The following is a 72,089-nucleotide window of genomic DNA, read 5'->3' on the forward strand; positions in this document are numbered from 1 at the left end:
TAGGAGACATATCTATATTCTCATGGGAATCAATAGACTCAGTACTTCCTCTCTTTCAATTTGCCTCTAACCATCAAATCAAACAGAATGAATTGAAAATTTATTTTCTAATAAATAATTGTCTTGAAAATAGCCACCCTCAACAACCACCACCCGCCGAAAACAATATCGATGCCTTTCCTCTTTTTTATTTTGTATTTCATGAAATCACTATTATCAATGTTGTCGCGTTATATTTAAAGCAACATGAACGAAAATTTTAAACTCGGAAACTATAGTAAATTCGTCAACGAAAACTTATTAAAGATATTTAGAAGGACATCTGTGAAATAATCATTATAAAAAGTGCTATTAAGACTAGAGATTGGGTATCATCAAAGACACTGACCTCCTTCACAGCCGCCACCAAACAAGACCAGACAGTCGGACACAAAGTTGAGAGAGTGCGATGCTCTGGGGCGTGGGAGCACCAATTCACCATCCGTATAAGTTAGATTAATGCACGAAACAGACTCAAGACGAGATACTTGCTTGTACAGCCTCATCCATGGTAGCTGCTGCTGCTGCTGAGAATGGAGATAGGAAGACTTGAGAGCATCAACAGACTTGGGGCCCCAGTCCCTCCGGCATATGGATTCCCAAAGAGAGTCCGAGAATACAAGAGCCCTGAATCTCTTGCATGCCATGGCAAATGAAAGAATCGAGTCCATAGGCAGGAGCAACAGAATTGTGATGAGGTGGTCCTGGGCTATGTTGGTTATTGGGGATCCAGCGCTGTTGCTAATTCCAGCTCCTCCGCCGCCGACTCCGCCGGCGTTACTGGTTCCTGCCTCGGAATAACCTGACTTCATTCTTTAGTGTGTATGTGTGTGTGTGTGTGTGTGTGTGTGTGTGTCGGGGATATATGGCTCTGGTTCTTGGGGTAACTGAGCTAAATGAATTTGTATTGGGCAGAAGCAACTCCTAAGTGGGCTATCATTTGACCTTATAGAAAACGGTAAATTGGTGTTGTTGCTTTCGATTGATTGGTGGTTCAAGAAAATGGTAAAATTCTCGTCTGGGAAAGAGACAGGCAGAGTGCCCATTTCTTTTGTCTTATGCGTGAAATCATTACGACTTTTCATGGCTCTGGTTCTGTGTCATGTAGTATTGCTTGTCTTGTCTTTCTCGTTAACTTTCATGGGCCACTGGTACATTTACATTACTCGTTTCGTGCCTGCGCCACATTACTGTTTTGTTGTTGCAAGAGCAATGTCAAGGCTCTAAGAGAAAATCTGACAGGTCTGATGTAAAACCTCAAATAACATCTTCCAATGAGGTGGTGCCACGTCGTCATTCCATTTGGCTAAGAATGAACTGCATATACACACTGAAGCGCAGGCTGCATACAGATAAACTCTCTCCCAAGACCATCATCCAAGACCCTCCCATCTCCGAAACCCTCTCTACCAAGACCTTCGAAACCTCTCGAAGCCGAATCCGCAATGGTCCAAACCCACAATAATTTGCAATGAAAGCTCAAATTTGCAGCGCTACTTTCCAAACACAACGTACAAAAATATCTAGATCTTGAGATAAATGCCCAAATCTCCTTCCTTCAAATGCTCGCAAATATAATCAATGACGTCCAAAATTTTCCAAACACAACGTATATTTTTCTACGCCATTTTTATACATTGTGTCAAAAATGCCTTGAGACACTGCTTGTCTCCTTCCGTCAAATGCCCAGATCTTAATTTACAAGGAAATGAATAAAAAAAAAAAACACATTTCCTTACACACATTTGCATTTGAAAGTCCATGACAAATTTAACCATTTTATGTTTTAGAGAGACCGAACAGGTTTGGGCAGAGAGAGACAGAGGCTAGAGGAGAGAGAGAGCTTGAGGAGAGAGATATATAGAGAGTGAAGGAGGGGGGAGAGACGAAGCAGGTGGGGCTTGGGGGGATGACGACAATGGGTGTGTTGAACAAAACCTTTTGTTGTTGGGTTTATGTGGCGGCGTGGGGTGGTGGTTGGTTTGGGGTTTTTGCGGATAACACACTACACGAACTCCATCCGGCTGCCAGCCGCACCCTCTAGTTATTGTAAGTTTAAAATTTAGAATAATTATTGGGAGCAGCCGACCCACACCACACGTGGCATGGGCGAAATGACTGTGCTGACCCCATAGGACGTTCCCTCCCTCAGTTGAAGCAAACATTTCATTTTGAGAAATGTAGCTCAAGCTCCATACTGACGTTCCCTCCCTCGTTCCGTGATGTTCTTCAACCCAATGTAGTCGGAGCTCAGTTCCCTCCCTCGTTCCGTGATTCTGAAACCCAGACTCTCCCTGTCGTCCTCTTCGAGCTCAGACCTCGACCTCAATCCTCCCCACCACGACATCCCGAGGAGATCAGTCCAAGCCCTGGGTCCGTAACGAGACCAACGCGAAGCCCCTCTGTGACACAATCTGGGTATGAGCATGCTTACTTTTTGCTTTCCTTGTGTCACTCCCTTGGATTCCGGCTGTAGTGTTTCTGTGAAGGAAAAGTTGGTCGGGTTGGGTTGGAATCTGTTCGCACTCTGGGTCGGTGCGTTTGGGTCGGACCTGTTCAGAAGTTTTGGAGTTTGGGTTTTAGAGCAACTTAGTAGAAAGTATTTTGAGGTGTTTTGGTAAGTTGGGTCGTCTCAGTGTAAGCTTAGCTTTTGGCTTGTTTCGAGTAGTTGATGTAATTGTTCGCTTCTAGGTGTTCTGCATTTTGTGGACTTTGAGAAAACCCTCACTAAAATTCCGGCTCAGCCAAGGTTTTGGTTTTGGTTTGTCTCTCACAACTGGCTTTTGTGTAATTGAAGTTGTGACACTCTGAAGTTGTAAGTTATTGGTCTCGAACGTCCCATTTTGTGGGGCTTTGGCTTGTGGCTTTTGAGTATTTTGTGTTACTTCCAGTTCAGGCTAGGTTTATCGGTTCACGTCAAACAGAATAAAGGAAGATTTTAAGCTTAGCTATCCAGGTTGTAAGTTGAAGCTCCTTCATGACACAACCAATTTAACTTATCAAAAAAATAAGTTAAATGGTCCTTCATCACATACTGAAATTAGTAGGCTAGGCTTGGTATTTGAAGTTGTGTACATTCATATGTAATTCATTAAAAATTATTACTTCATCACTAAAATACCCGCCCATATGGCACTTGATATGTGTAATTCTCATATATCATAATGTGTCATTTATGGTAACTAGTTTCTAACTGTTATTTCAGAATTCATGTTAGACCTCTATCATGGTAGTTGTATGTGCTAATTTTTTGAAGGTTATTAGTTTGCACATTCTCGTGGACAAAAACAGGAAAAAATTTAGCTCATTCCCATTGATTACTTCTTTGTTGTATTACTTCTTTGTTGTACTTGATTTGATTTTAAGAATATAACAAATGCATATTTGGCATACTTCTGTAAACTCAATTTAGAAAATTTGGTTTTGGCTTAAGCCAAGAGTTGAACTCAAAATCCAACCATTTTCCTACACTTGCCGCTTGTCGTTTGGCACTATGCTAGCCCTTTTCTCCATAAATTTTCTAAACTTCAAATTCGATTAGCTATTGCCATTCTTGCTAAAATCAGATGCAATTTTTTTTTTTTACCTTGCACATACTATTAACCCATTAATAAAAATATGTGATAATAATGTTTAGTTTTTTATTTTTCAGAATCAATCATGTCAGCATCTCAATCATCATCTGTACTTAATGATAATGTCATGGAATCTCCAACTTGTTGGTGTGGTTTGAAAACACCACTAAAGACATCTCACACGTCGAAAAATCCCGGAAGGAGATTTTTTGCTTGCCCAAACTATAAAATGGTAAAAGCAATTTGATGGTTTGCTTTGTTTTGTTTTGCGTAATGGTTTGCTGGTTGGGTGTATTTTATCATATTAATTGGGAATTAATATTGTGTGTAGGGAGAAGCAAGGTGTGAATTTTTTGTAAGGGTCGATATACTTCATTTGCTAGAGGAAAATTTTCGTGCCCATGAGAATAAGGCGACAAGTATTTCGTGGAATGAAGTATTACAACGTGAGTATGCCGTTCGGAAATGAGAAGATAAAGTGAGAGAAATGGCAAAGAATCTGAAAAAGCACAAGTGAAAACTTTTGATTTTCTACTGGATTCTAACATTTGTAATAGTGTTTATTTGGTTCGGATAAATACTATGTAAAGTAGTTGGGCAAACTCTTTTGGGTTTTGCATGGTTCTTTTGAAGTGCACATGGTTTGTGGATCAAGACCATGTATGTAAATTGTATGGTGTTAACCTATAAGACTGTGAAGAACTTTTGTGCAATTAAATTATTTTTGGTGGACTTTAGCAAAGTGTCATTTAGTGAGATTGCTCAAAACAGGGATGTTGGAGCATTTAAATTTAGTTGTTATGCACTTCAAGAATTGTTTTTGGCATTCACTGATCCTCATCTGATTTGAAGAATAGTTTGGATTTATGTTATTGGAGAAGGTGGAATTATCCTAAGTATATACCCGAATAAGTTTTATCAATTTTTACTCATTTGAGGGATTATATTGTCGCTGCATTTATCAAGTTTTTGGGCAAAACTGTTATCATAAATATCTAGCATCTTGATGGCACTTCAAATACTCATTTATGAGGGGTTGATATCTGGTCCCACATTCTATTTGTGGATATGGTAGAATCCAATTTAATAGATGTAGATAAACAATCAACTTTAAAATGGTAAGTCATTCATCACGTTTGGAATGTACAATATCAGCCATCAAGTAGCTATTGCCATTTTCCTGCAACACAAGTTAAGCTTTTAATACATATCCATTGGTCTGTACAAGATATGAACCAAACTATCAGTCTTAAAATGAAATATATACATTTAGATCTTTGCAAAATTGGACATTATGCAATACAAACAATCAGTCTTTGCAAAATTCATTTAGATCTTGATTTTGGTTGCAGCCTCCTCGAACTGAGATCTATATAGTGGCAGCATATAGTGCATTCCGACTGAATCTAGTGCACTGTACTGCAGGAAAACAGGACTTTAAAATTAAACTCAGGTTTCCTCAGATAGACATCTTCAATTTTTATCTGCCACAATATTAACAACAACATAAAAACAGATAAAAAATACTCGGTACATTGCTAGAAATGGCAGCTAGGTCGTGCTTGCAATAACTGCCTCACCTAAATGGCACAGAAATATCTTATTCCCTTGACTGTATTCTTTGCCTACCTATATACACAGCATTCTGTCATGCTTGCACCTACCTTTCAACTGTATGACCAGTTTATTAACTTCAACCCCTCAGGCAAACAAAGAAAGTTATACTTGCACCCTAAAAACCCTAATAATATTAATCTTTCTATAAATAGTATGGCAGGTTTTTTTTTTTTTTGGAAACAAATAGGTGTTCGAATTGTCGAGATGCAGCACAGGAAAAAGATCATCCCTTGGGGAATCTAACATGACAAAAGTTTAGATTTGGTCATATTTCCTCAGCAGATTGTACATGTTACAGTCAAAAGAAGACTTTCTTTTATATCTCCCCATATATCTATCTCTTTCAGCCATTAATTACCAAAAAAATCTAAAAAGTTCTTTGTTTAATGCCTTCCAAGTTTCCAACTGTCCCAAATAAATCTCCAATGAAAAATCAATGGGAATTAAGTAATATATGCCCTGCAAATCTTTCTTTTTCTGCTTGTTTTTGGTTCTAGTACCCATATTTTTTTTTCCTCTATTTTTGGATAGGGCCCGAGAAGCTAAGAGTCATTAGCTGAGCCCTCCACCAAATTCAACTTGGATTGGGTTGTGATCTTGGGCTCTCACCCTGTTCACTTTCATCCACCAACAGTTTCCTGCAAGTCTAAGTTCCATCTCAGAAAAAAAAAAAATTCAAATTAGAATTTGAACTACTAAAAATCAAGTAACAAAATAAGCCGTTGTCTAGTATAATACCTGTTTTTTTTCGCTTTGTTGCCAATTTCTCCACAAGTGGGATCTTCCTCTTATTTGGAGGTCTCCCTTTCCCTCGAACGACGTTAGAGCTTAAAATCTTTTTACCCTTATCCAATACCACCGTTGGGTTGGTCATCTTTGATTGGATAGTCGACTGACATGTGGAACCTTCACATGATTTATCAAAGTCATCAACATAGTGCAGGAATGCATGGACTTTATCATTGTTTGAGGATATTTTGGCGGCTAATTTCGAACATCTTTGGATCATAAGTTCGTGATTACGCGTGTCTGATCTACCCCGCACGTCATCATAACTACTTCTGATTAATGTGTAATGCCTCTTTAAGTCCTTTCTCCATCGATCTAGGAAATAAACTTTCGGCAGCACATTAATGTTCTTCAACTGACAAACTCTAAGTGCATGCCTACAAATAATCCCCCTCATCTCAAACCAACCACAAGTGCATTTCACCTCGCACTCATCTTTGTTATAGTAAACTGAGTAATGAACTCTTTTGATTTGCTCATCAAATGATATTTCATCCAACACATCAAATGTTAAAATGCACCCCTGTGTGCTAACCAACCAACAATTACAACCCATTAGTCCCATAAACTCTCTTTGGACCTCCTTAAACTTTGCATTTGTATAGACTTTTTGAAACTGCTTCTCAATGTTGAAAGGGGAGAAGCAGGGGATAGTTTGGTTGGTAGAATTGAAATCAGCCGTTGTCTCGACCTCCACTTTCTTTCTAAGAGCATTATCGAATTGGTCGACGAATTCCTTCAATGTCGTCCCAGCATGGACATACCCATCAAAAAATGCATTCATACTTTTAGACCTTTGCGTTGTGCTCATACCAACCCAAAATACACTCTTGAGGAAAACAGGAACCCAAAAGGACCTTTCCTCATATAAGGACTGAAGCCAATTGTTGCCGATAAGATCATACTTTTCAAGTAGTCCACCCCAGCTCTCCTCAAATTCTATGGTGATCTATGAATCATATAATGCCGAATGGATATCAGTCTTCAACCCAAGGTTGAATTTGGCGTGCGATCCTAACTTCTTAGGAAGTTTGCGCATGATATGCCATAAACAATATCTATGGCGAGTTTCAGGGAACACAGTAGCAATCGCATTCTTCATTGCTCTATCTTGGTTGGTTATGATAGACTTTGGCGCCCTACCCTTCATGCAATCCAACCACATCTGGAACAACCAAACAAAACTATGTGTGTCCTCGCTTGATAGCAATCCAGCCCTTAATAGTATGGACTGCCCATGATGGTTAACACCCACGAATGGAGCAAAAGGCATACCATACCTATTTGTTAGATACGTAGCCTTCCCAAAACACATTCCGTAGCCTTCCCTCATCATCCACATATTAGAAATGAAGCCATCATTCTGATCTCTCATTCTCTTGAAATACTCATTCAGTGCATCACTACCTCCTTTGCCCAACCTTAAATATCTAGCTTTGTCAATGTAATTCCTACAATCTTGCTCTTGAAAAGCTAGATTCTCATAACCCCCCGCGTCAACAACAAGAGAATAAAAGTTCTTACTCATTCGTATACCGGCTCTATCATTCAGCTCCAAGATCCTTTGACTGTATTGATCTAGGTGTTTGTGGGATCGCAATAGTCTACTTTTCTTGGGGCTCACAGTAATATGGTTGTGAGAATTCTTAGTAGTGGTGAAAACCCATTTTCCATTTTTGTTCAGCGCTGCATTTACCTTCGCCTTACAACCTGTTTTGGTGGTTGCCCGTGGCTTCGAGATATTACTATTTGGCTTAGGATGGTACTTTCCAACACGGGCACAACCAATGGTCAGATACACCGGCTTCCCATCATCATCTCTTTTAGTCCTCTGTGTCCTTACACCAAAACCCTATTGCTTGGCATACTTCTTATAGTACGCCACAACCTCTTTCTCACTGTCAAACTCCAACTTGGATCTTGGTGGTTCAACTTGTACCTCATCATCCCGGACAACAGTGGTACCCTCCAAATCTTCATTTATGTCAAAGAACATTTCTATCAATGGAAACATAAGGATGAATTAGCAATAATTCAATATTAGAGTCATTATTTAAGGCAAGCATATAAAACGGTAATACCATCAGCATCATGACAACTTCCAACATTTTCTTTAAATTCATCACTATTTGGTGTAACTGACGTGGGGGGCATTTCTTGCCTCAAGTACTCTGGATTACTCGAGGACTGGTACTGAGTATAATAGCAGCACGGCACTAGAACAAATCAGCTATCCTCAAACAAACAAATTAACATGTAAATTTTAGGAATTTGGGTAACAAACAGAAATATACTCGGAATGAATCGTCAACTCTAATAAAATCCTCCAGATTACTCGCCAGAGGGTAGGACATATGGTGAGGATGCTGCAAGTTTTATGCAATTAGTTAGATGCATAAGCACGTCAAATGATGTATGTAAAAATTCTATCATCAGCCTGCTTACTCACATGGTCTAAGTTTGGACATCCTAAGCCATCATTTTGATGCGTGTAAACTGGCTGTGAAGTCGATGTTGAAGGCCTGGGTGCCATTCTATCTTCCTCTTCCCCCATTACACTAAAATTAAGATAACTTACAAAATTTTTTAAAGTCGATATATATATTTTTTATAAATGTAAACACAATAAATCAATAATTAAAATTTTGGTAAATACTCAGATAGTGTGCAAAACTACAAAGATCTCAACAATTTTTTTAAGATCACTACACAATAAATCAATATAGACTAGTTTTAAAAATAACTAGATAGTGTGCAAAACTTCAAAGGTCTCAATAATATCCCAGCTCGCTTGGTACCAGATTTTAATGTGTACAAAGTCCCATGATACTAAATCTTATATCTAATAAATAAATAATTTATATTTTTAAATAATTTATTTTAAATTTGTTGTATTAAATACAGATTTGAGAACTTTTATTTAAATATTTTAAATAAAGCCTCATTTATTTTATTACAATTATAATGATTCACTTAAATTTTACCTTAACTCTCAATTTATATTAATTAAGTTGTCCTAGATGCAACCTAAGCCACTAGCTCGCTTTGAGGGTAGCAAGGTTGCTTTGAGGGTGGCAAGGTTGCCTGAAAACTCCTTGGTCCGATCTTCAATTTTTACTAAATTTTGGAGTTTGATTTTAAATTTTGGAGTTTGATTTTAGATCTTAATTCTAAGTTGGAGCTAACTTGACTTATCTTTGTAAACAAAACCAAACAAAGAATAAAAATAGAAAGAAAAAGGATTAACAAAAACAATTGTTGTGAATATCCCAATTATCATGACATATAATAGAGATTAGTGTTTTTTTCTTTTTTCTTTTTAAAACAAGCCAAACTGAGCATTTTATTACCACCATCAATCATTACAGAGTTAATCTAGTGATACATTATTACAAATTTCTCTTGGATAGTCTTCCATCCATACACATTTAGTAGCAAGACGTACAAATTAACGTGGGAGGAGCAGTAGAGATGTAGAACCACACGAAATGGAAATTGGGTAACATAACATGATCGAAACCATTTCCCCCGGCTTCCCTCCCACACCATAAATACAACTTATATATATTACTTTTTAGCTTTCTGTCTACACTAAACAAAGAGCACCTTTATTTTCTAACGACCATGCATTTCCCTTACAATGCGTGCAAAAGATTAGCAAAATTAGTCCGAATGCGTGCGAAAATAATTAGTCCGAATGCGTGCATAAGATGAAAACACTGATTCTCAATACAGAGGAAAAAAAAAATAAAAAACAAAGGACCAAGCTGCTTGAAAGCAGAGGACCAAACCAGACGTCAAAAGCCATGCAACACAGTTACGTTTAACCATGCCCTAATCCACAATATCTACCTCACAAAACCCAAAACTCATCTCTGTGTACACAAGATAAACGTAACTGTGCTACAGTTCATTAGTCTGAAAATTTTTTACCTTCGTATGAGCAGCGGTGGTGCCAGCGAGGGAGGGGGTCTTCGCAGATTCAAAATACCCACCGGTTGCTCTGTTATTTGGTTTACCAAGGACTGGCAGCTCTTTACAGACTAAGTACTGTGCTCGACGTTCCTGGGCGGAGAGACGGCGTCGCCGGTGGTGCTGGGCGGAGGAACCTGTCACGCGGGCTATGAACGGGGGCTTTCGCGGGAGGGATTTCAAAATGGAAACAATCACGTACTGACCCCATCAAAAAACGCACGTTTTGACTTTTTTCAAAAAAAAAAAAAAATATTGGATGCCACGTATGGTGTGCAGGTGTGCTCCTGCTACAATTGTGGATTTGTAGTGTTACTCTAAAATTTAACTAAGTTAAGGTTTTGAGTAAAGTAAAGACTAATAGAGATATTAATTTATATTAAATTATTTATTTTAAAATTAATATAATATTATATATTTTAATAATAATTTTTTAAATTTTTTTATATTTTGTAAATGCACTCTATATATTAATTAAGAATTTAATTTTTACTTAAAATTATTATTTTCCAACAATTTTTTTCTCATTCTAATTGTCCAACAAACACATTTGAAAATATTTTTAGAGTAAAATATTGTTTTGGAGATGAATAATGGTTGATCAAATTTTGGAGAAAGTTTTGAAATTACTGTATCTCAAAAGTCAAGTTATGTAGTTTTGACTACTCTAATGCAAACCACTTTTGCTTAAGTTAGCCAAAATTTGACTAGATTGTGGCATTTAGCCAATGTGATGGAGATGCAAGAAGGACTAACTACTTGCCACTTAGATGTTGACCAAATTTGTTGGCAATTATCTTGATTTTAGGGGCTGATGCAATTTGGAGGAAGTTAGGCATTTGAATATTCTTTAAATTAGAAAGTTTGAATAATATAATTTAAATATCGATTTGTTTATTTGTTGGATTTGTTTTCCTTTATTTTAGAAGTTGTTGGATTTATTTTGGAATGTTATCTTGGAAAAGGTTGTTAGAGGGAATAATTGGAGAAGGACTAACCGAATCCCAAGGTATTTAAATCTTTTGCAGCTTTGTATTGGATTATTCTATTATTTTTTGAAAAAAAGAAAAGCTTATACTTTCTCACCTTATTTTCAAAAATTGAGTGTTTATCTCGAGTTAGTTTTGATTTTCATACTTCAAACTATTTGGATATTATTGTTGCCTTGAGGTAGCCATTGATTCACCCATTCAACATAACTGTAAACACCTAAGAGTGAGTGAAACTTCCATCACAATGCTAGTTACTTCTGAAATGCATCCTGAATTTTCACAAAACTCTTTAGACAGTGTCTTAACATGATTAGAATCAATGTAGCCAGGGAATGAATACCATGTTAGCAATATTTGCCAGTTATTCAATAAGGTTGAATGTAGGGATCAGTTTGGTACATGATGATGAGATGAATTATATGTAGTCCTCAATTCATCATGAAATAAAGGCATTTCATCTCATAAGGTTAGGGCATATTAACTACCATGATTCTTCATAATCATAGAAGTTGATATCTTGAATCACACCACAAAGTTACTGTTAGTTGAAGTACTTGTCATTCAGCAATAGCAAGTGGGCTCTTAATCATTTTAAATTAAAGAGAACTCAAATATTAACTGTAAACCATGTTGATTTGTAACAGATTTAATGAAGTTTTATGTAGTTATTACTTCCATTTAGTGAATAATTACCTGAAAATATTGTGGGAATATTAATTATAAAGTGAATCCATTGTCTTCTATGGAGATGTAATAATATCCCATTTAAGCAGGCTAACGGATTGATCAATATTGCCACCGCGGGAAACTTCCGCTAGTTGCTTTTGTGTGTGCGTGTTTTTTTTTTTAACACTTTTAAATATATTTTTAAAAAATCACAACATTATTAAAAAAATACTTACTCATAAAAAGGTGATAGTAATGAAAATAACATAAACATGTATAAGGTAAACTATGAATATGTATTTTGACCGAAAACACATTTTTGTCCCATCTGTATTCTTTCTTTTTCAAAAACACTAAACTTGTAACCATATAACAAAGTAACAATATAACCATATAACAAGTGTCATTCTTTATTAATCTCTTGTAATCTTATCAATATAACAATATGAGTGGATACCTCACAATTCTCCTAAGCATCGTGGGCTCCTACAAGTTATCACATCACATTATTGGTCATTTTTTAAATACTATCTTGGTTTTACAAGCTTATAAAAGCTACAAAAGGAATTGTGAAGTTATTACTTGACCTTAGACAATTGTTATTATATTCCCTTGAGAATTAATTGTTAAACATTCTCATGTCATATTCTTGACCTTCCTTTGTATACAATACTGTATGCTATAGACATGGTAACTTCACTATCATAGTACAAGAAAATAACTGGCATTGATTGTAGCCACAACTTTATATCTGATAACATATTCCAGAGTCCCTTTCTTTTATGATACATTGGAATAGGCCAAAGTGGGGTCAAACCCGAGACCTCTATTTTAGAGGCTTGGGTGTTATGCCATTAGCACACAGGCTTTTGGCATCTTCCCAAGTCCCTTTCAAACATTAATAATAGTTGTCAATCTGCACAATGAGCGAGAGTAGCTACAATAAGATAAAGTCGTTTTTCTTTATTGGAAAAGTAATAAGAAAATGATAGAACAATTGAGTAGTGAGAACGCCTGAGAGACGAGTAATGATAAATCAACTACTACAATGCGATGAAAAGTCCCTTTTCCCCTTTTATTGCATTAATTATCATAAATTGTAGAAAATCTTTCGTCTTCAGACTTTTCTTAAAAAATAAAATAAAATCTTAATGTCAAAAAGTTGAGTGGGTTTATTTTTGTAAGAAAAACAATACAAGGGAAAGTGCTTTTAGCATGTGAAGGGTTGGGATATCTCAATAAATAAAATGAAATAATGAAATGCTCAATAGAATACGAAGAAAATGATCATAACTTATATAGGTAATAGATTATTATAGATGCTTCAGGCAACTTCCCACAAATCAGAAATTTGAACATCTACTTGGTCAAAAATTCGCATTAAACCATCCCAAGGCCTGCAAGTATTTACAAAGTCAGGTGACAAAGTCTCTAAAATGTGAGACACATTGAGTCTTGTTTCCCAGAAGAAAGAAACCGGATGCAGTGAAACGCCTATTTCTGCAAATTGCATACTCGGCCCTTGTGTACTAGTTTCCAAAGAGCCGCTTTGGCTTCCTCTAATGTTTCAACAGCATGTCCTTCTTCAAATGATATCCTTTGTATGTTGAACTGTAAGTAAATAAGACAAACGAACATGTCTATAGTTGAAGCACCAGGAAAAAGGTAAATCTACAAAAGGTTGCTCCCTTGAGTTGATTCTAGAAAAGAATCCTTTAGAGAAGTACCTGTGCGCCTTGACGAACTCTTATATCGATTCCCTTGCTGTCTATTGATATGAGAGCAGCATCATCTACCTCAGTTTCGGTGGACAAAAGCTCTTTCAGGGGCTTTGAGAAGATTGCGTTCAGTTCCTAAAAAGAGTAAACTAAAACCAATTATACCTTTTGAATTGCATTTATTGATAAAGCACTCTGAGCAAAATCTACAAGCGGGAGAAAAATCCTGGTTGAAGATCACATATAAGCTGATGATTACTACAAGTGGGAATAAATATAACCAGGGGTAATAAAATCTAGTAAACAAAGTATGATCATGATCTATCTCAGGTCTATTAAAAGTACATACAGCATTTCACCGCTGAAGAAGAATGATTCAAAATTGATGTGCACAGCAATTAAAAGGCTAATAATGACCAGCTAACAATAAAGCAGGAAATAGAATGAAAAAAAAAAAGTCATTCTAAATTTCTACATCAATAAGTCAAAACTAAAGAGCCTTCAAAAAATTCCAAAGCCTCTTCTTTCGTTCTTGTTTACAGTTATTGCTTTTGTGTGGTTTGCAAGAACTCAGTTTACCTTTAAGTTTTGCTCGCCTCCATCAACAGCAATCTTATCAGGTTGAAGGGTCTCATATTCGTTGACATCAACCCAAGCAACAGTGCCAAAGCCTCCAATAAAATAGATGTCACTGAAAGCAAAAAATGAACATATACAAGTTCCTCATGCTAATTGTTTTTGCTAAAAATTCAACTCGATTTTTTCATAGAGAATTATCACAAGTGCCATCTAGGGAAGAACAAAATTAGAGTACAGGTCGCCATTATCCTGGGTGTAGCACACTTCACCCACATTCAAAAGATTGGACGGTCAATGAATTGTAAATCAATAAAAATCTTCCAGGAGAGAGAAAGATGTTTCATGGGGAGGAATAGGGTTGTAAATCAGTCCGGTCTGGTGATGTTCAGTCCATCATTTTCCTTGGACTGGACCAGGTCCGAACATCCATAAGGACTGGTAGCTATCGGTTTGGTCGGTCCGTTCGGTCTGGCTTAATTATTTTATTATTTTTTTCATCTTTTTTTTTTTCAAATAAATTAATAAAAAATTATTTAAATTATTAAATTAAAATTAAGTGAATTATTAATGTAGATTATGTAACTAACTTATTAAAAAATGTTTCACTATAATTATATTTATGATTTTAATAGTCACTACTTGCTAACTTAGACTTTACTCTTTAGTATGCATAACTTGGACTATAATTATATTTCCTGCTTACCACGCTTATGGGATGGAAATCTTTCGCCTCCACCGACCTTGTCCTTTTAGGAAAAAGAGCAATGAATAATGCGTTAAGGCTTTTCTCAAATTTCATGGTTGAGTGAAATTCGAGAAAAACCTTCATGATGTCCTCCCTAACAGTATGCCAGAAGCCTGAAAGAATGCTATTGAGAATCCATCTAGGCCTAGTGCCTTATCTCTATCCATCCCTCTTAGCACGCCAAGTACCTCATCCTCATCAAATGCTTGCTCCAACCAAGTCATACTTGCCGGTTCTATTGAATCAAAAACCAGCACGTCTACCTTAGGCCTCCAAGTGTGTTGTTCTGTGAGTAGTTTAGCATAGAAGTGAACAATGTGATCCTTAATTTCTGCATTGTCCGTGAGAACCATGCCTTCCAAACGGAGAACCTCAATGGCATTATTTCTTCGGTGGGAGTTGGCGACTCGGTGGAAAAACTGTGCTGTTGTTCCCTTCCTTTAACCAAAAAGCTCGGGAATTTTGTTGCCTAGAAATCTCCTCCATGAGGGTAATTTTTCCAGCTCAACCTTGATGACGCTTTTCCTTGCCTTGTCTTCATCCGAGAGAGCCCCCTTCAGACTTCTTTTCATCAAAATTCTGCAACTCTTGAAAAAGAATTTTCTGCTGGTCATTAATGTCCGCAAAGACTTCCTTGTTCCATTTTTTCAGATAATTTTTCAAGGCTTTAAGTTTCCCAGCCAACACAAAACTAGGAGTGCCCAAAAAGTGATAGGAGGACCACCATGAGCTAACTTTATTCATGAACCCGTCTACTTTCATCCACATGTTTTCGGATTAAAAGTATCTTCGCCCCTCATGGATGCCCCCACAATCCAATAAGAGGGGACATGATCAGAGCATAGTCTGGGAAGGCGTTTTTGGCATAAGTTAGGAAAGTGGGCCTCCCAAGAAGGAGAGACAATAAATCTGTCCAGCTTGGACCAGGCCCTCTCATTGGATGGCCAGATATAGTCTCCTCCTGCCAAAGGTAGATCAACCAAATTCAGCTCGAAAATTAGGGATGAAAAATATGCCATGGCTGGCCCAATACTAGAGTCCCCTGACCTTTCACTTGGGGACCTTGTGATGTCAAAATCCCCTCCAATACACCACGAGCAGTCCCACCAACTACACAAGGCTGCGATCTCATCCCATAAAAGTCTTCTATTGCTGTCGACATTAGGCCCATATACTCCCACAAAACCCCACTTGAAACCATCATCCACATTCGCGACAGAACAAGCCACCAAATATTCGCCAACATACTCCTCTATCAAATTAACTACCCTCTTATCCCACATCATCATGATACCTCCTGAGGCTCCCTTGGAAGCTAGAGAGACCCAACCTGTGTAAAAGCAACCCCATTAACTTTTGATTATATTCCTGCCAACAATCTTCAACTTAGTCTCTTGCAAGCAAATTACGTCAACCTTCCATTCCCTAATTAGGTTCTTCACCCGTAGGCGCTTGTTCAGGTCATTCAGCCCCCGAACGTTCCCCATAACAGAATCTTAGCTTCACGGGGCACCCTATCATTATGCCTCCCCCTACTGGCACTTCCTTCCCTTGACTCTTCCAGGCCCTAGCAATTTTACCATGGGCTTCTTCCAAGTTTGCTGGGAAGTGATCAAGGATGATCTCATGAGGGTGTTTCAAGAGTTTCATGCTAATGAAAGGTTTGAAAAAAGTCTCAACGCTACTTTTTTAGCCCTCATTCCCAAAAAGATGGGATTCGTGGATGTTAGAGATTACTGCCCTATTAGCCTTGTGAATGGGGTGTATAAGATCCTTTCTAAAGTTTTGGTGAACAGATTGAGTAAGGTGATGGAGAAGTTAATTTCGAAACCTCAACACGCATTCATCATAAATAGAAAAATTCTTGATTCAGTATTAATTGCAAATGAATGTTTGGACGGACTACTCAAATCTCAATAACCTGGGTTACTTTGCAAACTAGAAATGGAGAAAGTTTATGATCATGCCAACTGGAACTTTGCTTTATCAACTTGCAAGAAGTGGTTTTGGGGACAAATGGTGTGCTTGGGCCGAATTATACTTCTATTGTTCACTTTTCTATCTTGGTGATTGGCTCTCCAGTGGGTTTCTTTGACACCTCCTATGGTTTGAGAAAAGGGGATCCACTCTCTCCACTACTCTTCATTATCGTCATGGAAACTCTCAACAAGATGATCCCAGGCCTTGTGGAAGGTGGTTTTTTCTATGGCTTTTTGGTGGAGAATGGTGATTATGGCTCTATTGATATTCTCATTTGCTTTCTGCCAATGATAATCTCATCTTCTGTGAAGCAAATCTTGGCCTCATTCAATCTTTGAGAGCACTTCTTTGTTTTGAAGCTGTCTCTGGTTTGAGAGTGAACCTTTCAAAGTCTGAATTGGTGCTGGTGGCAGTTGTCCCTAATGCGGTGAATCTAGCTCGCCTCTTGGGATGCAAGATATCTTCTCCACCCATGAAATATGCCAACCATTGGGTGCTGCCTTCTATCAAAGGGGATTTGGAATGCTTTGATTGAAAAGGTGGAGCATAGATTAGCTACTTGGAAGATGTTATACTTGTCTAAAGTGGGTACGCTTACTCTAATCAAAAGTACCATTTCTAACCTATCCACCTATTTCCTATTCTTGTTCCTACTCCCTACAAAGGTTGCCAACCGTATTGAGAAGTTACAATGAAATTTCTTGAGGAGTGGGATGGGGGAAGAGTTCAAATTTTATCTAGTACGTTGGTCAATTGTTTGCACAGCTATATCTGAAGGGGATCCATAACTTGATGAAGTTCAAGCAAGGTCTTTTGGGTACATGGTTGTGGTGGTACCAACAAGAAAGGGGGGCTCTGTGGTAGATTCGAAGTTCAGGAAGCTTGCGGAGGATGGTGCTCGAATGAGTGCGTGCACCATATGGGGTAGGTTTGTGCAAACACATTAAAAAAGGATGGGAGCTTTTTCTTAGACATGCATGTATTAAGGTGAGTGATAGCAAAGCCTCAAAGACAAATTCCCTACCATTTTCAAGCTTATATGGGCAAAAGACACCTCAGTAGCAAATCTCTTGGTCTTTTCTACTGGCTCCCCCGAATGGAATGTAGATTTCAATGGAGTGGCACAAGATTGGGAGTTGGAGGTTATCATCAAGTTTTTTGCTTTATTGTCTTCCGTAAGAGTGACTGAGGCACCATAGGCAAGATTAGCGAGAGCCCCTCCAAATAAGGTAGATTCACAGTCATATCGTTCTACCAATTTCTAACTAGTCACAATATGGCCACTTTTCCTTGGAGGAATATATGGAAGACAAAAACTCCTCTGAAAGCAGCTTTTTTTGTTTGGACAACCTCCATTATTGGATTTTTACCAAAGACAATTTGAGGAAACATCAGGTAATGATGTTGGATTAGTGTTGCATGTGTAAGAAGAAGGGAAATTAGTAGATCACCTGCTTCTACATTGTGAGGAGGCCAAGATCATGTGGGATGATTTCTTTGCGGGAATTGGAATATCATGGGCCTCGTAGGCTTGTGGATTTTCTAGCAAGCTAGAGAGGCCTTCAAATCCCTTAGTGACAACAATCTGGAAGATGGGCCCTATATGTATGTGTTGGTGCATTTGGTGGGAGAGAAATGATAGAAGATTCCAAGATCATGAGAGGAAAATGGATGAGCTTAAAGTTCTCTTTTCTAAAACCTCATTCTTATGGGTGGGTGTCATTGAGTATAATAGGCTAAACGTCCAAGATTTTCTATTTTCAGTTGTAAACTCTAGTAGGTACTTTTCATGTATACATTCACTGTACTTGGGCTACACATTCAGTTGTAAAGTTCTCTTCTTGTTTACCTGTAAAAAAAGTGCAAATTATAGCATGTGCATATCCAAACTAAGATTTAAAGCATTTGGAGAAAAAGAAACAAACAGATTTTTTAGGATATGCAAAAAAAGGCTGGGAATCTAAGGATGGTAAGGAGATACCCACAAAAAATGCCGGGAATCTAAAGATGGTAAGGAGTTACCTCTGAGTATCCCACCAAAAGTTGTAAATTTTTTTTTAATTGTTAAAAAAAGAATTTATTGATCAAGTAAATATGCAAAGCCCAAGTACACAAGAAGTATACATCAATAACACCTAGTTATAAGTTAGGAACTAGAAAGAGATACAAGAAAATCATGAGAACTAGTCCGATTGAGGACAATTGTAGCAGCCCACAAAAACAAAGTATGAAAGAAGAAACATCTAAGATCATCCAAAGAGCATTCTCGATCTTCAAAACTCCGACCATTCCTTTCCAGCCAAATACACCAAAAGTTGCAACTAATTGGACATCTCTCTTCTTAAGACCAAGGACAGCTAAATACAAAGATTATGACTACTTGGGTTCCCTTGAGGTAAACTAGCTCTCCTAGATAAGAAAACTTAGACGGTGATCTCTCAACCATCAAGAAGCTTCTAATATACCATATTTTCTCTGAAAGCTTTTCCCTTTAGAAGGTCAGAAACCCTCTTGAATACCGTACTTTGAGTTGAAAAAAATTTCATCGTCACTCCATCTTGCTTATCTTCTAAGAGAAATGTCCTCTCCACTGTTCGAAAACCATCTTTTTAGGTAAGTTCCATTCCAAGTAAGATTCAGAAAAAGATGGCACTGAGCTAGTTTTCAATATGCAACCTATTCATTTGCAGATCTTCATTTCTAATAGCCTACAGCATAATGGATTTTAACCCCCACAAGGGGCCTGTAGGGTTCCTCATTGTCCATTACAGGTTCCTCATTCCAACTTGGATGTTTGTACTTTAAATTAGACTTCTAATAATAATAATAATAATAAAAGGAAAAAAAAAAAAAAACTCTAGTTTCCAGACTTACAGAACAGACACTGTGCAAGGGAGGTCAGAGAACAAGAATTTGTCTGGTTAACGAAATTACTAAAGACAGACCTTATGTTCTGCATCCTGAAGTAGTAGAAGTTACCCCACTGTTGAGAGGGCCCTTGTTGATGCTTTGCTATGTATTGCTTATGAGCCCATTCCTAGCAACAAAACCAAAGTCAATAGAGTGATAGTAATTTTGCCTGGGGTAGGTTCGACCTACCTGTTTCCCACTTTCATTCTAGATAATAAATAAAAAATAAAAGAAAGACTAAAAGAAAGTTAGAACAATCATAGCTCCTGGAAGAACTATAAGAGGTATCATTGAGCAACATGACGTGCAAATCTACTTTTTACAGATCTAATTTTAAAACCCAAATCATTCATTAGCGGATACATGGGATAGAACCATCTATGCAATGGTTAACATGAAAAAAGAATATCAGCCAGATATAGCAACAAAAAAAATTAAGGGCGTGTTTGGATGCTTAAAGTATCTCAAAATTTTGTCAATAGTAGTGAAATGATTTGAGTGAAGATGTTTTATTGGGCTTTGGGAAAGGAGAAAAAAATTTGAATAAAAATATATTTTAAAATAAGTATTGTAGTGAAGTTTGTGAAAGTGAATAGATAATGTTAAAAATTGTTTGAATGAAATTTTTTAATATTATTTTTGTTTTGAAGTTGTAAAAGTTTATTGATTTTTGTGTTTAAGTAATGATTAGGCAATGATTAAATTAAAATGTTGAAAATGTGAAATTGAAAAATGTTTTCTGTTTGAGTGATGTTTGGGAATGAAGTTATGAGAAATTTTGAGAATTTTGAAAATTCTCGTGTTTGCCAAACATGCCCTAAATCTATAACATTCTTTAAATTTATAGAAAAATAAAAATATATAGTACCCTTTATAACTATCAAATCAAGTGAATAGATGTCCAAGATATAAACTAAAAAATATCTAAAACCATGTTGCAGGCCAGCTTATAATGAGAACCCATTGTTGGTACAAGATTCATGATGGGCCCCATGCTTTGTCTTCCGCGGCATCCTAAAGGGCAAGGAAGAAAAGCAAGAACTTCCAACTACTTTCAGGCCTACCCCAATACTCCCTTTGCAATATATCAATTAGAAGAATCACCTGTTGATGCTCTGGAAGTGGGTAGACATCACCAAATATAGTTACCCTAGCATTTGACAAGCCACTCCATCCAGGTATCTATGAAACCAACTGTCAATAAAGTCCATACATGGAGAACAACAACTAGTGCCAACACAATTAGTGAGAGAAAAGATCATATAGCTACCTGCACAACAAGTGTGCATCTGGGATCTGCTAACAAGTTTCGTGTGTGGATGGCCAATGGCGAAAACGAAAATAATGGATCTGTAGATAAAATGTACAACAAAAAAACAATGAACACAATTACACTTATTAATGACCATCATTACACATACAAACGATAGTCGATGGTCCAAGATGAGGACCACAAGAAATTAAATGGTTCAACATATCAAATTATAGGACATATACTACACAACAAAGGCCATCATTGAATACATCGTTAGGTAGTCACAATATACTTTCCTGTGAACCAGTAGCATGAAGAAAAGTTGAACCATATAATGGCACAATAAATTTAATAGATGGAAAAAAGACTAATCTTTCAACATAATTATAAAAACTCAATGACTTACGGCCCATTGAATCAGGTGCAAAATCTACCAAAGACCCAAATGGATACCCTTCTCGTCTGTGGTGCATCCGAGACATCACCGTGCACAAATGAGCAAATCTGGCCTTAAATTACAAAGCAAGACACACATTCAGAAATTGGAAACAACAAAACATGAGGAAGCCACTAATATGATGTGATAAAAAGTTGGCCCCAAAAAAGGTTAAGTATGAAAAAAATTACCAGAAATAATAATACCTAGGAGCAAACAAACAGCATTTACCTGCTCCATTAGATTACGAACTGCTAAGGCTGGTCGAGGTAAACCATGAGCTGAGGTGGCACTCTGCACTCCACCAGAAATTGGTGTCCTAAAAAGCCCAGCTCGGTTTCCTCCTCCTGCTACGCTTACACCTGGAGTCGTAATAGACATGTCCATTTTTAGGGCCTCAGCCGCATCATTCTCAATACTTTGACTGCAATCTAAATTATCCTACACAACACAGCAAAGGCCATTACAACTGAAGCCATGTAAATAAGATGTTACACATATCAAGCAGGCATGTAGCAGAACTGTAAGCCAATCATGGTAACAGACATCCTTCAAATTCCTTTAATACTTCACCTACATAAAAATAAAATAAATATATAAAAGAAAACAATAAAAATATCCTTTAAACTTGCTGGGAAAATATGGAAGTATGTTAAATTGCATAAAAGGATTGAGAAAATATGAATCAAATTTTATAGGCTTTATAAGTTTGGACCACGGGCCCAATTTTGTTACAGCTCGAAGGAAGATTATTTTATTGGGCCATTAGCCCGTACATATTATTTGAGGATCTAGTATTGCAGAGATAGGACTGGATATGAAACTATGGATCTAGATTCAAAATGGAGTAGGTTCGGCCCATTAGGCCAAACTGCCCAAGTCTTTTCTAGCCAAAGCCCATTTGATTTTTTGTTGTTAAATTCGTGATAATTGGAAACCAGTCCCTAACCCGAGATAACTCTTGCAAAGGAGATTGAAAAAAGAAACAGCCTCATCCTATCAAGTCCAACCCTTTTCCAGCAATTTGAGTAGGTAATTATCGACGCATTTGTTATCAATAGAAGCAAAGATGTAAGTAGCATTATCATACCCTTACATGTATGGTAAACAATGTTATTTTTAAGTATTACATATGTATGACCCTTTATTGAAAGCTCCTTTTTACGTACCCAGTTATGATACGATGACAGTGAGTTTCAATGTCATGTCTTTTGTAAGTAATTTTAATCTTATTCATCGAATGAAATAGGCGAAGCCCATGTACACAGGAAATATACAAAAGAAACACCTAATTACATTCTAGAAATATGAAATGAAAACAAAAACTCATGAACAGTCCATTAAGTACAATAGCTGAAAACCATTGAAGCAAGGAAAACACAAAAAGTTTCCAGATTTCCTCTACAGTACGCTCCTTCTTGTTAAAACACCGCTCATTCCTTTCCATCCAAATACACCACATGGTGCACAAAGGAATCATCTTCCACATAGCTGCCACTTGAGAACAACTATGAGGCCTATTCCAACATGCAAGTAAGTCCACCACTTTACCCAAACCAGCCCCGCTCTACTAAACACACCATCCCATATCGCCTTAGCCACCTCACAATGTAAATGATCCACTGATTCATTTCTTACACATGAAGCACCACTCCATAACTAGCATGCCATGCATTCTCCAATTATCAATTGTCAGAATATTCCCAAGTGATGCTGTCCAAATAAAAAAGACAACCTTGGACGGCACATGAACTCTCCAAATACTCTTCCACAGAAAAGTAAAGTGATGCTGGACAGTCAACACCTTATAGTATGATCGAACAGTAAACTTTTTACTGACCGTGTGCTTCCATAACATTCAATCCCTCTCATTTCCTCCAATAACCAAAGAATACAACAAACAGAAAAAATCAGCAACCTCATCAAGTTCCCCAATCCTGAACGGCTCTAAGAAAAGTAACATCCCATTGCACAACTCCATTAGAATGAATCAACAAATCTGAAACGGAAGCCTGCTGATTTATGATAATTATGGAGTGGTGCTGTAACGCCCCAATGGAAGGCCCAAATCACATGGCCTATACTCCAAAAGGACTAGTCAATGATACAACCAGAACCTTATAAAGAGCAAGAACTTCTCATTCCCAAGCAATGTAGGATCCCATACACTACTTACCCTTATCCTTATCCTTTACTTACCCTTATCCTTCTCCTTATCCTTTAGGGTATCACCACCATGTGGTTTGGGCCTTCCATTACAGCGTTACAAATTGTATTAGAGCCTATCCAAACTAGAAATGTGAAACTTAAGCCTTGTCAACTACGACGGACAGGCTCGACAATCTCCTCCCCTTAAATTCCCGACGTCCTTGTCAGGCCTATTCGTCGTAGGTGACACAACTCAAGTTTCACATTTTTAGTTGGGATAGGCTCTAATAGAAGGCCCAAACCATATGGTTGTGATGCCCCATACGATCAGGATAAAAATAGGTGGTGTACGAGATCCCACATTGCTTGGGAAGGTAAAGTTCTTGCTTTTTATAATGTTTTAATGGGATTTCAATTGTATCATTGACTAGTCCTTTTGGAGTGTAGGCCATACAGTTTGGGTCTTCTAATGAGGCATTACAAGTGCTTAGCAAGGAAAACACAAATCAACAAATCTCATGTTATTTGTTTTACATGCATCATAATATGTTCTCATTTATCATTAAGATAAGCTCTGTCATTATATGCTCTTCATGCTTCATGGTAAGAAAAATAAACAACAAATTATGAAAAAGCTTTAAGAATGGCCATGGTGTATGGGGGGTTTATATTGTTTATGGGATGTGCCATGGTGTATAGGGGTTGATTTCAACATCACCCGTTTCCCCAGTGAGCGTTCGGGGAGTCACCACAATGCTTTAGCTATGGAGGAGTTCTCCAAGCTCATTTTTGAGTTGGACCTTATGGATCTCCCTTTAGTTGGAGGTGAGTTCACTTGGTCCAACAGCAGGGGTTGGTCGAGGTTGGACAGGTTTCTTGTCTCTCCTTCATGGGAGTCTCATTTCCCAGAGTTATGCCAAAAGCGGCTTCCTCATGTATGCTCAGATCATTTCCCTATTTTGTTAGATCGTGGCAGTATTCATGGAGGGCGCCGACACTTCAAGTTTGAAAATATGTGGCTAGCGACTGATGGTTTCATTGAGAAGGTTCGTTCTTAGTGGTCATCTTATCAATTAATGGGTACTCCTAGTTTCATTCTCGCAGGCAAGCTTAAGGCTTTGAAACAAGATTTATAGAAGTTGAACTTGGAAGTCTTTGGTAGCATTGACAACCAGAAGAACACCTTAATAGAAGAATTGCAGGTACTAGAGGGGCGGGAGTTGTTGGGAGATATTTCAGAGGAGTTGATGAGAAAGAGATTGGTTGTGACCGAACTGGAGAAGGTTTTATTAATGGAGGAGACCTCGTGGTGACAAAAATCCAGGGGCCCTTTGGTTAAAAGAAGGCAATAAGTGTATGAAATTTTGCCATAAAGTGGCTAATTCTCATAGGCACAACAATGCTATTGAGGCACTCCATTCAGGTACTCAAGTACTTTCCGCCCCCCTTGAATTGGAGAACCATATTGTTTAGTATTATGAGAACCTTCTTACGGAACCAACCTATTGGAGGCCGAAGCTCAACGGTTTGGTTTTTGAGTCCATTGATCCGGTGCGAGATGGTTGGAAAGACCCTTTGAAGAAGATGAGATTTACAAGGTCATTAGTGGTATGGCTAAAGATAAAGCACCGGGTCCCGATGGTTTCTCGATGGAATTTTTCCAAGTGTGTTGGGAGATTGTGAAAAGTGACGTTATGCAGGTATTTCTTGAGTTTCATTCCTTCAAAAAGTTTGAGAAATGTCTCAATTCGACATTCATTGCTCTCATACCGAAGAAGCAAGGGGCTATGGAAGTGGAGGATTTCTGCCCTATAAGCCTAGTGAGCGGGGTATACAAGATCATCTCCAAGGTTCTTACTAAGCGGTTAAGCTCGGTGATGGAGCAAATTATTTTTTTTTTTTTTTTTGATAGGTAATATGGATTTTATTCATAGTAAATAGGCATTGCCCAAGTACACGGGTAGTATACAAGAGAATAAACCTAAGTACAATCTAAAGCAGAAACAGAACTAAAGAAAAACATTACAGAAGTTGATATCCCTTAAAAGATTATTCGCCCAAAAGTTTAAAGTGTTGAAGAAAAAGTCCCTAAGTTCCATCCTTGTGCGTTCTCGATCTTCAAAACACCTCCCATTTCTCTCAAGCCATAGACACCAGAATAAGCACAGCGGGATCATTCTCCACTCCTCTACACTTCGCCTACTTCCAGCTGCTCCTTGCCAGCAAACCAAAAAATCCACCACTTGAAAGGGCATGACCCAAACGATGCCTAGTTTGACGAATAACTCATTCCACAAAGCCGTAGCCATTTCACAATGAAGAAACAAGTGGTTGACAGATTCACCATCATTTTTACACATGGTGCACCAGTCCAACACATAAAAGCCCCTTTTCCTCAAATTGTCGGTAGTTAAAACTTTCTCAAGCGACACCAACCAGCCAAAAAACGCAACTTTACTGGGCACTTTAGCTTTCCAAATACATTTCCAGGGAAAAGTTATATTGCCAAGGCTAGTTAAGATCTTGTAATAGGATTTCACAGAAAAACTGCTTTTAGAATCATGAGTCCACTGCAGCATATCATCCCTGGTCTGATCAATTTTAGAAGCATAAAGGATAGCATAGAAATCGGCAGCTTCACTCACTTCCCAGTCCTGTAAGGCTCTAGAAAAATCCACATTCCAGTTTAGCATGTTATTAGTGAACAAGTAAGAATCCGCCACAGCAGCCCCTTTACATGTAGCAATCCTGAATAGGCGAGGGAATGCTAATTTAAGAGCTAGATTACCACACCATACATCATGCCAAAAAGAGATGTTGGATCCCGTCCCCACTTTGAGTTTAGTGTTTCTGACAAAGTCCCCCCATCCCATACGAATAGACTTCCATAGACCCACCCCAAAAACCCCTTTTATTTCATTAGTACACCAATTCCCCCAAATCCTTCCATATTTAGCATCAACAATCTGTTTCCACAAAGCAGTATCCTCATTGTTATACCTCCAAAGCCACTTCCCAAGAAGAGCTTTATTAAAAATTTTCAGATTCCGCACACCCAAACCTCCACAAGACACTGGAGTAGTAACCGTCTTCCAATTCACCAAGTGAAGTTTTCTTTCCCCCCCTTTTCCATCCCATAAGAAATTTCTAAAGATCCTCTCAATAAGATTTACCACTCTCATTGGAATAGGAAAAAGAGAGAGGAAATAAGTAGGTAAATTAGACAAGGTGCTTTTAATTAATGTAACTCTGCCCCCTTTGGATAAATAGATCTTTTTCCAGCCAGCTAATCTCCTTTCAATCTTTTCTATCACCCCATCCCAAATGGAGACAGAATTATGGGGAGCCCCCAAAGGTAAACCAAGGTATTTCATAGGTAGAGAAGAAACTTTGCAGCCCATAATATTAGCCAAATCATATATATTGCTGACTGAACCCACTGGAACGATTTCAGATTTATTTAGGTTTACTCTAAGTCCAGAAACAGCTTCAAAACATAGCAATAAAGCTCTCAAGGCCCGAAGATGATCCTGGTTAGCTTCACAGAAAAGTAAAGTGTCATCTGCGAAGAGAAGATGAGAAACAGTAATGCAGCCCCTAGCAGCATCACCCACCTTAAAACCCGCCATATGACCTCCATCAATTGCCGACTCAATCATACGACTCAAAGCGTCAATGACTAAGACAAAGAGAAAAGGAGACAAGGGATCTCCTTGCCTTAAGCCGCGAGAACTACTGAAAAAACCAGCCGGACAGCCATTCACCAAAATAGAAAACTTGGTCGTCGAAATACAATGAGTTATCCAAGAACACCATTTCTCCCCAAAACCAAATTTTTTAAGCAAATAAAGAAGAAAATCCCAATTTACATGGTCAAAAGCTTTTTCCATGTCTAATTTGACTAAGATTCCAGATTGACCTGTCCTTATTCTGTTTTCCAAACACTCATGAGCAATAAGAACCGAATCAAGAATTTGTCTTCCCTTCACGAACGCATTTTGAGGCTTTGTGATAATTTTATCCATAACCATGCTGAGGCGATTGGCTAACACCTTAGAGAGGATCTTATAAACCCCGTTGACCAAGCTGATTGGTCGAAAATCCCTTATTTCAACAGCACCTGCCTTCTTAGGGATAAGGGCTAAAAAAGTAGTATTAAAGCTCTTTTCGAATTTGCTGAAGGAGTAAAATTCTTCAAAGACTTTCATAACATCATCCTTCAAAATATCCCAACAAGCTTGGAAAAAAGCCATGGAGAAACCATCAGGACCCGGAGCTTTATCCTTTGACATGCCCCTAACCACATCTAGCACTTCGTCTTCCTCAAAGGGCCTCTCCAGCCAAGTAGCAGTTTGATTATCTATGGAATCAAAAACCAGCCCCTCTAACTTGGGCCTCCAAGAGTAATCTTCCCGAAAAAGTTTCTCATAAAAATTCGCAATATGCTCTTTTATCTCTTCCTTATCACAAATCACATTATCGTCAACCTGGAGGACTTCTATGGCATTATTTCTGCGATGTGAATTAGCCATTCTATGAAAGAATTTCGTGCATTTGTCTCCTTCCTTGAGCCATAAAATCCTGGATTTTTGCCTCCAAGAGATTTCTTCCATAAGCATTAATTTGTTAATATCCGCCGACACCCTTATCTTCAATTCCTTTTCATCACTAGAAATTGTACCCCTCAACTCCTTTTCCTCCAAATTAGACAACTGTTCCAGCAGGCATAATCTGTTGTTCTTGACATTGCCAAAAGACTCAGCATTCCATTTCTTCAAATCTCTTTTGAGTTCCTTTAATTTTCCTGCCAAGATAAAGCTGGGTGTACCTATAAAGTGATAGGAGGCCCGCCATCTTCTAACTCTATCAACGAAACCTTCCTCCTTCAACCACATATTTTCAAATTTAAAGGGTCTTGGGCCACTAGCAATGCCCCCACAGTCCAACAAAATAGGATAATGATCAGAAACAACGCGCTGTAACCTTTTCTGACTTAACTCCGGAAAAGTGGCTTCCCATGATGCTGAAACAAGAAATCTATCGATACGGGACCAAGCCCTTCCGTTTGACCAAGTGAAATCTCCACCCACCATGGGCAAATCAATCAATTGCATGTCAGAAATAAATTCAGAAAAGTCAAACATGGCTTTAGAAATAATCGAGTCCCCATCTCTCTCACAAGGAAAGCGGGTAATGTTGAAGTCCCCTCCAATGCACCATGGAAGATCCCACCAACTACAAATGCCCGCAATTTCATCCCACAAAGAACTCCTACAAGAATCTAAATTAGGCCCATAGATACCAGCAAAAGCCCATTCAACATCATCAACCACGTTCTTAAAATGGCAAGCCACCAAGAATTCTCCCACATAGTGATTAACCACTTCCACTACCCTTCGATCCCACATAACAATGATACCTCCGGAGGCTCCGTTAGAGACTAACTCAACCCAGCCCACATAGTTACAATTCCATAAATTATGAATCACCGAATGGCTAACCGCTTTCAGTTTAGTTTCTTGAAAACAATAAATATCAGCCTTCCACTGCCTTAACATATTTTTCACCCGAAGACGCTTTCTAAAGTCGTTCAACCCCCGAACATTCCAAGAAATAATTTTAGGTTTCATAAAGAATATTAACAGCCCTCTCCTTACCTTTATCTCTAAAGGTACTCCCACCCTTGGAATTGTAATTAACCGTGCATTCCAACCTCTTGAGCTCCCTTTCCTTCTTAATTGCAGACCTTGCCAGGGCAGGATGCCCAGCTTCAATAGCCGTGAGAAGAGCTCTGAATTGCTCTTCATAACCCTCGCAAGAAATACCAAGAAAACTACTAAGGTCTTCTGCCTTTCTTACAACCCAATCAGAAGGATTACTAGACCAATCAATACCAGGACCAAAAGAGCATAAAGGAGCTATTTCAAGGTCTTCATCGGAGTCTGATAATTCACCAACTTCACCTAAAGTAGAAACATCCCCACCTAATACCAATTGCAGTTCGGAATTAGAAAGTATGGAGCAAGGAATCCGTGTATATACAGACCCTATTTCTCCCTCGGTAACGGCATCAGTAGCTTCAACAGCATCCCCATCTGTTGAAACAAAAGTGGACTTCACAATCCCCACCTCCAGAGTAGATCTCGACTCCCCTGAGAAAATGCCAGCCTCTTCCTCTTCATTCGAATCTGCCTGTACCTCTAGCTGTTCCTCAGAGACAGCCTCCCAACTCGCTAGCGCCAAACAGGGATGGTCACCCGAACCTATCGGCAAGTTCTGTGAAGACAGAAGTGTAGCCGAGGCGTTATTTTCCACTTCGGGACCCTGCTGCTCGAATCGAGATTCAGGAACCCTACTAACTGTAGGGGTTTGGGATGCCGGAAAGTCTCCCGAGGGTTCGCCTGGAACCGCCGGCGACGTCTGTGTCAGAGAAGAGGCCGGAGCAGCCATCGGGTCACCTGGTGCCGGACTGAGGTTTGGAGAGGCCGAAATATCGGCCTGTCTGAGAGTCGGCTTGACAGGAGTAGCCCGTACCAGAGGTACGGGGCTTGTAGATGGGCTCGCAGCCCGTGGATTTGGGGCCCGTTGGCCTGAGCTGGGTGTATGGTCGAGTGGGTTGGGCTCCCGTGGGCTTGAAGGCTGTTGGGGTAAGGGTTGGGGTCCCGTGGGTTTAGCATATAAGTTGGAAGTAAATGGACCCGGGTCCGGGCCCAGCCCACCCTCTGGCCCTTCCAAAACAACCGGATTTCTGCTCCCATTTAGAGATCCGCATCTTCCCACTTTGGGAAATGATTTTTCAGAGACATGCAGAGAGTTTGACGCCGAAAGAGTAGGTGCCGAAGTCTCCTTACCCAGTCCCATCACCATGTTCAGTCCCAAATCAACCTTTTGCACCAGTAAAGAAACTTCCTTCAGCACGCCAGAAAGCTGTGCTTTGACAGCCCAAAGTACACCCTCCACTTCCCCTACTGTTTTGCCCCTGATGGAGCAAATTATTTATAAGTCTCAAAATGCTTTTGTTCGGCGGAGACAAATACTTGATTCAGTTCTTATTGCCAATGAGTGCTTGGATCATAGGCTAAAGGAGGGAGTACCAGGTATCCCTTGTAAGCTTGATATGGAAAAAGCATACGACCATGTGAACTGGGATTTTCTCTTTTATTCGTTGGGTGGTACGGCTTTGGTGATCAGTGGATATCTTGGATCCGTCATTGTGTTACTACCACTCAGTTCTCAGTGCTAGTTAATGGCGCCCCTACTGGCTTTTTCAGCAGTTCTCATGGATTGCGGCAAGGGGATCCTTTGTAATGTAAACCAAGGAGCTAGACATGCTGATCATACACGTGGAAATAGAGCTGAATTTGCACAAGACCCTTTGTCACTTCCTAGTGGCCCAATTACAAGACTTAGAGCCAAACGTTTCAAGAAAGCATTAAATGGGCTGATCCAAGATAATTGGGCTGATTCCAAAAAGACCAAGATGGGCTCAAATAATAATCAAGGCTTAGTCCATGTCAGTCTCTTGAAACGTTTGGCTCTAAGTCTTGTAATTGGGCCACTAGGAAGTGAAAAAGGGTCTTGTGCAAATTCAGCTCTATTTCCACGTGTATGATCAGCATGTCCAGCTCCTTGGTTTACATCACTTTGTCTCATTTCCTCTTCGTTATTGTTATGGAGGCACTTGGTCGGATATTGAAGGCATCTGTCGATGGACGTTTCCTAGCCGGTTTCTCGGTGGGTAATGATACTAATGGTTCTATCATAATCTCACATCTATTATTTGTAGATGATATACTTCTCTTTTGTGATGCGGATGTTAGTCATATTCAAGCTCTACGTGCACTCTTGTTAAGTTTTGAAGCTGTTTCAGGGCTTAAGGTGAACCTTGACAAGTCAGAGATGGTGGCGGTAGGAGCATTGCAGAGAATCAATAGGCTGACAAATCTCTTGGGATGTAAAGTGTCTTCTCTGCCTATGAAATATTTGGGCCTCTCGTTGGGGGCAACTTTCAAAGCAAGAGTTATTTGGGATGGAGTTATAGAAAAAGTGAAGAAAAGGTTGGCTGGCTGGAAACGGTTGTATATTTCGAAAGGGGGCCGCATTACTCTTATCAAGAGCACTTTATCTATCCTCCCGACCTACTTTCCTTCTCTTTTTCCACTACCTACAGGGGTGGCGACTAGAATTGACAAATTATTCCGGGCCTTCTTGTGGGGTGGTATGGGAGAGGAAACAAAATTCCATCTTGTAAAGTGGAATAAAGTTTGCCCTCCAATCTTGACCGGAGGATTGGGAGTGCGCAATTTGAGGACTTTCAACAAAGCACTATTGGGTAAATGGCTGTGGAGATACCAATTGGAGTGGGATTCGTTGTGGAAGGAAGTTATAGACTATAGACATGGTAGCGGCTAGGGGGGTTGGTGCTCTAATGTAGTGAGAGAAGGGGGGGGGGGGGTATGGTGTGGGCTTGTGAAAATTTATTAGGAGGGGCTGGTTGTGTTTTGTAAATCATATCCGTTTTGTAGTTGGAGAGGGAACTAGAATCAGGTTTTGGCATGATGTTTGGTGCAGTGAGAATGCTCTTGTAAGTGCTTTTTCAGCTCTTTACAGTATTGCTACTACTAACAAGGAGGCTTCTGTGGCCGATTTTCATGCACTTTCTCATGGTCATCACCAACGGAATGTCCTTTTTAATAGGGCTAATCGTGATTGGGAATTGCAAACAGTTTCAGATTTTTTCAGGCTGTTATACTCCTTTGGGAGGCTAACGGCATAGGATACAATGGAGGTCCAGTGGCAGCAAGAAGTTCACCGTGAAGGCATACTACAAATTATTGGCATCTCAAGGTATTGAAACTTTCCTGTGGAAGAGTATTTGGAGGTCCTATGTGCCTTCCAAAGTGGCCTTCTTTGTATGGACTATGGTGCTTGGGAACATTTTGACCACTGATAACCTGAGGAGTTGGGGCCTCATAGTGATGGATTGGTGCTATTTATGCAAAAATCATGGAGAGCCAATGGATCACTTATTATTGCACTGTGAGGTGACAATTATGTTGTGGAATGAGATTTTTAGAAGAACTGATGTTGCTTGTGTAATGCCTCTGAGGGTGGTTGATTTACTCACTTGTTGGAAGGATATTCACGGCTGTTCTCAGGTGACGGCAGCATGGAAGATGATACCGTTGTGTATTATGTGGTGGATATAGTCGGAAAGGAATCCGCGGTGTCTTGATGATAGGGAATGTATTCTGGTGGAACTTCAGAATTTTTTCTTACAAACTTTAATGCTCTGGTTTTCAGCCATTGCGTTTAATGGGACTAATGTTCATGACTTCTTTTCTTTAACTTAGCACTATTAGAATGCACTTAGGCATTTCTTCTGTATACTTCCTATGTACATAGCCTTTGCCTATCTTCATTCACTTCAATAAAATTTACTTCTTTCTTAAAAAAAAGCCAAAAGAGATGCATGGTACCAATGCAATTATGGGTGGATGTGCAAGCCACAGACCTAAGTGCGATCACCATAGTATGTTATATAAGTTAACTGGTTTCCCTTGTGGTAGCAGCCAAGAGAACCAGTGCACAACCCTGCACGTGGGGGTTAATGTGTGCTGGCTATTAAAGAAAGGGAAAAATAAGTTTAATAAGTTATGCATAGTACATGACGTTACATGTTTATCTTAGTACAAGTATTAAGTATGCAAGCTTTCAAGAAAACCCTATATTTATTATGTTTAGTATAAGATATACTACTTATCGAGTATTCAACTCATTTTGGTTGTTTGTTTATTTTTTTATATTTTTAAAATATCCACGTAAAGAAGATAGTGTTGACAAGCTGACGACCCGGCATAGATCATGTGTCAAGGGATTTTTATACTAAGTTCAAGTGTTTTTTCTTTTCATGAAAAGATCAATTTTAAATTTTCTTGCTATGAGACAATATTGTTGTTACTTTTTTGGGGATTTATTTTCGATCAATTAGGTATTTTTATTATGTTGAGTCTAGTTACTGGGCACAGTTATGAAAGCACGTAACACTCCTAACCTATGAGAAGGGTATTACAGAAAAAGTGCTTCTTCTCTTAGCCATTGAAAAGAAAAATAGATAAAATTTACAAAATATAATCTTGTAAAGTGTTTCTTCTCTAGTCATTAAAAGGAAAAACAGATTAAAATTACAAAATCTTTACAACTATGTCAATATTGTTGTTACTTTTTTGGGGATTCATGCTACAATAATATAATAGAGCTCTTGCTCAGCTATGGAGAGGCTTGCTGAACAATTCAACGAAACTAACTCATAAGTAACAACCACACAGAAATATAGTGTAGAACAAAATCATCAAGAAATCATAAATTAATACTTAGCAGTGATACATTATGCAGACACCAGGGGATCTCCGTAGCAATATGGGTAAAGCAAGATAGGGATGTGTGCAACCATTAAGAAAACCTAAGTATAATCTAAATATTTTTAAGTACTGTTTTGTGAAAAATATTTCTACTTTGTATTCATTCATCTAATTTTAAAATGTCATTTGAACTTCCAATAGAGGCCAAGATAGACTGCATATTTCATTTTTGTGTTTTTTTATTTTTATTTTTTATTTATTTAATGTCAACAAGTATGGCAAGTCGCAGTACACATTTGACTCTGCTGTTAAATTAAATAAAGTACCTACAAAATGCTAAACACATAGTAACTATAAAGCACAACATATCAGTTGATACCTGGTAGGAAGTGGAAGGAAAAAAACTACCACCAGCAATACATACTAGTGCTTTGCAACATCACAAGCATGCTAAGTACCCGATCAAAATCAAATCATGATTTTTCTTTTACATACACTTTTTTAAACTCGCTTGTATATTTATATTTTCACGCATATCATCTCATTACTTTATTAAAGCCATAAAAAATGAGGGTACAAAAATACATGAAATTTCCCACAGTAGGCTACTTTTCCTTTAACTTTTGAAATTCCACTTCCATTAGACACTAAAAAAGAGGGGCAGAAAAATCTTAGATTTTATGCTCATTCCTAATGATTATTAAAAGTGGGCTGGTGCTCTATTGAGGTTCATGGAGTAGATGGAGTGGGGTTGTGGAAGATATTAGAAGAGGATGGGGGAGATTCTCTTGACACATTAGATTGGTGGTGGGTAATGGCTCCAGGATCAGCTTCTGGCACGATCTATGGGCTAGAGATAAGGCTCTCAATGTACGTTTCCTGCAATCTATATTATTACATGTGAGCAGGGTGCTCGGTGGCTGAGCTTATGGGAATCTCAGGTGGCCCAATTCAGTCAAATGGCAACTTCCATAGGGTGGTTCAGGAATGGGAACATTTGGAGGAATAAGGCACCTCTTAAGGCAACCTTCTTTGTATGAACATTTTTCCTAGGAAAGATTTTGACCATGGATAACCTAAGGAAGCGTCGGATAACTATTATTGATTGGTGTTGCATGTGGAGAAACATAGGACCATTTGCTACTCCATTGTGAGGTTGCTAGAGCTATATTGGTTGATTTTTTTCAGTAGAGTTAGAAAATGGGTTATGCGAAGGAAGGTGCTTGATCTTCTTGACAATTGGAGAGGTTTCTATGGCATCCCAAAAATTATGGCGATTTGGAAAATGGTTTCCGTATCTGAGGCAATTTTGGAGAGAAAAGAACGGCCAGAACTTTGATGATAAGGAATGCTCCTGGGAAGAACTTAGACGTCTTTTTTTCAACAATTTGCTACTATTGGCGTCTTTAGTGACCTCATTTTCTATTATTTCATTGTATCTGTTTCTAGCTCTTAAATTGGTGTTTTCTCTTGTATACGTTCTGTACTTGGGCTTCACCTATTTCTTTGTTAGTATTAAATAAACTTCTTTTTACTTGTCATGGAAAAAAAACACGAGGGGTTTCCGGTTTGTGATTATTTCCCTTTTGCCTCAATTTCCATACTCCACCAAGCCCTTAATCCACGAGCCAGTAAAAATTTTCTTGACATCTCAGAATTTCATATAAATTCAATGGCTACCTAATTATCTTGGAAGTGAAAATTGTCCTCGCCCGTACAATAACACATCCAAACACTCCCATAAACGAATAGCACTCAAACATATAACCGTCCATATTTTCCTCAACTTCCTCATCAACAAAACAGAAAAGTAACTAGTCTGAAAGTCTGAGTTGTCGAACTTCAAAAACAAATAGATCATATATGGAGCGGTGTTGATATAAATACCCGAGACAAAGACGCACTGCCTTCAGAAAGAAAGCCAAACCCACTATTCAACGGCTTACTTTCTTCATCTTCACCACCAGGAACCTCACTTGCGTGAGCAAGAACACGAAGAGCATGAAAGTGAGGTGTTTCGCAGATTTTGAGAGACCCGGGTCGCTTATTAGACGCTCGGATCGAAGAAGACGGACTATTGTGAAGCGCACAAGTCTCTGGGAACTTGGTGACGAATGCAGAACTTGCGACGGCATCCATGAGAGAGACGGTAAAGTTTCGGGCAAAAAGTGGCGTAAACTTCTAAGGGTTCGAGAAGCAGAAATTGGACGTCGGGTACAAAACAGAGTTGGTGGGGTTGAGCGCTGGCCTTCAGAAACACGCACGCGCGCACAACATACGTAACTCTCGACTTTTTTTTTTTTTTTTTTTTTTTTTTAGGGAAAACGTCAAGTTTTCATTCATAACAATAAGTGTCGAATACAAAAGGGGATAACATCTACTGTAGTAATGCTATCACTGATGCTCAAAGCATCTTGACACAAAGCGTGAGCCACTGAATTACAAGTCCTCTTTACATGGTTCGCAGTCCACACGGCAAAGGAGTCCAAGGTTACTCTTGTAGCTTTGATCAGCACACCTGCATAAGAGTCTGCTGCTTCCTTGGAATTTAGATAGTTGACTACTTGCAGGGAGTCACCCTCCATGATCACATCCCGCCAACCCATAGACTTGAGGAAGAGAGCTGCTTGGTGAGCAGCATAAGCCTCAGCTAGAAAGGGGTCAGGGTAGAGAGAATGGTTCATTCTCATTGTGGCTAGAACCTTTCCCTCCCAGTTCCTAACAACTGCCCCCACACCAACCTTACAACTTGCTTTATCTAAGCCTGCGTCCCAGTTAGTTTTCAGCTTCTCCTGTGGTGGAGCCTCCCACGCTAGGAGAACACTAGATGGGGGGGAGCACTGTCTGGCAGGTTGGTGTGCTTGATCAAGGTCTGTTATGAGAAGCTTGACACTTTGGTTGATTGAGCTTGGGTGGGAGAGAGTATTGCTAAAGACCACTTCATTCCTTCTTTTCCAAATCTTCCAAGCCGTGAGCCCAAACTCCACCAACTCTTCCTCATCAAAGGTTTTAAGGCACGCTTCTAGCAGAGACTTGAATAAGTGGCAGGGGAAACTAGCCTTTTGGATCCTCCTATTGCACTGGCTCCACACATCCTGGGCAGAGGGACATTCCCAAAGGGCATGTAATGCTGTCTCGGGGTGGATCCTGCAAATGGGACAGGAATCCTCATCAACAACACTCTTATGTAGAAGTCTGGCCCTGGTGGGGATGGCTTCCAGGCAGGCCCTCCAGAGGAAGTTCTTGGTTGCCATTGGGACACCGAGTTGCCAAATGGATGACCAAACCGTGTCCTCTTCCACAGCCACAGAGGACTGGCCTTGCTTCTGCTTCTCCAGCTCCAACAGCAAAAAATATGCTGACTTGACAGTGAAGACTCCAGTACTAGTGCCTCTCCACAGCAACTTATCTGGAGTGGGGTAGGGGCTTAGGGGAATCCTTTTGACACATTCAGCATCTGTACTATCTAAGACAGCTTCAACCAGTTGGTAGTTCCATTGGTTAGTGGTCTTGTCAATAAGCATGGCCACCTTAGTGTCTGCGGGCAGGAACCTGATTGAGCTTTGTGGCTTATAAGATGTCGGTTGAGGGAACCACTTGTCATTCCATAATTCTATAGATTGTCCATCCCCAACACGCCACACAAGCCCTTCCTTCAGGAGAGATCTAGCAGAGATGAAACTCTGCCAAAGGAATGAGGAATTGCTTCCCTTCTTCACATCCAGGAAGGTACTGCACTTGAAATACTTTTCCTTGAAAACCCTGGCAGCAAGAGAGCTAGGAGATGAGATGATCCTCCACCCTTGCTTAGCAAGGAGGGCTCTATTGAAGAACTCAAAATCCCTCATACCAAAGCCTCCTGACCTTTTAGACTTGATCATCTGTTTCCATGAGACCCAGTGGATTTTATGTTCTTTTTCCTGTTGGCCCCACCAGAACCCTCTAACTTGCTTGTTTAACTCGATGAGAAGCTGCCTTGGAAGCTTGAAAATGCCCATGCTGTAGGTTGGGATAGCCTGAATGACAGCCTTAATTAAGGTTTCCTTGCCTGCCTGAGAAAGTAGCTTGGTCTTCCAGCTGTTCAGCTTTGTTTGAACTCTGTCCAGAATTCCTTTGAAGGACTGGTATCTGCCCCTTCCTACTAGTGCTGGTAGTCCCAGGTACTTCTCATAGGAGCTGGTTCCCCGAATTCCAGCAATACTTGTAACAATCTCCTTGGTCTGTTCTCTAGTGTTTGAGCTGAAGAAAATGGATGTCTTGTCTTTGTTAAGCCTCTGACCAGAGGCTCTCTCATAGGATGCCAAAAGAGAGTGCAATTGACTCCACTCAATTGAGTTAGCCTTGCAAAACAGTAGGGAGTCATCTGCAAAAAACAAATGGTTAATATGCAGGTGGTTTTTCCTGATAGGTAGGCCAGTGATCAGGTGTGTCTTTTCAGCATGGTTTAGCAGGCAGCTTAGAGCTTCCGAGCATAAGATAAACAAGTAGGGAGAGATGGGGTCGCCCTGCCTTAAGCCTCTGGTAGGCCAGAAAAGAGGTTGAGGCTCCCCATTCACAATGAGAGAGTAAGATACTGCTGAGACACACTTCATCACCAACTCGATCCACTTAACTGGGAACCCCATCTTTAGCATGACAGATCTCAGAAAAGCCCACTCTATTCTGTCATAGGCTTTGCTCATGTCAAGTTTTAAAGCCATATACCCCTCACTTCCCTTTAACCTAGCCTTCATGGTGTGTAAGGCCTCGAAAGCTACAATGATATTGTCTGTTATGAGCCTTCCAGGTACAAAAGCTGCCTGAGTAGGGGATATGATGGCAGGGAGGATTTTCTTAAGCCTATTAGCCAAGGTTTTTGCAATGATCTTGTAAAGAACATTGCATAAACTAATTGGTCTGAAGTCTGTTACCAGGCTGGGGTTGTGCTTCTTTGGAATGAGAGCTATCAGAGTCTCATTGAGAGTGTTGTTCCACTTGCCTCCATTTAGGACCTCAAGAGATGCCTTAGTGACATTGCTACCCACTGTGTCCCAGTATTTCTGAAAAAACAAGGCAGGGAAACCATCAGGCCCAGGGGATCCGAGTGGATTCATGCTAAAAACTGCCTCTTTAACTTCAATTTCTGTAAAAACTGCAGAGAGGAAGGTAAACATGTCATCTGTAATGATCTTTTGCAGGGGACTTAGGCAGTTATCAATGCCTGAAGGATGAGATGATGTGAACAGGTCTGTGAAGAACTCGAGCAAGGTTTGGCAAATGGTTTGAGGGTCCTGAGTGGAGAGGCCAGATTTAGTTTGAATCCTGAGTATGGAATTAGTCCTTTTCCTTTGGCTCGAGCACTGGTGGAAGAATTTTGTGTTTCTGTCGCCATTTTTAAGCCATGCTTGTTTTGCTCTTTGCTGCCTCTTGAGGTTCTCAGCATCCATAATGCAGTTGATGCTTTGATTAACCTTCTTGATCTCCTCAGACAACTCTCCCTGGTTCCTCTCCTGTAAAATCTTGAGTAGTTCAGTTTTGTTTTTCAATGCTTTCCTTTGATCCCTTTGCTTGTTTCTGCTCCAAATCTTGAGTTTTCCTTGGCATTGGTTGAGATCTTGCAGAGTTCTGTGGAGTATGCTAGGGCCACTGGAGAGTCTCCATACCTTTTTAATTATCTCCTCACACTCCATCTCCTTAGTCCAGGCTGATTCAAATCTGAACACCCTCCCCTTTTTTCCCATGCTGTTTAAGTCTGCTGTTTGCACTAGGAGTGCCTTGTGGTCTGATTGGGTACAGTCTAGGTGTGACACTGTATGGTTTGCAAACAATTTGATCCAGAAGTTGTTTCCACAGGCCCTATCCAGCCGCTCCTTTGTGAATTGATCACCCTCCCTATTGTTCGACCATGTGAACTTGTCTCCATGGAAGCCAAGGTCATACAATTTGCAAAAAGACAAAGAGTTCCTAAACTGGACCATCTGTCTGTATGGTCTGTTTGCAGCACCCACCTTTTCACTTTGGTGTGTGATTTCGTTAAAATCCCCTAGGCATAGCCAAGGCAAGTTTCCAGTTGGTTTAAGGCCTCTCAAAAGGTGCCAGCTCTCCGGCCTTTTAGCTGAGTTTGGGTGGCCATAAAATCCTGTGAGTTGCCACTGTGTGTTGTCAATGGGGGATGTTATGAGAGCAGAAATGTGCCAAGTGGTATAATTAATCACCTCCACCTTGACTGAGTCTTTCCATAAGAGTGCTAATTCTCCACTTTTCCCCTTACTATTAACAGAGAAACAATTTTCATATCCCAACGCAAGCTTGATTCTGTCCAACCTGACATTGTTGCACTTAGTCTCTGTGAGAAAGACTAAATGGGGCTGCTTTGCTTTCACCAAGAGGTGAAGCTCCTGAACTGTACGAGGGTTCCCAAGCCCTCTACAGTTCTAGCTCAGGCAAGTCATTGTGATTGGTGGGGCTGCTGGGCAGCCTCCACCTTGCATGCTTGGATATTGCCTGACTCAAAAGGGGCTTGAGTTTTTTGTTTTTTACACTTTCCATCGGCTCTAGTACTAAATCTTTGTCTCAGGGATCTCTTAGAATTGTTATAGGAGGAAGGCTGCTGTATTATGTTTGTGACATCTGAGAGTGGGGTTGGCAAAGCCCTTGCCTTCCTTTTCCAAGTTTTTCCTTTTACTGGACTGTTAGAGGAGTTCTCTAAATTTTCAAAGCAGGTCTCAGTGAAAGGGACTCCACCATTTTCCTTACGTATGGAAGTAGGGCCAGGGGCCTCTGTAGCCAGCATTACAACGTCATAACTAGAGGCCAAAGAGTGTGGGAACAAAACCTGAGGGTGAAGCGTAGTAGGGTCCTGTGAGAGCCTTTCCTGCCACGATGCTGGCCTTTCGTGCGTAGGGAAAGTCTTGTGTCCTTTATCATGTGCAGGGTTGTCCGTGACTGAGGTCCCTTGGTCCTCCTTGGGTAAGTTTCCTTCGGTATGGCCAAGGTTGACTTCCAATGCTTCTGTTGATTCTACCAGGTTAGGTGGCTCACTCCCTGGCTTTGACGTGGACACACCACAGAAGCCACTGTAGTCATCTCCTTCCTCTTGGCTCCCACTCCAAGTTGAACCACTTGGTTCCTTCTCCTTGAGTCCACCATACCTTCTGTTGTGCTGAAACTTCGAGTGAAGGTGGGTTGCACGGAGCCACTGGCCATACTGATCAAAGGTGTGGTTATCTGCTCCTCTTTCTTGGCAGCTGCCTTGCTCATGCACGAAACGACCACACTTAAAGCAAAACATCGGGAGGCGTTCATATTTGAATGAGAGCCAGGACTGTTTACTACCAGACTTGAGAAAACGACCCCTAACCAGAGCCTTGGTTACATTGACTTCAGCCTTAATTCTCAAGTAGCCCCCCCAACCGTATCCTTCTGTGTTCGTTTCCACCTCGAGGACTCTCCCAATGACGGAGCCCACCAATATTCCCATTTCTTTACTCATCCCTGCGAATGGGAGGTTATGAACTTGGATCCAGAAGGGTTCCGAATCAAAGCGGACTTCTGATAGGGACAGAAGCCCTTCAAATTCTTTCATGCAAACCAAGTGACGATCGAAAGACCATGGACGGCCCAGTAAAACTTTTTCCTTATCTGAAACGAGCTGGAATTCTATCAGGTATACGTTTGTTTCCAAGTCTTTAAACGTGAGCCACCCCTCTGTGTTCCATATCTTGGACATAGTCGTTCTGAAGGCTTCCCTGTTTGCTGTTCGATCGTTGAAAATCTTTGCTAAGAGACAAAGCTCACCTTTTGCGTTGGATGACAGAACTGCTTCTTCCGAAAGAACTATTTCTTGTTGTTCTTCCTCAGTTAACTTCAGAGATTTCCACCTAGCGGTGATGTCTTCTGCCATTGCGAGGAGAGAAACGAACTAAAAACCACACTCTACAGACAACGTCTTAGAGAAAACTCAGCTCTATCCTGAGGACAAGCATGAGACGAAACACCTCACCCTGCCGAGAGGAGAGGACCTTACTCACCCTGTAACTCTCGACTTTGGTGACTTGATGTGAATCTACATTAAGGAAGATATTTTAGTTATAAAGAAATTACGAATAAGTAAACTTATAAATTAATATAAATTAATATGATATGTCAGATTGTAAAGTTATTTTTATTACAAATCAGATTTAACGGATTTTATGAAGTCACATTAATTTTTAAATTTATTATGTATAATTTGTTTATATCTGTAGCAGTTCTGATAAAAAAATTATACAAATTCTAGTGATTTAATGTAATCTGTTATATTTACTTTATAATAAAAATTACTTTACAATATGATAAATCATATTAAATCACATCAATTTGTGTAATTACTTTTATATAATTTTTTGTAACTGAAATATTTCTCTTATAATAATAAAATCAATAACAAAATTTAATACTCAACAATTACAAATTAGCATATAGTAAAATTCTACCTGAATAAAATTTAAACAATGATACCACCATTGAATAGTATCATCTACAAAACAAGTGTGCCTCACAGGCAAGTAAGATGCTTCATTTCCATCTCTACCCACATGAATTACATCATACTCCAAAAAATAAGAAAGAAGACTCTAAATTTCAGAGACCATATTCCCTTGCCTTGAGTAATTAGGTTCTTTAGATCCAATAACTTCAATCGCAGACAAGGAATACCCTTCCAATAGCAAAAATAAAAAATAAAAATAAAAAATAAAAAATTCTAGATCATTTGAAATCCCTTCAAAGCAACCAAAGTTTCAATGTCGTCTACTTCAAACAGCCTAACTTCTTTCAAACTCAGAGAAAATAAAATATCACCATTATCATCTCTTAAAATAACTCTAACACTCGTTGAGTTGCAAGAATGAAATAATGTACCATCAAAATTAAGCTTTATTGTACCTTGATGGGGAGGTTTCGAAGAGAGTACAATTTCCTTACGTGCAATCAGCTATTGCATTTTAATGATGGTATACCCCTCAATAACATATTGAAGCACACAATGAGAATTCTAAAATAACTTCAAATTCCTATACTTCCATATACCACACGAAATAGTAATAAAAATAGGAACTAAAGTTAAATCAAATTTCATCAAATCCCAAACCAAATCAACAAAATGACCACCATACTGTAACAAAGGTAAAACTGAAGGACAACGTACAACTAGCACATTTTTTACATCTTGACAACCCCAAAAAGCATGACAGATGTCTTCCATAGCCAATGACAAAGAGGACAACCTAAATTAGAAATAATACTCCGCTTCAGAAAATTCAACCTTATAGGGAGCCAATCCTTACAAGCACATCACCCAAAATTTTTAACTTTATTCGGAAGATTCAGATTCCAAAACTGACGGCAAAAGATCGAAGGACCCTGGCAGTGAGAACTTTCAGCTCCTACTATAAAGTCAAACAATGTCAATGCTAAATAATATTTAGGCTTAACTGAATACAAGTCATTCTTAGTGTCATTCCATACAAATTTATCTTCACACTCTTTTGAAAGTAAGGGAAGTTGTAAAATTGCATTAGCAACAAAAGGATAAAAATAGATTGTATCAAATCCACAACCCAAGAGCCATTATTCTAATGCATAAGTCATCTTGAATAACACAGTTAGGTGGGAGTGACTGAGATAACCAAAATATTGGAACCCATTTATCCTGAACTATCATAACATTATCACCTTTCCTTATCCTCCAAATATACCCATTTTGTAAAAGAGGCTTATCAGCACAAATACTTCTCCATATATAAGAGGGTTTCCTACCCAAATTTGAATGCAAAAAATCTATAGTAAGAAAATACTTCACTTTATAAACACAAGACAGGAAGGAATTAGGATTTTGAATCAAGTGCCAATCTTGTTTTGCAAGCAAAGCCAAATTAAAAAACTCAAGGTTCTTAAAACCATTACCCCTCCCATCTTTGAAGAACACAATTGATTGAGCTGAAATATTGCATGTTTTAGCTATTTAAAACCAATGTATTTTAAATTCTTCATGACACTATTATTGGTTTTAAATGAAAAAAATAGTTAATAAGCATAAATACGAGTTGCGATTTTTAATTGATTGATATCATGTTTATGCTTAATTTTATAACTATGATTTAATGGGACAATATTTCATCACATATATAGTTTATTTGTGATAATCTATTTTTTCTTTTAATTTATTTTTTGAGTGTTATTTTTATTTTCAGTTCAAATAAAATTCACATGATCCAATTGGAACTGTTGACCATAAAGAGAAGCAAAATTGAGAAGAAGATGGACAAATTATCTACTTCTTGTTTTGTGCTCTACTTCTGATGGCATTCGTTGAAAACGGAGCACACTGGCTGAGGGCTTATAAATCAAGTTTTATCGGAAAGAGGGTGCAAACCAATTGGCAAAACAAGCATTTGATTGTGCTAGAAGTATAGATCCTTCGCTTTCATTACCATGGGCAGGAATGGCCGCTGATTTTCATGCTAGGGGTCTTGCACCAGATGAGGCTTTTGAGGGTTGCTTAAGAGCTGTGCAGACAATTCCTCTTGCACAGTTCCAAATTGGTCTTGCAAAGCTTGCTCTGTTGTCAGGACATCTCTCATCTTCTCAGGTTTTTGGAGCTATCAAGCAGGCTGTGCAGCATGCACCTCACTTTCCTGAATCACATAATTTACATGGGCTGGTTTGTGAGGCACGATTTGATTATCAATCTGCTGCTGCTGCTTATCGGTTGGCACGCTGTGCAATCAGCAGTGTTTCAGCTATTGTCCCAAATTCTCATACCAGAGATATATCACTTAATTTGGCAAGATCTCTTTGTAAGGCAGGGAATGCTCAAGATGCTTTGCAGGAATGTGAGAATTTGAAGAAAGAAGGAATGCTTGACACGGAGGGTTTGCAAATATATGCTTTCTCTTTATGGCAACTTGGCAAATGTGACTTGGCCCTTTCCGTGGTGAGAAGTCTGGCAGTGAATATTTCTACCATGAAACAGACATCTGTGGCCGCCCCCGTTGGTTTCATATGTAGAATGCTATATTTCGTGTCTGGAGTGGATTCAGTAATCAGTAATATCCTGGAAATGCCAAAGGAACTCTTTCAGAATTCAGGAATTAGCTTTATAGTGTCTGCTATTAATGCTCTTGATCAAATTAATCGGCTAGAGTCAGTTGTCTCAAGCAGCCGATCAGTTCTTAGTTCTCATGAAGAGATCACTGGAATGCACTTTTTGATAGCACTTGGTAAACACACCATGCATGGGACCAACCTGAACGTGCAGCAACTTCATTCGGACAGCACACAGCCACTCACACCATGCAGTGGACACATGCAGGAAAGCAACACATGCACACATGCTCACATGCAGCACACGGACAATAGGAACTGGACTCACACATGCAAGCAGCAGAACACACTCGGACAGACAACACTGGACCCACAGCCACTCAAACATGCAGAAAACATGCTGGAGTCCAGCATGTGGTTCGGACAGCACTCACATGCAGATCACTCGGAAGCTGCTGCAGCAAGAAAGAAACTCACACATGCAAACCACACACATGCAGATCACTCGGAAGCTGCTGCAGCAAAGAGAAAGAAACTCACACGATGCAACCACATTACACATGCAGACCAGAAAAGCATTCGGACACCATGCAGTGGACACATGTTTTGACAGCCAATCAAACCAGCACATGGACAGCACTCAAAAGAAACTCACACATGCAATGAACACAGCAACACACGGCTATAAAAGGAAAGAAAGCTGAAATGAAGAGAGAGTTGTTTTCGGAGGGAGTTCAGTAGCTTAGTTTAAAGTTTTTTTTCATGCTTTTCGTTCAGACCTTGAGAGTTGGTTTTCGGGAGTTCAGTTGTTTACTTATTTTCTATTTAGAAGCTAGCATAGCAGCACGGCAGTCTTGACTTTTTAGTTTCTTTACTTGTTTTATTTTCTGTTTAGAAGCTAGCAATAGCAGGGCAGTTTTAGTTTTGAACTTATTTTCTGTTTGTTTAGAAGCTAGCAGCAGCAATCATTACTTTACTTTTCGTTTAGACTAGAAGGGGCTGGGGTTGGTTTTATTTTTTTCATTTTCGTTTTCTATTTTGGACGCTGGCAGAAAATTTTCTGCTGTTTTCTTTTGGTTTTTCACCCGGCTACAGCAGTTTGTTTAGCTTGGTTTTTATTGTTTCTTTCATTTTCATTCGGCTACAGCAGTAGCTTAGCTTAGCTTTTATTTGTTTCTTTCTTTCGTTTAAGCTGGAGGTAGCATTAGAGTAGCTTTGAGTTTTCATTAATCTTCTTTTCGTTTTCAGACTAAAGAAGCGGCTAGTTTTGTTTTCCTTTTTTTATTTTCATTCCTCTTTTTCATTTAGCTTTAGAGAGTACAGTAGTCTGAAGTTTAATTATTTTCTCATCTTTTTCATTTGGACGGAAGGCGGTTTGCTTTGTCTTCATGCATTTAATTTTCGTTTAGCAGTTCGACGTCTTTGTTCTTCTTCTTTATGTTTTTCTTTCGACTAGCATCTTGGAGGTGGTTTTCTTCTTGGTTTGTTTTTGTTTTAGTTGGGTAATTTATTTGTTGCTTATTTCATGTTATTTATTTTTATTGTTTCATTAAGTTTTCATTTTAATAGTGATTACAATTGCTAAGGTTTAATTTGAGAATTTGTGATGAACCCTAGATTATTTGGTTTTATGCATTTTCAATTTTCAATACATGTTTTGTCAATTATTTTCTAATCTAGTTTAGTTCTTAATTTAGTTTTATTAATCTCTGAATTTAATCTGTTAGTCATTTACATTCCAATCCGACAATCACAAATCTAAAAATATGAATCTAGTCCATGACTAGTAACCTCTTCCATCCATTGTACATATCATCCTCTTGTTTTCTCTTTGTGAAGTTTTTTCACATTTTTCAACAAGTTTAATTTTAAGTAACTTTCCCTGAGGAGACGATCTAGGAATTTATTCCTAATTATTACATGACATCCTCCTGCACTTGGGATAGCATTAGTGCTACTCATTTTTGAGTGAGTCAACAATTTTAACCAACTAATCCAATGCATCTTACGTTCAAACCAGCGTTATCCCTACCAAAATGTTTTAAACAATCCTTCTAACTCTCTACACAAAGATTTGGGTGACAAAAAATAGCTCATAGTGTAAGTTGGCAATGCTTGCAAAACTGCTTTGATCAACACTTCTCTATGGCTTTTGAAAGCAACTTTTCCTTACAACTTTATAAATTTTGCCAAACCCTATCTTTTAACTCGTTAAAAGTATTACATTTAGAACGTCTAATCAAAGAATGAAGACCCAAATACCTATGATGATGTTGGAGAGAATGCACATTCCAAATAGCCATAATTGCATCAACTTCCTCTGCTCTTGTGTTTGGGCTAATCAAAAGATCAGATTTATCCATGTTAATCTACTAACCCGAAGCCAACCCATACACTTTGAGGCCGAGTAGCGTTGCAAAATAATAGGCTATTATATGCGAAAAACAAATGAGTAATAGCAGGAGCTCTAGGACAAACTTCACACCCTTTATCAATTGTTTTTGCTCAACAGCCTGTAGAAGAGAACACAACCCCACAACACATAGAACAAACAAGTAAGGTGATAATGAGTCTCCTTCTCGAAAACTCGTGAAGCATCAAATGAAGAAGTAGACACCCTATTAATAAGCACCTTATAAGAGACTAAATTAATACAAGATAATATGAGAGTTACCCATCTCTGATCAAAACTAAGTTTTAACATAATTCTTTCAAGAAAATCCTATTCCACCCAATCGTAAGCTTTACTCATATTCAATTTCAAGGACATCACACCCCTATGCCCTCTCCTCTTTTTATGAATACAATGCATAGTGTGACACTCCCAAACTTTGCTTGGGATTTGACGGAACTTGAAACGTCGGAACATGCAACACAAGATCACATACCCTCATTTATGACAGTTAAAGATGTAGTGCACTTAGCATGCATCTAACAGTATATAGTATTCACATCGGATTTTTTCTTTCTTTATTTGAACAATACACTATATCCCAAAACATAAATATGCCTCCATAAATATTCACATATCCAAAGTTATACAACGAATCTACATCAAAACACGAACTAGAGACTGCACTCCATAAGTACTGGCATAAAATAAAACTATTGCACTAAACATCAAGCCACTCATGTAGCTTGACTATAAGCACAAAAATGTAATCCAAAACCCGGAGCACTAACTCAATGAGCTCCTCAAGTGTCCTTCGCGGTCTAGTTGACCTTGCCTAGTAGGTCAAATCCTTGCTCCCCTAACACATCATCTATAATTTTAGGGGAAATGGTAGTTAGGACTACCAAGTGAGATTTTTACAAACCTCAGCAAGTAAACTCCTAAAATACTAACTGTATACATAGGCATGCATGGCAGTAAAATGACATGCATGCATAATGATATTAACCTGAACATGTGTGATGGGACTTGTAAATAACATGACTATACATGAACTTAACATGACTTTAACTTGAACGTGGAATGACTTTGTTATGTATACATGTTTATTTAATGTGAACTGTGGATGCTTCACAACTCCAATGGCCGTGTGCTCATGCCAGTGTCGCATCACATCACAGACATCTGTGATTGCTATGAGTATGTCATGGTGATTGAACTGATAAAACTGTTAAAAGTGTAGTTGGCACCATCGGCATTGGATGCCTGACTTCGCTCCGGTAATCAGTTACTTAGGTTCTATTCAAAGCCCATTGATTGTACTTTGCTCCACCCAGAATTGTAGCGTAACGTAAAGTGAAGCGTAAAAAGGAGTGACCTGAAATGAAATATTTTCTAAGGTTACAAAATCTCACTAAAATCTTATACTTGCTAACTTGGGGCTAAATTGTCAAGGTTACCCCTCTACTAATGAAAAATTATAAATTTGCTCATAAAATAATGATTTTGGAAATGAACTACAAAGCTTTCTAAAATTTACATTACTTATGTAACTTTCATCCTAAATCCAAGTATAAACTCAAGAAAATTTAAAACTAATTACAACTAGGCTAACTCTCTCTTGGTTAATTCACCCTCAGGCAAAAACATGATTTTGTTGCTTTTTTACCATCCAACATACTAACATGCTTAAACCTAATTTATCAACTATCAAAAAGCACATCCTTAGTTCTAAAATCATGATAAGGCACCAATTTACACATTCCATAAAAATTTGGACTCACTACATCAAAGAAAATGCCAAAACATCAAAATTAGGTCAAAATGAACCAACTCTTGATGTTCTTGGTCTAATACATTCCAATCAACTCCTAGGACTCCTAAATTCCATTAATACTCTCTTAACATGTTTATCATTCAAACCTAAGTGGTAGCATGCTTGACTAAATAACCAAAAAAAGAAAAAAGAAAAATACAACTTAGAACAATCGATTTGCATAAAAACTAAGAAACAGAGTATAATATGCTTTGGACTTGAAACAAAGAGACTAGATCCTTGATTTATATGCAATAAATATTCAAATAACATAACCATATACTCACATTCAAGTTATAACTTGATCTAAGTATTAAATCTTGCACGTCAATGGAAACATTTCATCAAAGCATATGATGATCAAACTTGAGTGTCTTTAGATCTTTATAGTTTAGACCTTTAAAACAAACTCTTGCGTGTTTATCATCACTCCACCAAATATCTTATGACAACCAAGATTTTAGCTAAACTTCTTATTTATTTTAAAATATATTGTTATTTTGAGCCAAGTAAGGAGGAATAACCCATTGAGATATTAGATTGGAATAGAAAACATATGAGGTCTTGAGGAAGGCCTAAGCCCATGAGGAATTCGGCCTTGTAGTGGAATTAGGGTTTTGAAACCATTGGAATTAGGGCACACGCCTACCCTAGGGAATCAATCCCTTCTTGCCATGTGTCATGCATGCAAGAAGGCTTGTTTTTAAGGTGATAGTATGGTGACACTTGTCCCTATGGGGGAGAGATTCTAGAAGGAAGATGAAGAGGCTATGGAAGTTGAAACCTAAGAGAAGCCAAAGGGCATGCACGGCAACCATGGAGAAGATGATTTGGTTTTGCCATGTGTCATGCATGCAAGTGGAAAGTAAAGAGTCTTGTCTTGGGAAGGCAAAATCTTGCTTAGGAAGAGAAGGCCTACACGCCTACAAGGATTCTAGAAGAATCTTGTAGAAGACCACTTGAGATGGATGGCTAGGGCAAGGGAGTTTGTACACTTTTGCCGCCAACCATGACCAATCACACAATGTCTAAGACATTGGTGGAAGAAAGATATCCTTGGGAAGAGATGGACTTTTTGGCCACCATGCGCTCACACATTTCTCACATGCCACTTGGTACACATACACACTTGTAGGAGATTGAGGAAGATCTTAATTAGATAAAAGACCATTTTGCCATGAGGTTCATTGAACCAAGACATAAGATGACGGGCAAATGGGGAATGAAGGCTTCAGTTTTGAGAGGGAGGCGCCACTTGTCCAAAAAGCTCTTTTGTGTTTCCAACACAATCTAATGATGGAGAAGAGAAGAGGCTCAAGGGTGAGGTGCCAAATGGCATCCATGCAAAGAAACTTAGCTTGTGCAATAAAGCCTCTTTTGTCTATAAAAGGGAGAGGATGCTAAAAACCCTATATTTTTAGTCACTTGGAGGATTTTCTCTTGAAGCTTTTGGCCACAACTTTTCTCTCTACTTTCCATCACTTTCTCACCATCCAAACACCATCCACACTACACTCATTCCTTTCAAACACCATTTTGAGTGCAAGCAAAGTTGGAGGATATTTTCTTAGGAGGGAGTCACCCAAGGTATGAAGCAAAAACAACCATTTCTTTACACCACACACATGGCCATGAGAAGTAAGTTTTAGACTTGGAAAAGTTCACCATGAACTCATGCTCAAACACACTCACCCATGACCAAGAGGAAGTTAGTTTTCGGTTTTGTAGAGTTTTCCACATGAGCTTACACATACACACATGGCTAGATTATGGTTTTTCTTCTAAAAGGATGTGGACTCAACCCTACATGCTTTAAGCTTATAAGCATGATGTTTTGAAGAAAGAAGACCACGGCTTTAGTGTTGATTGGAACTAGGGTTTTAGTTGATGCAAGATTCGGACTTGAGAAAGGAAGGTCCGAATGTTGGGGGAGCCTTATTCTTGGAACAAAATGTCAAGAGCACAACACTCACTTACACGAGTTAGGGTTTTGAATAACCGATCCTAATGATTGGTATATATTTTTCCAGCTTGCTCACTTATCAATTGTGGGTTTTTTTAAGTAAATTTCTAATTTGTACTTGATATTTTATATAGATGTAATGTGAACTCTCTTGTTGTTTGGTTGTATGATTATACTTGAAATGATGATATTCTTCCATGTGATATAAATGGATCCTTGTATGATTGTTCAACCTATGATTGAAATGGTTTATTGTTGTTAGTTTATATCATGAAAATGGAATGAAAAGCCATATTTAGGGTTCGGATTGCTTGGTACTTAACATGTTTATGGAGGTTGTTGTATTACCGAATCTTTTATAGGATTAAACCCAAGAAATACTTGCTTTTCCATAAGTATGTTCACTTATATGTTTTCGGCTATACATGGAGGTTCATTAATAAAGTTTTGTTAAACACATTAGAAGATTCTAAGTTTATAAAAGTTGGTGTAATGTATATTTAAGAATGATAGGTCTCAACCATGACCATGGATGAAGGGTTAGCATGATGTGATTAAAGTTTTAAAGGCATAAAACTAATTCTTATGCATGCTAGAGTTTGTTATGTTTCGGCCATTGCATAATACATGTGAAGTTGTGAATGTTTGCTTCTTATTTTTTTTTTTAATCAAAATAGATATCTATATTTAACTATAAATAGTGTCATCAATACAATACTTTTCCTTTACCATGCTATCAGTAATACAACTTGGTATATCTTCCATCCAAACTAACTCTGACTCTATGCAAAAAGCCCTCTTAGCTAAAATGTGAGCCACTTCATTTGAGGTCCTATGAACAAACTGTACCTTCCATTCCTCCTGCTGCTGCAACATCTTCTATGCATCTTGCACTATGCTCCCATAAACAGGATAATCTGAGCTATCTTCATTAACTGCTTTCACAATGGTCTGTGCATCACCTTCAAAAACCTCTCTAAAAAAACCAAGATCTCTACAAAACTCCATAGTTTTCCAAAGGGCCATACATTCTGCTGTAGCTGAGTGTTGTACATGCATCTTCTGATTATAGCAGGCAGTTAATGCTTCTCCCATTTCATCCCTTATAACAACCCCAATCTCAATCCCCACTTTTCTCTATTTCTGATCAATGGCTACATCCAATTTGCCTTCACATAACCTGTATTTGGTTTCTTCCATCTCACTTGTCTCACAGTAACCCTGCTAGGAAGATTTTTCTCAACCATAGTTTGAGCTAGCTAAAACTCCCAAATTTGTTCCCTTGTTGCACTAATGATCTGGTCATGAGATGTGAAACTATTTTCAAAGACAAATTGGTTCCTTCTTAGCCATAAACTCCTCATAATCATTGCCACCTCCTCCATTTCCTTCTTGGTCAGGTTCTGCTTTAACCTCTCTATCAGTACCAACAAATTTTCTTCATTAGTGCTCCATTTTTTAATTTTATCACAAGACTCAAGCCACACATCATTAGTAGCAGCACATTGCCACATCACATGCCTAATAGACTCCTTTTGCTCCTTGCAAATTGGGCATAAAACACTTACTACAAGTTTCTTGGCCACCAAATTACTTCTTGTCGCCAAAAAATTGTTCCCATCTCTCCATAAGAACAATTTTACTTTTCTGGAACATCCAGCTTCCAAATCTTGACCCATCTTTGATCAGCTTCATTCTCCCTAGATGACTCCCCTTTTATTCTTTTCACAAAGAATTTGCCCTTCCGAGAAGGACCCAAACCAGTTTGTCATCACAATTCAGCTTACTCAAAGGTAAGCTAAGAATTTGTTCCACCTAATCCTCACCAAAAAGATCTCTTATCAAAAGCTTATTCCACTCCCTACCCTCCTGCAATATTAATTCCTCAACTTTTACCTCATTATGCAACCTCGAAACTGGGGACTGAACACTAAAAGAGGAAGGAGCTATTAGCCATTTGTCCCCCTATATTTTAATACTTCTCCCATCCCCAACCCTCTATCTCATCTATCATCCCTTCTTTGATTAACTTAGATGCTTGCCAAACACTTTTCCAAATCAATGAAGGCGTACCTCCTAGTTTAGCACACAAAAAAGAAGAATCTCTAAAGTACTTTTACTTGTAAATTGGGCCACTAAATTGGTAGGATTATTTTGGAATCTGCACCCTTGCTTTGCAAGCAAGGCTAAGTTAAAACACTCCACATTTCTAAACCTAAGACCACCCTTCTATTTCTGTTGCCCCAATCTTTGCCAGCTACCCCAATGCACCCCTTTAATAGTATTCTGACTGGCCCTCTAGAATTTGGCATACATGTTATTGAGTTCATTACAATGCCTTTTTGAGAGCAAAAAGACGCTCGTGGTATAAGTAGGAATAGCTTGAAGGACATCCTTGATGATCACCTCCTTCCCTGTGACTGACAAAAAAGAATTCTTCCAGCTTGTGACCTTCCTCCATACTTTCTCCGTTATGCCCATGAATGTTTGGTACTTGAACCTTCCCACAACTGGGGGCAGCCCTAAATACTTCTCATAGGACCTTTCAATCACTGCACCACCAGCTTCCCTAATCAAAGTCTTATCAATCAACCTGGTATTTGAACTAAAAAAGATTGTAGACTTCTCTTTGTTCAGAACCTGACCAGAAGCTAGTTCATACACCTGTAGCATAGCTTGAATCTTCTGCCATTTCTCCACCTTGGCCCTCCCAAATAAAACACAATCATCTGTAAAAAGCAAATGGTTTACTTTACAGCCCTCTAGCCACATTAACTCCCCTTGTAACCCCTTGCATGTCAGAATAATTAAGGAGAGTATAAAGACCTTCTGCATAAAGGATAAAGAGATAAAGAAACAGTGGGTCTTTATGATGTCCCCAACTCCAATGTACAGACATGCGGAAATCAAGACATTGGGATGATGATAACACGGGCCACACACCCCAATGACAAGTGCTACGTGTGTGCACATGCAACATGTGTAAGACAAAAGGCGTAATGGATAAGTTAAAATCAATCAACTAAATACCAGAATTGTTAATTACAAATTCACATAAATACAAGTGTTTCAAAAAGTAATACAATTATCTAGTGAAAACATAAAAAAACCAAAATATAATAACCAAAAACAGGAAATAAATCTCAACACTAGAGAAAGTGACCCCAGATCACTCCTCTTCCGGAGTTGCATCCTCAAGCTCTACCTCATCATTTGTATCAAAATCTATGGTACCATGAAACGGTACTGCAGGGTGTCAAATGCCATGAGATTACGAGTCTTAGCAAGTCATAAACCAAACAGTCCAAGAGATGAAAATACATTTATGCAACAACAAATATGAGTGCATATGATGAAATATGCACGAGACCCAAAACCATTCTTTCCCAAAATCAATTATTTCCAACACACGCCAAAATCACATTTTGACCCAAAAACCAAGTTCATTAAAAATAACATCCGCCATTTTCCCAAAAAATGGCCTAGTATAAAAATCCACAATTTTCCTAGAAAATGGTTTACATAAATCCATTTATCAAAACCAAATATCCAATTTTAAACCATATACACTATGATCTCTCCTAGGGATCATCCGCACACCCTGGCTCCCTTCGTCACACTACGGGTAACGACCGTGCGAGTGACTTCGTAACGAGCAATGCTTAGTTTCGCGCCCAGCGCGTTCGTGGCCAAGCATCCTCTAACCCCCGCCAGTAGAGGGGCCACAGAGTCAGCACGAGAGCATTACCATCCCGTTTGCTCCCGTTGTTGCCTATCGACAACCCAAGGGACGTCATTCAGTATATTACACTTCCGAGTGACTAGAGGAGCTCCACTGAAATAATGCCCCATCTCGGCTTGGGGTCATTATACACATGCACCCAAAAATTATCTTACTTATGAAAACCTAGTTTTCATTTATTCACATGGAAGTGCATGCCATAATGCAATAAATAACATGACACAATGCGCAACAGACCACAACCCAACATAATCCAGTTTTACAACAACTCCATCCTCCAATCCAACTGACCTCCAAACTCCTTGGACTCAACGTTTGGCAAAACCAACCAGATCTCAAAAGATTGTTCATGTAAAATATATTTAAATCTCAAAACTTTCTTTGAAAAATTATTTACAGTGCTAAAATATAGCTTTCTAAGGATCACAGAGGTGCTAGAGGTGGTAGGACAGCAACGTAACAGTGCAAATTGGACAAAGGCCGTGGGTCTCAAAATACTCAATTTTGAACGGGGGCAAATGAAGACTTGGGATTGCTAGGAAAAGACCTAAAGGTGTGGGTGAACCTAATGGTAGTGGTGGTTGGTCATGGGTGGCGACGTGGGCAGCAATTGAAGGTTAAAAGCACAAATCAGAGATGGAGATGGATGGGCTTCAACAGTGGCAGATCGGAGCTAAGGAAGGGTGGTTTGGGTGGCTAGAGGGCCGACGGTGGTATGGTGAAAAGTTGGTGGCCAATGGTGGTATGATGACAGCACTGGAATGAAAATGGCAGCGGCTTGCAGGCATATGTGGAGGCTAACGGCGGCACGAGCTGGGCTAAAAATGGTTGGGTGAGGTCACTAGTCAAAGGGGAAGAAAAAGGGAGGGGTGGTGACGGTCACGGATGGCGCATAGCGGCGCTATGGGTGGACGAAGAAAATAGAAGGGGGAGAGGGGAGGAGAGGCTCACGCACGGGAAGGGAAGAAGCAGTGGAAAGAGAAGGAGAAGAAAGAAATAGAAGAAGGAAAAGAGGAAAAAGGGAAAAGAAAAAAAGGGAAAAAGGAAATAGAAAAAGGAATGGAAAGAAATGAGGTCTAGTCCTCACAACTTGGGTCACAAAATTGATCCAATGAAAATAATTTCAAAATTGTAAGTTGAATAAATAATTTAAACGCAATGACTAGCTAAAATAAAATAATAATAAAAATCCAACAACACAATAATTTAAAAGCTAACAATAAACTAATTTAAAGTGAAGAACAATTTAATTACAAAACAATAATTAATACCAAGAAAGTATATCAAAATAAATTTCACAACTTAAAATAATTATAAAATAATCCAACGAGAAACAAGCTAAATTTAAAACAAGAGAACAATATTTAAATTAAATAAAATAATCATTCAATAAAAATACAAGTAAAAAGGGGATATCATAGTCTCCTTGTCTCAATCCTCTAGAAGGATAGAATGTAGGACCAGGTTTACCATTAACAAGAACTGAGTAATACACTGACCTTGCACACCTCAAAATCAGTTCAATCCACCTAGAACCCCTATCTTTTTCATGATAGATTCAAGAAACAACAACTCTATCCTATCATAAGCTTTTGAAATGTCTAATTTAATACCTTCGCTCCCCTTTTTTCTAGCCTTCATAGATTGCAAAAGCTCATAGGCTACAATGATATTGTCATTTATCAATCCCCCATGAATGAAAGCACTTTGGTTGGGAGATATGGTAAAATCCAGAAATTTTTTCATCCTATTTGCCAGCACTTTAGACATGATTTTATAAGCCACGTTCATAAGCTAATGGGCCTATATTCACTAATTTTACTACTAGGACTCTTCACTTTAGGGATTAGTGCTATAAAAGTATGGTTTATAGAAGAATCAAAGGGGTTACCATTTAGCCAAGAGAGCACTACAATGCTTACTTCATCTCCAATTACATGCCAATGCTTTTGATAAAAGCATGCATTGAATCCATCTGGTCCAGGGGACTTTAATGGGGCCATCTGATTAATAGCATCTTCAATCTGCACTCTGGTGAAAGCCTTTGACAATCCTTCATTCATCTGTGCTGTAACTCGAGGTTCCATCTTCAATAGACAGTTTTCAATTTTTGCATGGCCAGGATTAGATGAGGTGAACAGCTTCCCAAAGTAATCATTGAAAGCAGCTTCCACATCAACTTTTCTTGACCAACTTCTACCATTTTCATCCTTAACCTGACATTTTATTCTTGGCAATTTAATGGTTTGCATAGTTATGAAAAAATTTAGTATTCTTATCTCCAAGCTGATACCAGATCTACTTGGCCCTTTTCCTTGACATTAAATATTCCCTCTCTAACAATCTCTCCACCTCCCTTTGAATAGTTTTAATCTCTTCCACATTGCTACTACATTCACCCTTTTGTAATCTCCTCAGCACCTTAGCTTTTTCCTCTAATTCCCTCCCCATACCTACCCCTATTTGTTTACTCTGTCTTATCAGAGCCTTCTTACTATTTTCTAAGCTGGATAACATCACAGAATTCCCCCTCCCTTATCACTCCTTTGTCCCATACCCTCTTCAACACCTCTACACACTCCTCCTCTAGGGCCCAACTAGCTTCATATAGAAACACTCTCCCCTTTCTCCCCTCTCTTCCATAAGCCTAATACATACACCATAACAATGGCATATGATCAGAACATCTAGCTGCCAATACCTCCACCCAACCCACCTGAAACAAGCTTTTCCATCGTGAATTCACAATTGTTCTATCAAGTCTTTCTTTAGTGAAAGTCTCATCTTCACGCTTGTTACTCCATATGAACTTGTCTCCTCTCCATCCCAAATCATAAAGCCCTCATTCCTCCAAGGCATCTGTAAATGCAGCCATTTGACTTTCTTGCCTCTGCCTCCCACCCATTTTTTCATCCTAAGAAACCACTTCATTGAAGTCTCCAATAACCCCCCACCCAATGTTCATAACAGATTTAAGAAAGGAGAAAAACCTCCAAGAAGAAGCTCTCTTGCTAACATCAGATTCTCCATAATAACCTGTCAATAACCACTTATCATACCCTCCCTCATTTGTGACCCATAAGTTGATGTGCCTTTGAGAGTAATTGGCCACTTTGGCAATAATAGTGTAATCCCAGAACATAATTAGACCTCACATTTCCCATTATTCATCTTAGTTTCCATTAAGAAAACTAAGTTGGGCTTCTTTTCCTTCACTATGTGGTAAAGGTCTTGAACTGTCTAAGGGTTCCCAAGCCCTTGACAGTTCCAACTGTGTTTTCATTATGATAGGTGGGGTTGCTCAATAGCCACCACTCTCTCTTTTTTCAAAATTGCACCCTCCTCACAATTCTGAATCATTTAATTTTTTCTTAGTTTTTCCCCCTTTCCCACTTTTTCTCAATTTACTTTCCTTTTTTTATCCTGAGTAATCACCCCACTCTGAATCTCCTGATGACCCACCCCCTAGCTCTCCTCTTTCATGAGCCCCACCCCTTGCCACTAGCCTTTATAACAATCACCTCTGTAGAGTTCTCCCAAGCAACTAGCACTACAGCATCCCTCACCACAACATCAGTCACCACACTATCATTCCTCCCATCCTCACCATGTATCACAGTAGCATTCACAATAACAGTTTGTTCTACCCTATCCTTCACCACCCCTTCCTTAATGTGCTCCAAAGATTTAGTACTCACCTCCCTCTCACCATCCCCTTCACTCTAAATAACAACCCCTTTTGACACTAATAAAGAGTCTTTAATCTCTTCAACTTTTTCACTCCCTCCAACTTGTTTTATAACCCCCTCCCTGATGAAGTGTTAGAAATGCATAATTAAGTTGTTTTAGTGAGTGATTTATTATATCAAAGAAGGGTTGAACACTTAATTATGCATCAAAATTTTAACACTTAATGAAAAATTTATTGATGATAATATTTTGCACATCAAAGTCTCATATTTGCCCTTGAAATACTTAAACTATAATATCATTTCATTTATATATTGTAGGGCATTTATGGAAGGAAAGAAAGAATGGGACCTATGAGGAAATAGAAGAATAGATTATGGTTCTGTGGAATCTCATCCAATGGGGATCAATTGCACTTCACTCTGGACACAACAGATCACTGCAGGAGCACGCCGAAGATATCACGCTGGACGCGGCACGACGCAGAACAGACTTGCAGAGAAAATTCACGCAGACGGAGGCGGCTTGTTTTTGGTTTTATTCATTTTTGCTTTTCGTTAGAGGCCTTCGGGCAGCAGAGTAGGGAGTTGAGAGTTTTATTTTTTGGAGAGAGTATTTTCTTTCGTTTCGGACGCTGGGCGGCTGATTTATTTTTTTCTTCTTCTTTTCATTTTCGTTCGGCGGTAGTTAGTTCTGGAGTTTTAGTTTTGTTCCGTTCCAGACCTTAAGGAGTCGGTGGAAGGCTGCTCACACTCTCGTTTTCATTATTTTATTTTGGGTTGCTTTAGTTCTTAGCATTTTTCTTTCCTTTAGTTTCAGACCTTAGTTGGCAGAGTTTTAGTTTTTAATTTTCATTTCTGGTTTCCGTTCCTCATGGAGATGGGCGGCAGGAAGGGGATTATTACTTTTTGTTGTTTTTTCATTTTCATTTAGGAGGGAAGTCGGCTGAAAGGATTCAAGATTTCTTTTTCCTTTTCGTTCGGCGTCTTTCGTTTAGGAGTTTTTTTTTTCATTTTACGTTTTACGGACAGAACCAAGTCGGCAGCTGAAGTTATTGTTTTGTTTTTCTTTGCTTTACATTTTCGTTCCAGACTTTTCTTTGGTGAATTTTGGTTTTCGGCTGTTTCTCATTTAATTGTCTGGTTTGGATTTAATTATTTTTCTTGCTTAGTTTTACGTTTGACGTTACAGATTGGGTTTCCATATTTGTTTCATTTGAATTGTTTTATTTATTCTTCCGCATTTATTTTCATACAATAATTTGATATGCTAGGATTCATCATTTTTGAGCATTTTACTAATTTAGAGATGATAGGCTAGATTTTGAGCTTGGGATTCAATGAGTAACCTATGACTGTTTTGGAGTGGATTTTCTTCAATGTTATGTGATTTCAATGATTAACTTGTTGGATGATATTTCAGTTTACATTTAGAAAGGATTGAAGTTCTTTGTTCTTGATTTAGATTAGTTGTAGACGTAAAGATACAATTGATACTTGAACAAGTAACAAGACTTTGATGGCTTTCTTTCACTATTTTACAATTGTTATATAATCTGTCAAGTAGTTTTATTAGGCTAAGAATTGGGATTCATTGCTATATTATCCAACCATGACTTTTAGGAATGGAAGCATGGTTGAGAGAAGATGAAAAGAGAAGTAAATCCATCTCCAAATCAGTGGGTGAAAATTGCATCCCAAGTGTTTGTTCTTTTGTTTCTTACAAGTTTAATTTATTTGCTACACACTTTCTCTAAGTCTCTTAGTTTTGGTAATTTTAGAATCATAGATTTATTTTTATTTTCATCTTTCATAATCGATACATTTTTTTTACACAAAGGAATCTCACAAACGCTTTGATAACTCTTTGTCCCTGTGGAATATGATCCTGGACTCATCCTTGTATTACTTTGACAGCTTCTACGCTTGGAAAACAAAATTATAAGCTGATCAAGTTTTTGGCGCCGTTGCCGGGGACAACGGGTGTTTGTCAAAGCATTCTCTTTTTCCTGAGAGGACGTTTGTGGAGCTGTGAACCTCTTCACAGCCTGGGTGATATCTTTACCTCTCATTTTACTTGTTTACTTTTATCTTGTTTTGTGCTGAAGTTGCATGTCTGGTTGGGCTAGAGATAGCACATATAGACTTGCTAGGACTGAATCATCGACCTCATCATCGAGTGCATCATCTGTTTCTCTTAATTTAGCATTTGAATCATCATTTGACACTCATAGTAACATGACTGAAGAAGAAGGACACAATGATAGGGAAATGGTAAATCCCAACAGAACACTTAGAGAATATTTGCATCCTATTAGGACCACCACTCCATCATGCATCATTACACCTTTGAATGCTCATAATTTCAATTTTAAACCTGGAATGATACCATTATTGCCTCATTTTCATGGGATGGATTATGAAAATCCCTACTTGCACCTCAAGGAGTTTGAGGAAGTATGCTCCACATTTTTGGATCAAAATTGTACTAAGGAGATTGTTAGATTGAAGTTGTTTCCTTTTTCTCTTAAGGACAAAGCAAAAACATGGTTGAATGCATTGAGGCCAAGATCCATTGGAACATGGCAAGAAATGCAAGCTAAATTTTTGAAAAAGTTTTTTCCAATGCATCGCACCAATGCTTTAAAGAGACAAATCATGAATTTTTCTCAAAAGGAAAATGAAACTTTTTATCAAAGTTGGGAAAGATTCAAAGATCTCTTAAATGCTTGTCCACACCATGGTTACAAGAATTGGCGCATTATTAGTTTTTTTTATGAAGCTTTGGTACCTAAGATGCGACAATTTGTTGAAACCATGTGTAATGGAGAATTCTTTAATAAGGAACCGGAAGAAGCATTTGCATATTTTGATTACTTGGCTGAAAATGCTCAATCATGGGACACTTCTTGTGTCTATGATAGAGCTGAACCATTGAGGACTGTAAGTGGGGGGGGGGGGGGGGGGTAAATATGTTTTAAATGAGGAGGATGATTTGAAAGTTAAATTTGCCTTATTGTCAAAAAAATTGGAGGCGATTGAGTTGAAGAAAGTGCATGAAATTCAGGGCATTCCAAAACAAGGAAAATGTAACATTTGTGAGGATATTAGCCATGTAACATCTGAATGTCCTACTATTCCAGCTTTTAAAGAAGTTTTGTGTGATGCTTCTCATCCTGTTAACATGATTTCTAAGCCTTTTCCTGCACCATATTCTAACACTTATAATACAGGTTGGAGAAATCATCTCAATTTCAGCTGGAGAAATGATCATCCCACAAATTCAGCACATCTGGGAGCTGGTGCACCTCAATATTCAGTTCATACCCAGCAAAATGCACTAATTCCAGCCCCTAGAAGACCCATGGATGACCCATTTCAACAAATGGCTTCTACTCTTCAGCAGTTCATGCAAAGTCAAACCACCATAAATAACCAAACTTCTCAAGCCATCAATGACATAAGGAATAATTTGACCAAGCTGAACACAACCTTGAGTGTGCAAGAGAAAGGAAAATTCCCGTCTCAACCCCAACCAAATCCTCAAGTCCAAATTGTTGCCATAGAGTCTTCATCTTCTTCAGAAGCAAATGTCAGGACTTGCAAGGCCGTAATAACTCTCCGTAGTGGCAAAGAAGTTGAAACATTGGGTAATGAGGCTGGCAAGAAAGGTGAAAGTTCCATTTCTAATGCACAAGGTAAAAATTCTGATGTTGATGTTTCTTTGGAACCAAAGGTAACTCCTCCGGCACCCTTTCCTCAAAGATGAAATCATTTACATAAAGATAAACATCATGCTGAGATTTTAGACATTTTTAGACAAGTGCGCATTAACATTCCTCTTCTTGATGCCATTGAGCAAATCCCCACATATGCCAAATTTTTGAAAGATTTGTGTACGGTTAAAAGAAGACTTAATGTGCAAAAGAAGGCATTTCTCACGGAACAAGTCAGTGCCATTATCCAATCCAATACTCCTCCTAAGTATAAAGATCCGGGTTCTCCAACAATAGCTTGTGTTATAGGAAGCTCCAAAATAGGCCAAGCACTACTAGACTTAGGTTCTAGTGTCAATTTGCTTCCTTATAACACCTATGAACAACTTGGTTTAGGAGAGTTGAAACCAACTTCTATCATCTTGCAATTGGCCGACCGTTCAATTAAAAAGCCTAGGGGAGTGGTAGAAGATGTGTTGGTGCAAGTGGATAAATTTTATCATCCCGTTGATTTTGTGGTATTAGATGTTCAATTAACTCCTCACTCTGTTTTTCAGGCACCCGTCATTTTAGGGAGGCCATTTTTGGCTACTTCCAACGCTTTGATAAATTGTCGAAGTGGCATCCTTAAATTGACTTTTGGCAATATGACGTTGGAGTTAAATGTATTCAACACTTGTAGGCAACCACAAGATTTGAAAGAACTCCAGGAAGTGAATTGTTTGGAATCTTTACTTGCTGAAGAATTTTTTTTTATTAGAGCAAGAGAGTCAAATGGAACATGTTTTACCTGGAACCTTAGAAAATAGTGAATTGTTGGATACTAATGCAGTAAATTCTGGTGCAGGTAGCAAAATGGACTCATTGTGGCGACTCAAATTCGAAGATCTGCCACTTCAATCCACACACCAGCAACCATTGGATGAAGTTCCTCCATCACCGGTTTTGAAACCACTACCTGAATCGCTGAAATATGTTTTTCTTGGGCCAACTAACACTTTTCCATGTATTATCTCATCTTCTTTGTCAGTTGAGCAAGAGGAGTAACTCCTACGGGTTCTTAAGCAACATAAAGGAGCACTTGGATGGTCGATTGCCGACATAAAATGAATCAGCCCCACCATTTGCACACATCAAATTTTCTTGGAGGAAAATTCATCACCAACTCGAGAGATGCAAAGGAGGTTGAATCCTACGATGAAGGAGGTGGTTAAAAATGAAGTCTTGAAGCTCTTGGATGTAGGTATCATCTATCCCATCTCGGATAGTCAATGGGTAAGTCCTACTCAAGTAGTTCCTAAGAAATCTGGGGTTACAATTGTGAAAAATGAAAAAGATGAGTTAATCGCAACTAGGACCATCACAGGATATTTCAGTTTACATTTAGAAAGGATTGAAGTTCTTTGTTCTTGATTTAGATTAGTTGTAGACGTAAAGGCACAATTGATACTTGAACAAGTAACAAGACTTTGATGGCTTTCTTTCACTATTTTACAATTGTTATATAATCTGTCAAATAGTTTTATTAGGCTAAGAATTGGGATTCATTGCTATATTATCCAACCATGACTTTTAGGAATGGAAGCATGGTTGAGAGAAGATGAAAAGAGAAGTAAATCCATCTCCAAATCAGTGGGTGAAAATTGCATCCCAAGTGTTTGTTCTTTTGTTTCTTACAAGTTTAATTTATTTGCTACACACTTTCTCTAAGTCTCTTAGTTTTGGTAATTTTAGAATCATAGATTTATTTTTATTTTCATCTTTCATAATCGATACATTTTTTTTTGCACAAAGGAAATCTCACAAACGCTTTGATAACTCTTTGTCCCTGTGGAATACGATCCTGGACTCATCCTTGTATTACTTTGACAGCTTCTACGCTTGGAAGACAAAATTATAAGCTGATCACTCCCTTAGGCTGCCTCTCATCCCTACCTTGAGCCACACATGGAATTTTTCCCTTCCAATAACCTCTTTTTTCTCATATGAGTCCTCCTCATGAACAATGCAGCCACAATTGAAACAAAAGTAAGGGAGTCTTTCATACCTTAATGGGAACCAATATTTCGTACCCTTAATTGAGATTGTACTTCCCCTAGCAAGAGCCTTAGACAGATCTAGAATCACCAATACCCTAAAAAAACTTCCCCACCCACTGCCATCATCTTGAGTCTCCACCTCCAATACCTTTCTTACTGTGGCTCCAATCATTACTGTAATGCTCGTCCTTGTGGTGGGTCATTTTCAAAATGATTTTGATAAAAATCGACGGGAATTACGATTCCCTTTAAATTTATTTTCCTTTCATGCTAGGATACAAAAGACTCCATGTTATAAATAAAATTCATTTTTCTTAATTAAAAGATTATAGTAGAAAACATTAAATTTTATAATAAGGTTTCTCGTACAAAATATCTTGCCTAGGCGTTTGTGCTCTTCCCCTTGGGCTGTGCCCGTCCTGTCCCTGGGAGGGCAGACATAAAAACTAAAATGAGTCGATGACTCGTAAGCATTACTTCATACAGTTAAAATATAATAACATAGGTTTTCAGTCATGCAGTTATCATTCCATACATACATATAATACATAGCATACATAGACATTCTTTTCGTTTAAAACGTTACTAGGTGAGGTTTTTCTTTAAAAACATGCTTTCTTCTTTAAAACAGTTCCCCACGCATCGCTGCCTTCATTTCTTAAAGAATCTATTCATGCATTTATCTTTTTATGTACATTCATGCATACATACATTCATGCATACAGTCCATACATACATACATGCATTCTCTCTTAACATGCATACGTTCATTCTTATCACTTTCATTGGCCGTAGCACACTGTTGCGCCCCGTGTGATGGGGTTAGTGGTCTTTGGACCTGATTCCGCCTGTGGCCACCAGTCTGGAATCCATTTCGTCAGGGTGTAGCACTGGGTGCACTACCAGTACTACTTACCCAATATTGCAATTTGCCCAGTCTAGTCCATTCATTAGTACCATTTCCATTTCAGTTCATGTGGCTGTTACGTATTTTCATAAATCATCCATTCAGTCCGTTCATTCCTTTACAGTTATTTCCTTTCCTTTACAGTCCTTTATAGTTCTTATAGTCCTTTCTTACAGTTCTTACGGTTCTTCAGTTCGTTTCTTTCATAAAGTCATTTTAAAAGAAAATGGTTTTCTTTCCTTTTGTAAAAGTCATTTTAAAAGAAGTTTCTCTTTTCATAAAAGTCATTTTAGAAAAAGTAGTTTTCTTTCTTTTCGTTTAAAAATGTCTGTTCTTGCATCTTTTAAAGCTTGAGTTTGTTTTCCTTTCGTGAACATACATACAATACGTACCGCTAATAGCATCCATTCACATGCATACCCGTACATGAAAAGGGGCTGCCAAGAAGGGCCGCTACATACTTATACTTGAAAACTTAAGTTTCATTTTCATTTTCTTTCGTAAAGCGTGTTTCATAGAGAAAAAGTTTCATTTTCCTTTTTTTTAGAAATGCTTTCATTTTCTTCTTCGTTTGTATAAAGAAAACTCTAGAAGAGTATGAATGCAATACTTACCTAGACTTCATACCATACTCATTCCATGCAGTCTATTCGTGTGCGTGTCAGATGACAATCTACATGCATACACATAACCTTACGTCATCATCTATCTAATGCATAAACAAATATACTTGAATAAAACTATGGGGAACACTCTCCATCCATCCCTGGGCTCTTACGTGCCATTTACTATGCTAAAACCTTCGAGGTCTTATTCTTTAAAGGGAACCTTCCTTATTCACCTTAGGGTTAAGACACGAAGACCTCCGTCTCATTCTTCTATTTCCACATTCCTACGCATGATTCCAATCGACAGAGTCATGCATTCCAACCTTGGACAACTTACCCATTACTACCTTCACGTATCCTAGCCCATACTAAATCCTCATTCCCAACCAATCATGCTACATGACTTCAGGCCAACTCTGGGGCTAAGACACCATGTAACCATGTTGAGTACAAATTATCCATTATATATGGTAAACCTGTTTGGCACATGTGTTTCGCCAGAGACACCTGTATCTTATCCATTTTTATCACCTAAGAGCAACTTATAATCCCAATGGACTCCCGCTTGCATAAACAAGCTCCGTACTTTGATACCAACTTGCTTAGACCCGATCGATAGAACCCTTGCTACTTGCCAGCCCTGTAAAAGTCCATCCCAACACTTGATGGGAGAGGACTGCATCCACAAATGCACCTCTGTCATGTCACGCAGCTCGAGACTAGTCTCGAGTCACGTCATGACACCCATCATGCTTCCACTGCACTCTCTGATACTTTTCCACCACTTCCATATACTCTTAGCCATAGTCAACCACAAGGTGACACCTATCACCTCGGACTACAGGCCATGTCACAGTTATTTTGGGACACCGTTACACAGTTCCCGCCACTTAACAAGAGGACTGCATCCACAAATGTGCCTCTATCACGTCACGTAGATCGAGATAAATTCCCGAGTAACAGCACGATGCCCATCATGCTTCCGCTGCACTCTCTGATACCTTTTCACCACTTCACACATACTTTCAGCCACAAGTCAACCACAAGGTGACACCCATCACCCCAGACAATAGGCCACATCACCACTTTTTCGGGACACTGTTACATAGTTCTCGTTGCTACTCCATACACTCCACACTTCCCGCTATGCCATCCAACCCTTCGTGATACGCCGTCCGGTGTATCATGACATAGCATAGAGTACACTCACGTGAACTCTCTTCCATCCACACTACGACACACATCGCTACGATGCACGCTTCATGATGCATCACTACACAACATGGAGTACGCACCATGTGTACTCCCTTTGCTACATCACTTATTACCACGACGTACATCACATGGTGTAGTGCTGCACTACATAAAGTACGCTCCACACGTACTCTCTTCATTCTACACCACACATCACTACAGCGCACGTCACATGGTGCATCACTGCAGTAAATGGAGTACGCTCCACGCGTACTCCCTTCACACTTCACACCATATCACAACTACAACATCCATCTCTTGCCCATACTCACAGCACAGTCTACAATACTACACAATCAAGCCCAACACTTCACAACTACACTTCACTTCACGACTACGTAGCGAACTCCACAATTACTAACTACATAGTCTACAGTCTAACCAACCAACTAATATAAACATAGATAATAAGAGATAGAGGGTTATACCATCGACGGGATAACCCGTGCGTCGCTCACTGCCTGTCACGATCAAGACATCGGAGGAGTTGTAAGTGGTGATAACACCGTGTACGGTGGCTGTCCACCACGTAAAGTGGCGGTTTGGGCTTGAGAATAGCTAGGTGTGATCTTGGAAAGGCTCAAGGTGGCCTCGTGGTGGTCAAAGGTGGCAGAGCACGGCGGCATCACGCCGTGAACAGTGCATCCAAAATGGAGGGAGGTTGCTTGAGGTGGAGGAAGACTATGAAACTTCATGGGAAGCTAGGGAGAGGTAGAGGAAGATGTGGTGGAGCTGTGGTGGCGAGGTGGTGGCTGGTCGGTGGCTCATGGCGACGGATGGGCCACAAGAAATGTAATTTGTGCCTTGGAGAGTGAGAGCTGTACAAAGCTTTGTTGGGCATGAAAATGGTTTGGGAAGGTCGTGGTGATGAGAGGAACAAGATGGTGGTAGTGAGATGCCATGGGTAGCCATGTACAACTATGCACGACGGTGCAACCGAACGTGTAGTTGTGGAGACCCATCGGAGAAAGAGATAGACGTAGAGGAAAAGGCGGACATGGGGAGGAAACTTCTTCAAGAAGCCTTGCCAAGGTGGCCAAATACATGGGCCTTGGTGGACCTCAACCAAGTGGACTTCAATTTGGGGTTTAAAGGGGGTTTGGTTAGGTTGAGATGCTATCAAGTCTAAATTCAATTTTTCTTGGCCCAATTAAATTTCCAAGGTTTAAAAGGTTGGATAATGATGTCATAACAAGAATTTGAGAAATTAATAGCATGTGGAAATGATTTAATCAAGTGATTAAACACAATGCTAGAAATTAGATCAAAAAGGGTTTGAAGGCCAACTTTAGGGTTTGGGGAAACCGTTTAGGGTTTCGGTCTCAACCAAGCTTTTGGGGTTTCAATTGGATTCCAACCATTTATGGTTTCACTAGAGTTGAAACCCTCTTTAATATGGCTCAATTTGGTAGATCAGATGAAAAAAAAAGTTTTGATTAGGTGGCATGATCTCACACCTTGATTTCCTTCACAAATCCATCTAATGGTTTCTCTTTGTACCAAGTGTCTAATACTATTCACTATGTGTGGCTAAGATCTTGCCAAGTGTCCAAATAAAACTTCTCTAACCTAATTTGGACATTCTACACTGTGATTTTGAAAACACTGCACTTAGTACACTAATCGAGGTTACTATTCACTCCAAAAAAATGCATAATAAACTTAGTACTTAAAAATCCTAAATATTGATATTAACCTACAGTGAAAATCATTTATCAAAACTCAACCCCGAAGTGCCCCTAAAAATAAATTCATAGTTTCGAATAGCCGTTTTGTCCGAAATTATGAAAATAGGTTATTGTGCCATAAAATCCTCAATATCAATTGAGTCTAGTGGCACAGACCATAATGTATTCTGACACTCCTACCTACCTCAAACAATTAAAATTGCATTTCTGGCACCATAGTGAGTGATAACACTAACTATGTTGACAGACTAAAACCTTTGCAATTAGTCGATTGGTGAAAACTTACAGAGTTTTCACGAGATTCCTAAAGTCTATAGAAATTCCACCATTGAATTTCTAGCGAGCTGTTACAATTTGGGCTTGAGAATAGCTAGGCGTGGTCTTGGAAAGGCTCAAGGTAGCCTTGTGGTGGTCAAAGGTGGTGGAGCACCGCGACATCACGCCGTGAACAGTGCATCCGAAATGAAGGGAGGTTGCTTGAGGTGGAGGAAGACTATGGAACTTCATGGGAAGCTAGGGAGAGGTAGAGGAAGACGTGGTGGAGCTATGGTGGTGGCTCACAGCGGCGGATCGGCCATAAGAAGTGTAATTCATGCCTTGGAGAGTGAGGGTTTTACAAAGCTCCATTAGGCATGAAAATGGTTGGGGAAGGTCATGGTGATGAGGAACAAGATGGTGGTAGTGAGATGCCGTGGGTAGCCATGTACGGCGATGCCATGGTCTTGTGCCATGGTGGGCTTGGTGGCCGTTTTGGCTGTGTATGGCGGCTCTAGGTGGAGGAAATGGTTGTAAAACCCATTTTAAGGATGATGCCATAGAGGGAGGAGGAGGGCACGTGGGGGCTCGCCTGTGGGAGGGAATGTTGGCCGGAGGATGGTGGTCAGTTGGTGACCGGTGGTGAAGCTGGCTGTGTACGGCGGCGTGGTGGTGGAAGATGGGTTTGTACCCATTTCGACTAAGGAGGCCGTGGGAGGAGAGAGGGAGAGCGTGTGGCTTGCCGGCTGAAGGGCAGTGTTGGCCGGCATGGGGGGAGTGATCAGCGACTGGAGGTGAGGCCAACGGTGGCCGGCGGTGGGTGGGTTGTTGGAGAGAAGGCTGTGCACGGTGATGAAGAGCATACCGTTGGGCTGGATGTGCATGAGAGAGAGAGAGATGAGAGAGAAGAGAGAGAGGGAAAAGGGAAAAGTGAGGAGGAAAAGGGAGGGGCCTGGGTATTTAATCCAAGTCCCTTCATTTCGGAATCCTCAAAATGATCTAACGACGAGTTTAAACACTGATTTGAAAATGCGTAAGTGTTTTATTTAAACTAAAGTTTAAAATAAAACACTGAGAGGAATTAAGATAAAATATTATTTTATAAATTAAAGTTTATAAAATAATATTTCTCTATCATTATTTAAAATGATGAAGTATCGTTAATTACTCAAAGAGAATAAAACCATTTAAATTAATTTTAGAGTTTTCAACGTAAAGTTAAATCTCTTAATATTTTAAAATAACTAAAATATTTAATTTAAGTAATTATCCATAATTATAATATTTTTAGAGCTCATTAATATATTATAATTGTGTTACTTTAAAAACAAGCTTATCTAATAATACTGGAAATATTTCCTATATATATTTCCAGAATATTTAAAATATCCGTAAGCTTCAAAATATCTATCTTATTTTGAAATCCGCTGGATAACTTTCGGAACATGCCATCGAGGTACGGCACGTAGGATGAGGCTTAGCATGTAGACCAAAGCTCGACAAGTAGAACGAGGCTCATAATTAAGGAAGAGGACAGAAGGAGCGGATATCACAATTAGCCCCTCTCTTTGTTCATACACAATAGAGGCAACTCAGACATTTGGACCCACATCCTCTCCTTCAAGAAATCGATCTTCTGTGGAGGGATAACCATTGAATGGGAATAAAACAAACATGTAATTGTCAAAGAGCTACGGCTTTCCATCCATGACCTTTAGTTTATCAGCTTGGTTAGCAAACTAAATAACAAAGTATTCAAACCCACCTCCTTGTACCTGGCTTTCTGACTTATGCGCCAAACCTTCCCCATAATGCTTTTCAGCACCACTGAGCTCAACTTTCTCTCTATCCAAACCTTCCTCACCACACTATAGTCACCATTGTTTCTTAGTTCCTCTGAAACTTCATCTCCCACCTCAATATTAAAAGATTCTTCCTCCGTCAATCGCAACTTATCCTACCTTTCCTCGAGCTCATTCATCATCCCCAGCCTCCAGCCACTGTAGAATCCAATAACTGCCACCTAAAAACCTTTGCCTCCTCACTCAGTAACCATTTTTGCCTTCTACACCACCACACGTCATGCCCCAATTCTTTCCCACCACTCGATTATGTTAGAATCTAAAGTGGACCCCACCCTTCACCTCTATTTTTGATAGAGAGAGAAAAAAGAGAGAAGACTCTAAAAAACTCTATAGCTTCTTGCTTATTGATCAAATGCCTTAGAATTTATGATTAAGAACATGGTCACATGTTCTAATATTTTCAAGTTATAACGCGAAATATATATGGTTGTGCATGATTTCTTGATGTATGGTTATGATTAAGTCTCGGCATTAGTATGTCTCATGAAAGCACAAAGTTTCATAGTCCATGTCACATGCATTGGGTTTTGTGGAACTTTTCTAAAAAGAAAAAGAGTCTTTTAAAGTTTTATTACGACCCCAAATGCTAGGACGGGGGAATGCCTAGTGGAACTCCTCTGTCCACTCAAGAGTTCCTAAAATAAAAGGATACCAGAACGTGGTTGCACCTAAAGCTAGTGGGTGCCCTAAGGTGAAGGCAAAAAGGCAAACTACCGTAATAAGTATGATTAAAAGTAAGATGCAATCACCTTGATCAAAGTGGGCCAATGGTTGATGCGGTAACTAGCAGGGAATACACGGTGCATAGGGGAGCCATGAGATATCCAATTATATGTTAAAGTCAAAGATTAAGGCTTTGAGCTCTAAGACAAGTTATGCTATGTTATATGAACAAGAACCCAAACTCATATGTATGTTTAAATGTATAAGAACAAAATGATGAAAAGACATTTTATGAAAAGTTATAAAAGTTCTGATACATGTTTTGTTTTTAAAGGTCAAATGCATAAGTAAAAGTTCATGTTCATGCATTCATTTTTATTTGCTTTCATATGCTTATGATATCTATTACATGTTTTTTTTTTTTAGAAAGAGCAGGAAGTCACCTATCTATGAGTGACCCCCTCCCAAATTTATTAATAAAGCCTTTACTTATGGTAGAGGAAAATTGTAGTAACAAACAAGGTCCATGGGATAAAACCCAACAAGACCAAAAAACCAAAAAAAATCACTAGACAAGCCTATGAACAAGAACATGAAAGCCAAAAACATTAAAAAGACTATCGACATCTTAATGATGAAAGACCAG

General features: G+C 39.0%; 4 protein-coding genes across 4 annotated transcripts in view; all 4 read right to left on the bottom strand.

The window, feature by feature from the left end:
- The window catches only part of LOC122312971 (F-box/kelch-repeat protein At1g51550), an 11,812-nt gene extending 10,854 nt beyond the window's left edge, over positions 1-958 (bottom strand). Inside the window, exon 1 of the mRNA XM_043127661.1 lies at positions 389-958. Within this exon, the coding sequence (XP_042983595.1) occupies positions 389-851 (463 nt within the window). The 5' untranslated portion in view covers positions 852-958. The remainder of the gene's footprint in view (positions 1-388) is intronic.
- A 4,825-nt stretch (positions 959-5,783) lies between these two features.
- On the bottom strand, positions 5,784-8,574 carry LOC122317542 (protein FAR1-RELATED SEQUENCE 5-like). Its single transcript, XM_043134716.1, has 7 exons — positions 8,470-8,574; positions 8,315-8,386; positions 8,102-8,213; positions 7,960-8,018; positions 7,102-7,851; positions 5,970-6,969; positions 5,784-5,869 (listed from the first exon to the last, which is right to left on the bottom strand). The coding sequence occupies exons 1-7, from the start codon at positions 8,572-8,574 to the stop codon at positions 5,784-5,786; spliced, it is 2,184 nt and encodes a 727-aa protein (XP_042990650.1).
- Positions 8,575-12,923: 4,349 nt separating this feature from the next.
- On the bottom strand, positions 12,924-36,040 carry LOC122312978. Its single transcript, XM_043127673.1, has 9 exons — positions 35,670-36,040; positions 21,505-21,714; positions 21,244-21,346; positions 20,853-20,932; positions 20,687-20,764; positions 19,618-19,709; positions 13,948-14,059; positions 13,378-13,503; positions 12,924-13,261 (listed from the first exon to the last, which is right to left on the bottom strand). Exons 1-9 carry the CDS (start codon positions 35,919-35,921, stop codon positions 13,145-13,147), a joined length of 1,170 nt encoding a protein of 389 aa, XP_042983607.1. The 5' UTR covers positions 35,922-36,040; the 3' UTR covers positions 12,924-13,144.
- An 81-nt stretch (positions 36,041-36,121) lies between these two features.
- Positions 36,122-41,664, bottom strand: LOC122317666. The gene is made up of 2 exons (XM_043134734.1): positions 40,266-41,664; positions 36,122-40,164 (listed from the first exon to the last, which is right to left on the bottom strand). The coding sequence occupies exons 1-2, from the start codon at positions 41,662-41,664 to the stop codon at positions 36,122-36,124; spliced, it is 5,442 nt and encodes a 1,813-aa protein (XP_042990668.1).
- Positions 41,665-72,089: the final 30,425 nt, after the last annotated feature.

This window comes from Carya illinoinensis, chromosome 1, assembly GCF_018687715.1.
Source record: "Carya illinoinensis cultivar Pawnee chromosome 1, C.illinoinensisPawnee_v1, whole genome shotgun sequence".
Classification (NCBI taxonomy): domain Eukaryota; kingdom Viridiplantae; phylum Streptophyta; class Magnoliopsida; order Fagales; family Juglandaceae; genus Carya; species Carya illinoinensis.

Bases quoted from the DNA above. Each gene is read 5' to 3' on its own strand.
- LOC122312978 (XM_043127673.1), bottom strand. From the start codon at position 35,921: ATGGATGCCGTCGCAAGTTCTGCATTCGTCACCAAGTTCCCAGAGACT. The intron at 20,765-20,852 runs GTAGCTATATGA...TTGGTTTCATAG, and splicing joins GATGCACACTTGTTGTGCAG to ATACCTGGATGGAGTGGCTT. The intron at 13,262-13,377 runs GTACTTCTCTAA...ATTTACTTACAG, and splicing joins GAGTTCGTCAAGGCGCACAG to TTCAACATACAAAGGATATC.
- LOC122317542 (XM_043134716.1), bottom strand. From the start codon at position 8,574: ATGGGGGAAGAGGAAGATAGAATGGCACCCAGGCCTTCAACATCGACT. The intron at 7,852-7,959 runs GTACAAGTTGAA...GTAAGGACACAG, and splicing joins CTGTTGTCCGGGATGATGAG to AGGACTAAAAGAGATGATGA. The intron at 6,970-7,101 runs GTGTTCCCTGAA...TATGATTCATAG, and splicing joins TGAAGAATGCGATTGCTACT to ATCACCATAGAATTTGAGGA.
- LOC122317666 (XM_043134734.1), bottom strand. From the start codon at position 41,664: ATGGCAGAAGACATCACCGCTAGGTGGAAATCTCTGAAGTTAACTGAG. The intron at 40,165-40,265 runs GCAATATCCAAG...ACCCTCGTACAG, and splicing joins TCAAGCCCCTTTTGAGTCAG to TTCAGGAGCTTCACCTCTTG.